Here is a 72089-nt window from a genome sequence, read left to right as displayed (position 1 = left end):
TCTTAAAACATACCTCTACAATTCTTTGTCCTGTTCTTAGAATAAGGGACAGTGCCTTGTATCCTCTAGAAAGGCTGCTGTATAGCTATTATTATCATCATTATTCAAAAAAATAATTTTCTGATGTGTATTTGCTGATGTGTAACCGAGCAAAAACTGATGAAATTTGTTCTTCTTGTAGATGAAGTATTGAGGGTGATTCAATATTTTTGTGTAGCTGGTTCCCATTCAATTCCTCTAATTTGTTCTCATTGTCTACTGTTCCCATTGCATTTTTTCATTTTAATGTAATATTATTATTATTATTATTATAAATTAGAGGTAAAGAAACACCCGCTATAAAGAAAGAAAAATTGTTTTCCAGTTAATTAATTGCTTCAAAATAGAGGAGGCATGTGTGAGCTTAATATCAGTTTTGAGATCTATCTCAATTAATTTGATAATTAAATTGAATTTCCATTTTTTGCCAATTTAGAGCAGCTTTCTTCAGTTTCTTGTATTGACTGTAGGAACACATTAAATCCAAGAGACCAAGCTCTAGATCTTGGGATCTCGTCTTAATTTCCCCCAAAATAAACTTGTCTTGAATGCCTGATTGAGCTGCAATTATAAACAAATCCCCGCTGGATTTCTTGTGTTACAATTAGTGGCCTTTCTTTTGTGTTGAATATGTGGAAAGAGATATTCCATGTAAATCGGAGGAGCTGTTCACGAAGAGAACTGCAAATTACAGGGAGATGAGCTAGAAGATGAGCCCTGGGCATAGGAAATGGCTGTCAGTTACGATAGCTTTGAGATTGGTTGCGATTTGTTGTCGTTGAAGACAAGATAGATGACGCAGAAGTATTGTAGAAGAATGCGAGAATACCTGGGGGCAGGATAATAAAGCTTGTATGATGATGGTTTTGACCGTATTAGAAAGAAGAATAGTACTAAAGCTATGAAGAACTACCATGTCGGAGCAAAAAGTACTCATGGGACAGTGCAATTAGATTTTTTTTTTAAAGAAGGAGAGGGAGAGTAGAATTTTATTTCTTTTTTCTTTACTATAAAGTACTACCATGTCATAGCAAAAAATTACTTGTGGGACATTGCAATTAGATGTATTAAAAAAAAGGAGAGAGAAGAATGCTATTTTTTTCATGACTGAAGAACTACCATTTTGTAGCAAAAAGTACTTTTGGGACTTTGCAATAAGATTTTTTTAAAGAAAAAGAAGGAGAAAGAAGAAAGACTCTGACAGATTTAAGAAAGATTTTGATGGATTTAATGATTAAATGGTCAGCATGAGTTGGACCTGAAATGATTTGATGTTGATGAAACAGAAGCAACATTTGATAATAACATGGTACACGTGAGACATTGCAGTTAGATGAGAATGATGAACATGATCGCAGCTACTTTTGAAAAATCGACCTAGGGCATTTCAAAAGACATGTGCATCACCTTTTAAAATGTGTGCACATGATAATAATGTGCTATGTATACTCTGAACATGATTTCTATGGGATATATAGTAGGGTAGTTAAATTTCCCTTAAGTTTTTTTTTATTTTTTAAAATGGTTGCTATTCTGATGATGCAATAAATAGAAAAAAAGGAGAAGGTGCAAAGTCAAACTTGTCAAATGAGAGAAAGAAACAAATGTCAAAAGAGAGAAAGAAAGAGAATACATAAAAATCATTATGGGGAATTAAAAGGAGAGGGATGAGTGAGAATCGGAGTGAGTGAGTGCAATGAGCGAGGAGAGAGAGGAGGAGGAGGAGGAGGGGGATGGGAGGAGAAGGAGAGAGAAAAGGGTGGGAGAAAGCAAGGATGGAGAAAGAGGATGGGAGAGAGGAATGATGGAGGGAACGTTTAGTGAAAAGACCCAAAGATTAAATCCAAAGAGTAGAAAAGGCAAATAAGAAATGTGAAAAGAGTAAATGGGTTTAAAATGTCAAATTTAACAATTGAACTTCCAATTTGAAAAAGGACATATTATCAGAGAGAAAAAACCTAGCAAATATAGTCTAAAACTAGTATTTCAAAAATAGTAAAAAAACGATGCAGATAATATGATTTTTAAAAACTATTTCCAACTTTAAACTTTTCATCAATGTTTTGTTTCAATTTTTTTGTTGTTGTTGTTGGGTTTTTTCCATAAGAAAATAGAGCAAAAATAGTCTATTTTTTAAGAAACACCATAAAATATAGTGAATAATAGCCCCCCCCCCCCATATATTTTTTGCATGCTAAAAACGACCAAGATAGATACAATCCTCATGATGCATGGAAGAGTAAAAAATCTCCTTGTGCCATAACATAATATTTATTTAAGATGTGGATTAAAACACAAAACTTCCCACAAGAAGAACCATCAGCTAACCAAGAGAAGTCCAGAAAAAAATACCATTTTGAACTTGTCTATGATGTTCAAGTCAGATAGGTCAATGGGCGAATCCTGACAAATTGCAACCTGGTCGATAACAATAACAGGTTCTAGATTGAAACGAAGAGCTCTGTCCCATGGGCAGTGCCAATCTATACCGTTTTATGTCATTGAATTACTCCCCACTATCAAATTTTCCTCATGAAAGTAGATAACCAAAGTGAAATGTTTAAAAGAAGAGAGAGAGAGAGAGTGAGGGACTGGGAAGGGGTGGGGGCTGCGACGAAAGAGAGAGAGAGAGAGAACAAAAATCTGTATTAAGATGGGACTCTCTAATGAAATAAGCTTATTGGATGAGCCGCGGACAATTTCATTATCATTGATAAAAAGAGCGGATGATCGGGGAGATGGTGAAAAGAGATCTAGGGGATGTGTATTGGTAAAAAGAGAGCATCGTTTTCTGCTTATTCCCGCCAGCAAGGGGGTTTGTGTTTTTATTTTCACTGCAGGGTAATTCAATATGGAACAAGACACGGGCTGGGAGGGGACGGAGCTGGCAAACCCAATCAAGCAAACAACCAGCTTGAAGCGTCATTTTCGCTGATTACTTGACAAACTAGAGCAGCGTTCACACGACCACAAACCCAACCCTGACAACGCTTGCGAAACCGTGTTGCCAGAAACATGTAAACATGCTATGATATTTTCTCCTTTTCTGACTACAGTGAAATATAAACATTAGCGATTTTTAATGTTATAAATTTGAAAATGTTTTGTGATAAAAACATTTCTTACTATTAAGAGGGATATGAAATCCAGTATTTTGTTTGAAAAAACATAAAATTAGGATCATAGACAGGGTCTTAAATGTGCATTTTGCTGTAAGATAACCATTGACGCCATTGGAAATTATATTCGGTTTATTATAGCACTTGTCCAAAAACCCTAGTAAAGCAAATGTGTAACACCTAGCAGATGGCAGGGCTCGACATTACCTGCAATTAGCGGTTGTTCTGGTTACCAAATTTAACTGATTTTGGTTTTTGGCAGTGCTCCACACTAAACTTTTTAAAAGTCTGTTTGCATGAGCCCTATGTAACACATTAATAATTTTTTTTTTTTTTTTTTTTTTTTTTTTTTTTTTGGGGGGGGGGGGGGGGGGTCGAGACCTAGATTTTGTGTGTCCATGTTTCCTGGGTGGCTATAAGCGTCGAGCCCTCTTTTGGGAAGGGTCATTTACGTGCTTGCTCGATGGCATATTGCGGCTGTTCGGGCAAGGGGATTTGTAGCCCCTATCACACGTTAGTCAAAACCAAGTGTGAACGAGGCGAAGGAAACTTGCCAATGAGCGCCCCCGTTAGCCACATTTAGATCCAGGAATCAGCGACATTATCTCGATGTTATTTGATCCCGTTTTACCTAATAAATCCTAGCGCCCGATACGACAGCAATTGATTATTAAATCAAGTTATAGCCCCAGCAATGTTTGCTAATTCACCAAGTGTAAACACCGGGGCAAAGAAGTTAACTTGTAAGCCCATGGTCTGAAAAAAATATGAAGTGGAGGGTGGAAAAAAAGAGAAGAAAGATTGTGAAGAGGTTCACAGAGGAGGGGAAATTCTTAAGAAAATATGGGAGAGATTCGTCAAAGGCCATGTTTGGGACTTGATTATATTTTTGTTGCACCACTGAAAATCAGGTAGTGGAAAACTAGCGCTATTTAGAATTGATTTTGTACAATGCGACTCTCTGTGTTGTCCTTTCGACATGATGTGTATTTGATTACGACAATATGACTCTTGCTTGTGCGTGTTTTGATTTATCTGGATGTAGAAAACCAGTTTGTTTAATGCAGCCTTGGATTTAGTTCTCTCTCGTTCGATGCGATCCTAATTCTTTTTAATGGAATAAGTGAATTTTAGTTTGATCTTAGAGGCGGTGTATTGGTGGATAGAGTGTTATGCAGAGAGTGAAATTTGAAAGTAATTTGTTGGCTTGGCACAACAGTTGATCAAGGATGCCAATTCTAGCAAGGATTGGTCCAAATTATGATGATGATTATCATTGTTTTTATTTTCTTGTTGTTGTCATTATCAATATCCGTGTAATGAAGTGAGCCATGGCACATGACAAAAACTGGCCAGTTTTTTTATTTAGCTTGAATGATATACATTTGACTTTAGTAAAAACCTAAATCAAATGTTTGTTTTTTCCCTAAAATAGAAAGGGAAATATTAAAGTGAAAGAGCAAACTACCCCAAAGGGCCTATGGAAGTGCTAGTCTACTTCACTGCTGTCTCAGACCCTTCATTTTGCATTATGGCTGAAAAGGGTCTGTAACTCTGTTCCTGCAGTTGCAAAGTAGTGGATATATTATCCCAAGTTTGTATGAAAGGAAATTGGGAGAGTAGTCAGGAGCCGTAGCGACGATATCACATTGTCATGCTGCTCTGCAGGCCAGGGGGTGCGTCATGTGCTCTGACGTGCTCCTGGTCGGTGCCAATAACCTTGAATGGAATACCATAATGGGCTCATCCTCTTACATCTGCTCACTATCTCTCATCTAGCAGTCCTCCCTCCCCTCTCTTTACCCCACTCCTCCCCCTCCCCCTCCCCACTTATTTCTCTGTCACCCACACCCCTGTCCCCCACTTTGCTTTGTACTCCTACCTCCTCACATTCTCTATTCTCCACCCTAATCCTCATCTACTTTATTCTGCCTTTTGAGAGGGACTCCCCAAAATTCACAACTTTTATCATGCAGAAAATGGCATACTTGGAGTTATAGCCCTCCAAAATAAAAAAAAAAATCTTGTGAAAGCTACGCCTACGGTTGAAGTAGTTGTGACACAATTTTGCAGAAAATAGATTTTCCCCGCAAACACGTGCCCTTGACCAGACTGTTTCACAGCTTCTTTGAATTTTGAAGCTTGAAGGTTACCTCGCAGTATCTGAGAAATCTTGACCACGTTTGACCTGCCTTAAAGTGAAAGTGCAAAATGTAGCTACTATTGGACGGCTCTTCCAACTTGAATATTAGATGGAGATGAGTCAAAGAATCAGGAAGAGGGGGGAGGGAGTTGTGACTCTTCTTTTCTTGGATGGGAAGGGGTAGAGAGAGAGAGTTAGAAAGAAGGAGACAGAGAGAAGAGAGAGAGAGAGAGAGAGAGAGAGAGAGAGAGAGAGAGAGAGAGAGAGAGAGAAAGGGATAGAGAGAAAAATAGGGGGATAGAGAGGAGGGAGAGAAGTAGAGAGAGAAAGAGAGCAAACTGGGAGTCAGAGAGAGGGGTGAATTGGAAGAGGAAGTTGTGAGAGATGGAAGAGGAGGGGTTGTGCTTCTTCTTTTCCTGAAGGCTTATGGGAGTTCAAAAGGGTCTAACAGTAGGAAATTAACATTAAAATCCACGAGAGAGAGGGTGAAGTGGGGGGGGGGGGGGATTGGTAGATTGATGAGTAAAGGAATTTAGCAGGAGAGGGGAAAGGAGGGAGGGGGTTGTAATAATTCTTTTCTTTCAGGCTTGTAAGAGTTCAAAAAGGTTAACAGTAGGAAATCAACATTAACATCTGAGAGAAAGAGAGAGAGAGAGAGGGAGAGGGTGAGATTGGTCCGTGCAGCATGCGCTACATGGAGGGAAGGAGGAGGGACTCGACTCTGGGCTAAATTCAGAGCACGCTGCGTTCATTCTATCTGCCGACCTCGTGTGACCCGAGTCGAACATGAAGCGCCGTGACAGTCCACCCTGCCCCGGTGCACCTTAGAGGAAGGGAATTCTAGCGGCAGAGGTTCCCGTGATGAGTATACAGGCACTCCATGGGCAACCAGCGGGCTGTCTTTATTCTCAAAAACATTTAGGGGCAATGAACGAAAGTCCTTGAAGCCACACATGCACCCATGTGCGCTGTCAGGTCGGGTACGAGTTTACGCATTAGGACAAGTTATTTTAGTCAATGTCAGCTACCCTATTCGGTTGTTTGTTGTTATTTATTCACATGATCCACCCGTACATATGGTACATTTGTATGGGATGTCATTTGGGTGTACACTGAAAGGGCGGGTTGTAGCAGGAACATGGCATAGTTACTGGTGACCCGGCATTCGATGTGGGAACATTTGGTCAGAGCATTATTTTGGCAAAGATACAGGGTTACGTTAAGGTTGCAATTGACCTTTTAACATTCATCTCTTGATTTCTTTATTCATTTGTTTATTTGTTTGTTTGTTTTTTGTTGAGTGATTGTTTATTGATTCATTCTTTCATTTTTACATTCATTCATCCATCCATTCATTCATTCATTCATTTATTTATTTATTTATTTATTTATTTATTTATTTATTTATTTATACATTCATTCAAACATATATTCATTTATTTATTTATTTAACCAATTAGTCATCATTAAGTCATTTATTTACTGAATTATTTTTCTCTTATAAACGTTCATTAACTTATTCATTCATTAATTTATTTGTTAAGATTCATTTATTTGGGCTTTTATCATACAGGTTGTTCCCTTCTGGACATAAACATAACCTTTACAGTTTACAAGAGAATGCTGGTAGTTTTAGGGTGAACGTTAGGGCTAGTTAAGGCTACTGTTTAGTCCAGGGTTCCTGTTAAGAATTTTATTATTGTAGGATATTGACCACAGAGCAACTCTCATGACAGCATTTGTTGTTGAACCAGCTTGCCTACATATCCTTTTATTATACCTTTTCCCCTCTCTTTTCTCTTTGCAGATCATTCTAAATTGAAACTGTGGCATCTTCCAGCTTCCATCTGTAAAGTGCTATCTTGGTGGAAATGCTATTCATCTTGGGTTGTAAGTATTGGACTCAAGGCCCTGTAAGCTGAAAGGGCAATCTGACCCCTATGTTAAGTTCATTTATATGAATGCAGAAAATATGAGAGACTGAACTGTGAAAGTATGAAATTAATCGGACCAATAATAAGAGAGTTATGACTGTTTGAAATATGAGATCACTATAGCTATGCGAATCTCTGATTGGCAATTTTTGTAATGGATTGTGACATAGTCACGGACAACTCTCAAGTTTTTCATGTGCAAAAATATCATTAATTTCTGTTTTTCTCCCAAGCGCCATCTCACTTGGGGCACTACTCAAAATATATTATGGGATAGTACATTTTTACAGGTCCCCTGAAATGAAAAGACCCTCCCGGGTCATACATTATAACAGGAAAAAAAAGGATACTTTACTCGTTTTGTTTGATGGAAACAAATGAGAGAGTTGTCCTGCACCATATGCAGAACAAATTTGTACAAATGTTATAATTTTCTTATTTCCTCTCCCATTTTCTTTGAACTGTCATCAGTCTACTTCACTGATTTCTTTGCTATTATGATGGATTCCCTTCATCACCGATAGAACTGATATCATGTTAACTTCAGATGTACGTTTTTGAAAAAAATGGGTGATGAAATCGTCCCCTAATACCTAGAAGGGTGTCAATCACTTGTGTCATTTTACATAGCATTAACTACCTTCTGGCAGTCAATAAGAGAATGATTTAAAATGTATCTTGGATGAGGAAATAAATTCCCATTGTTGAGAAAACATTCCTTTTTCATTGTCCTTAAATATTTTTGTTTTTGTTAACTTCCTAAATTAAGGCAGCTTGCAGAAAGAAAGCTTACAGAAAAATGTGGTTCTTTACTGATTTTGAAAAGTGAAAATTCCTTTCTCTGCGCTACATCTGCAGTGAATTTCTGGTAGTGTTTGTAAGATTTGTTTTAATTATGTTATTTGGAAATTGTTGAAGCTAACAGTATTGGCTATTTCTGTTTAAAAGTGTATCCTCTATTAAAGACAGACTAATTGTAAATTTCAAGAGACAAAATCTCTTTATCCAGGATTCAAAGCTTCATTAATCCTTCATTTTAACAACTGTAAGTTTAGTTTTGATTAAGAATAGATAATAGGCCATTGCGGGTAAGTATGTTGAATTGTTGTTGCTACGTGAAAAGCATTGAAACACATTGTCAATGCTTTGATAATCAATGGCAATGCCTAAACAAAAGTTTTCCTCCTGTTTGAGTGAGTTTGTATAATAGATGAGGACATCACTGAGTATTTTGTTATACCATATAAAAGGTATTTAATCATTTACTTAGTCATGCATTTTGATACAGGGTAAGCAGATTAAGTCATTGAACAAAGAGAATCCTAGTTCCTTTGTTAATGATCCATTGATACATTATGTGTTACAGAAAGGCACTTTTTAAAGTAATGGCTCTACTCGATTAAGCAGAGGAAAGTTGAAAGAGGAGACAAGATAAAACAAACAAACAAGGAAGACATTTCTAGAGAAAAGAAGATTAAGAGTTGTATGAAACTTATGAATGGTAGTGTAATTTTGGTGGTAAAAGAGAGGCACTTGTTAAAGAAAGGGCCATTCTAGATTTAGATAGCATCAGTTGATACTCAAGACAAAGAAGAGTTGAAAGGGGGATGAAGGGGGAAAGAGGCAAGGAAAAAGGAGAAAGGATGGGAATTGAAAAAGTGGAATGAAAATGATAGATGATACTGCAAGTTTGGTAGTCAAGAATTAGTAGAAAAGTAGATATTCTGTGAAACTAGATTGAAATAGCATAGTATTGATGCTCAAGACAGAGAAGAGTTGAAAGAGAATGAAGAGAGATAAAACATGCAAAGGAAGGAATTTTTTGAGAGAAGGGAATGGGCATCGAAGGGAGGATTGGAAATGTTAGGAGAAAGATATGGAGAGGAGGAGGAGGAGGAGAGAGAGAGAGAGAGAGAGAGAGAGAGAGAGAGAGGAGGGGGAGAGGGGAGATCAGAAAAAAGAGGGAGAAGCAAAGAGAGAGAGAGAAAGTGAGAAGAGAAGGAGGGAGAAAAAGATGCAGAAATATAAGGTAGAGAGAGAGATATATAGAGGAAAAGAGAAAGGAAATAGAGGAGAGGGGGAGATAAGAGATGAGAGAAGAATGAAAATAGAAAAAGAGTAGAGAAGTGGGATAGAGATAATGTAGAGGAAATTAGAAATAGAAGAGTAAAAAATGTTGAGAGAGAGAGAGATAGGGCAAGACAAGGCAAGACGAGAGCTAGAAACCTCCTTGAACATCCACAACACCAATGATGCAGTGAACTTCCTCTATGCTACAGCATGTGGAGGAATTCTCACATTGCTGCTTTTAGACATCCCTCCAACTTCCACCCAGTAGCCAAGTGATTTGAGTGTATATACCAGTGCTCATGGAATCCCTGGTAGGGTATTGACCCCTCAAACGGTGTTGCAGGCATTGACTGTAGTCCGACCAAGATCTCTTACGTTCAAAGTCACATGTAAAGAAAAATCTGTTCTGAAGCAGGGCTGGCTAAAGACATGTGTAAAAGTATATCTGGAATACAGGTATAGTTGATTTAGTATTTCACAAGAGAAATTAGACATCCATGATAATATTGTTACAGAGCAAATGAGAAATGCCCACTAGGTTTCCATAACCTAAACAACAAATAAATACCCTTAACATAGTTTTCAAAATTCAGCATTGGAGGTATGTTATGCGTATGTTAACTCTGGGACTTAACATAGAAGGGACTTAACATAGAAGTTAGCATAAAATTTAATGATTTCCAGAATACTGCCCCATATTTTCTACCTGATACACTTGAACACTATTACATATGCTACAAGCTTCACAGCATGGGAGAGACCCCCCCCCTGCAATTTAACAATGAACTAGAGAAATCACCATATAATTTGACTTTTGAGAGTTCACTAAAGAATGCCTGTTTGTACACTAAATGACCCAGTAGGAGTTTACAGCAAGAGTAATAATGATTTTCAGTCACACCAAGCTAGTACCCCTTTAGCAGATGTTCCGTTCTAAAGAGAGCTGTTGTTCAAGACCTCGTTGTCTCGCATTGACTCTCGAGTTGCCAATTGAGGAAACAATCTCTTTAGGGTAAGGAGCAATCAGACAGTTTAAAGGTAAAGTTCAGTTCCGGGCCCCATTTCACAAAACTTGTCATCGGTGACAAATGAAAGTTTTTGTTAAGCTACTGAAATCCTTGCTTCTGATTGGTTATCAGCAGATTTGTCACTGATTTTTGTCATTGGTCATTGAAAAAAGGCTTTGTGAAATTAATGCCAGCAGGTCAAACTATTATATTGTGTAAGAAACTTTCTGGAAGCAATTGCCAATTATAAAGGGGTTGATTATGTAGACAAAAGGATTAGTTGTATAGTGTTGGGTTTTGGAATGATCAAAATGAAGAAAAAAAACTTATATTGCTGAAAATCATATGTACTGCAAACAGAAATGTTTCTGTTGGACTACATACACACAGGTGGTATCAGGGAAAGTCTGGTCCAAACTCTATGAGCTTGGACTTAACAGCAAACCTTTTCAAAGGAAATCTGTCCTATGATATTCTTCAAAACTGACAAAACAAGAATGGAGAAGCTCAGAAATTACTTTTCATTTCTTCTTTACTAGAACTCAACCTCTTTAAAAGGGGAATGCTAGACAGCTTGTGGCAACCATGCTGGGAGCTAAAATGTGGGTCAGTTCATATGGAAATGGATTGTGGGAAGGCAAGCGTCCGACAGGTTGGTTTAATGAATTGAGTTCATCAGTGGTTGCCATAGTAAATTAAAAGATCTGCCTGATGGGATTCTAACAGTTGCAAATAATTTTTGTAACGCCACACTGCTCAAATGTGTTGCTGTACAGTGTACACTCTCTAGAAGGTGTAACATAAGACTAAATCCAGTATTTTTCAGAAAACTGGTAGGAGGAGGTGGAGAAGAGAGTGGGAGGAGGAGGAGGAGATATAGGAAGAGAAAGGGGAGGAGGGAGGGAGAGAGAGAGAGAGAGAGAGGAGAGAGAGAGAGAGAGAGAAAGAGCAAGAGGAGAGACAGATGAAGGGCTAGATGGATAAATAAAAAGAGAGAGATTCATCTTACTGGGAAATAATTGTGGTAAAGTGAGGGAGAGAGAGAGAGGGAGGAAACAGAAATAACTATATGCTTGGACTTAAAGTAAATGCAACCAAGTTGCTCTGAAGGAAAATCACAAAAATCAGAGAAGCAGATTAGTGTCAGTTTGAATGGAATAGACCATGTTTAAAAGAGTCATAAATGTTTGAAAGTAGTAGTCACTATAATTATATGGGAATTTCAACCTGCAAACAAAAATAATGTCACTTTGATGAAGGGTTGAACAACTCTCTCATTGGTATCAACACATAAAATGACTATACAATTTGTTTAAATGTATGATTACGTGTAGGTTGGACTGAATTATTATTTTAAAAGATCTTTGAGCAGCACACGATCCATGATATATATGTTAAGTATAACCTGAAGAAAAGGGTGCTGAGGGGGCATCACCGGAGATTAATGATAATTGAAGGCTCGTTCGGATATATGGCGCAGTAAACTCATGTTAATGAATGTCAGCTGCGCCCAACAAAGATCCTGCACTTATATACTGAGCTCTGTGATATGAGAGACAGAAGTGTGAAACGCCTTGCATTTGACGTCATCGTATCTTAACAAGGCTTTAATGTTAAATGTCTACAACTGTTAACAATTCATAAATTTGTCAATACTTTTCCAATTTCATTAATATGTTTCTCTTATCCTTCTTTATCAATCCAATTAAACTTGTTAATAAGGTAAGATTTCCCTTAAAAATAATTGGATTCTATAGTTATCAGGAAAATTGAGATCTATAGAATTAGATGTTTGCAAAGCCTTAGGGTTTATGAGATGAGCAAATACAATATTTTACAATATTTCTTCCAGGATTGCTTAGATTGGGCTTACTTAAGTGTTTTAGTGGATACATACCTCCATGTTCACAATAAGCTGGGTGCATTAAGTTGTCGGGATACTCCACATTTTGTGAAAACATGCCGCTTTATTCATGAAAGGTTTGGTGAACTGAATGCAAACAACCACAATTTTTCTGAAGATGGTGTTTGAGATGAGGCTAGTCTTTTTACATGTTCTTGTTTTTAAAACATGCCCATACAATCAGACAATGACAAACATTTGACCCAACCCTTCATGAATAAAGGGGTATGTTTACATGAGATTTTGTGCAACATCATGAAGAAGAAAAGACCCGGTGGAATCATGCCATTCTTTAAAATAACCCCCATTTCAGTCTCAACCCCATATCTAGTTAACAAAATAAGAAAACAAGAAAAATGGGCCCCCGAGATATCCTGGGATGCCATTCCTGCCATATAACCATCTCCATGGAAACCAGGTGTACTACTCATTCTCCAGCCTGTAAACAAGTCTATTCTTCTCTCTCTCTCTCTCTCTCTCTCTCTCTCCCCTCTTGTCCATTTTCACCAAACCTGTTTTTGTTCCGTGGTTTGTTTCCAGGGGTATTGTATACATAACATTAGCAAAGAAATATCTAAGAGCAACAGGACTTTCCCAAAATATTATATATATTTTTCCTCTTCTTCTTCTTTTTTTGTCTTTAGAGAAGGTTTGTTTCCCTATAGGCATTTTCTAGTCTAAATTGAACTAGAAATATCTAAAAGCCAAAGGCTTTTATCAAAATATGGTGTTTTTTGTCTTAAGAGAAGGCATTCTGGCCTACAGGCATTTTCTAGTTTAAATTGGACTCTTGCACTATAGGAAAGAAGCAACAGGTCTTTTGCAAGAATGGTGATTTTTTTTTTGTCTTAAGAGTAGGCTTGCTGGCCTATAGGCATTTTAATTTCTGGTCTAAATTAGACGCTTGTAAGTTCATGAACTTACGAGAAGCGGTCATTGTAATGCTTGACCTTTTGACTAAGACCAGTGATTATATTTCATTTTGGGATATTTTTCAAGTGAAATAACTATTAATGATGTTTCCTATTGGCTTTATGTAAATATTTCAAAGGAATGATTTCAAAGGATGAATGACTCTTTCTCTTTTGATTATTTGTTTACTTCAAATTTCAAAGAATATAAGGATATTGTTATATTGTGCTTTTGTTTGTGGGTATATTATATATTTGTTTGTGCCAAATATAGAAGTTTATTCATTTTAAGTGTTTATTTTAGTGTTGGATAATGATTTGTGGATATATTTCACTCTCTCCCTCATTTGTTGAAAAGTTTATCTTTCTTTGTGTAATCAGAATAGGCACCTGACGGGTAAACACTTAATTTGAACCTGTCACCAGAATTCCTAATCTGTAACATAACATGGGGGCAAATGTAACAAGATCATGAACACTTGTAGCTAAATGGTGAAATTCTACATGTTTTACCTCACATATTTTTTGTTTATGGAACAAAATACTAACTTTTCTCTCCCCCACCCCTCAGTCTCTGCTTCTTTATCTTTCTCTCTCTGTCTGTTTCTGTTCCCTCCTCCTTCCCCTCTCTTTCTCTCTCTCTCTCTCTCTCTCTCTCTCTCTAGTCTCTACATCCTACTCTCCTGCTCATCCCTTCTTCCCTGATTTAAAAAAAATCCTTTCTTTCTACATTTTTTTCACTTCTTTCTTACTAGATTCTTTTGGTCTTTTCAACTTTTTGTTCACTGCTATGGCTCTTTTTAACCAATTGTGTCACCCTGATTTCTATTCCCTCTTTTGATTTAATTTGTTTTCTGTATGAATGCTTATCAATTGGAACTAGCATTATAATGAGACTATATCTCTTTATATATGGCAACCAATATGATTTGTATTGAAATCTTTGAAGATACATTATTGTATTTAATTCGAGATATTTCTGTTAAATCGATAGGCCTATATAATATATTGGAAGATTGATAGAGATAACCCAGTTAACATGACATTCTCATTTAATACAAGTTTATATTTTCTAATTATTTAAAAAAAATTCAGACTGTTCAAATAACATTTCTTTCTATTCAGCCATTGTTGTCATACTCTTATCAATCTTGTACCCATTGTTTTCCATGTTAAACAGATCCCCTGTTCGCTATTGTGTTGATGCATGAATTATCTTTCAAGTGTTAGCTTAGAACAAAACATGGACTCGCCAAAGATAATGCTAATCATGTACCTTTATCTCCATTCCCATAAGGCACACTCCCACTACCTACATATTATACCGTCTCTTTGGGGCCAGAAGAACATTAACTTGTATACATTAACCCCGGAGTTAACCCCCTTCTGGCGCTAAACAGACGATATGTTATGAGTTGAATGTTCTAACTATAGTCTGTTCAAACTAGGGGAAACGTACCTGTATTCAAAACTTGTATCAAGAAATATGGTATCCATTTTTTGATGTATGATATTTCTGTGTACGTCATCTAGACTAGAAAGAATTTAGATACTTAGCGTAGCTATTCTGTTTTTGGTTCCTTGTTTTTAAAGTCTACTCCATGTTCCATGTTTTTAAAATCTACTGACAAAGTGGCACTACAACACGATAAAAAAACAAAGCCTGTCATCGGGTAATGCCTTTCCCCCCCCCCCATTTTGAATGGCAAGAAAATAAGAAACTGGAAGAAATGAATAGACTAAGGGAGAATTGAATTGATGGACAGAGAATGAAAGAAATGAAGTAGAAGGAGGGGGGGGGGGGGGGGGGGCGGGGGGTTCTACACCCTTACTCCACTCAAATGTCTCTTTTGTTGTTGTTGCATTTCAATAAATTAGGAAGACCCCCTCCTCCCCCCCCCCCCCCATGATACAAGTACCCCCTTACTGGTTGAACCCTACACTATGCCCCAGCCCGCTACTTTCAGTTTTGAGGTGAAGGGTTGCAATGTCTACCAGGTTAGCATTTTGTTTAAGTTGTCTCTCTCAACACAGGTCAACCTGTCACGATACATTGAAAAGTACTGTATGCTAGAGAGTTGCTAGAACTATAAAGCCAGGCTATAATATTGTCTGAAGCACTTTGAATGGGCAAAAAGACATTGTATCTTAATGTTTGATCTGCACTATACAAACAAAGAATATTAATCGCATTATTGTGCTACCGGTATTGAACTCGTAGAGGAGCCCTTACAATATCGCAGATTAGGGAAGTGATATGATCATATGAAACATGTATGCAAGGACCACTCAAGGGAGCCATGAAAAATAGTCTTTTTATAGGCCAGTGATCTATGAGTAAGGGTTCCGCTTTACATATTTCAATGGAAACACTGCTTTAGGGAAACAACAATAACATTTCTTTATAGACAGGTGGTCTTTCCAATTCAGTTGGTCACTGAAGCAGGTTTGACTGTTAATATGAAAAAACTAAAGGTAGGTTGACATGGAATATTATTGATAAGCAATAGAACTTGAGATATAATGTAAAAGCAGCTCTTGGACATCAAATCCCAACCCTTGTTTTTACAGACTTATCAATTACAATGAGATTTACAGTTATATAGTGAGATGTAAAGTTCCAAAGGGTTTGACAATGATCGATTAATACTTGATTGAGGGGTTGATTAAGTAGTTATGCAATAGCGAATCTCATCAAATAGGGGGGGGGGGTAGAGAATAAGAGAGACAGAAAAAGAAAAGGAGAGGTAGATGAGGCAACGTGAAGAGATCATTTCAACCTCTTCTAAGTACGGATCCAGTACAATTTTGTAGTAACTGTTAGAACTTGAGATAATGTACAACCAGTTCTTGGACTTCAAATCCCAACCCTTGTTTTTACAGACTTATCAATTACAATGAGATTTACAGTTATGTAATTGGATGTAAAGAGACAAAGGGTTTGACCCTGTAAGCTTGTGAGGAAGTATTTGACCAAGGGTTTAAGTAGTTATGCAACAAAAGATCAGATCCAACATTAAGTAGTTAGGCTCAAAACCCATTGAAGTTTTGTTTGTTGCTTTTGAAGATTTGTTGATAAAATAGTTTAAGATATTAGTGAAGTTTTGATAATCTAATTGTGCTTGACCTTTTAAATTATTTTGATTCCCCTTCTCTGTATCCCTATTTTTGTTAATTATCATCTCTCACTCTTTTCTTGCTTTCTCCTTTCGTCCTTCTTATACCGCTCCAGTTTAAAATGTATTTTTGCCCTTTGCTGCTTATAGCTTGTTATGCTTGACAAATGTTGGGTGTTATTTGTTTATCTATTGTCTCTAAAGGTTCCCAATTGTCCTACATTGTATTCAAGTGGGAAAATGGGTTAATTCGGGGATTCCACTTTTTGTGTTGTTTACCAGTTGCGATGTGCCTCAGACTATTTATTATTTTGAGAAATTTTCCATGCCCTCCGGTTGTACATTCTTTCAAACCCCAGGCAAACATCCAGTCACAGGCAATGGCGCACTTGCCCATAAAGAAGCAAAGAGAACCAAAGAGAACATGATAAAATTTACCCTAAATCATATTTGCTCGTCGAAATTGCGTGGTATGTCATATCCTTTATGTGGCAATGGCCAATAATGCTTGTTATGGGTTCCAAGTCCCAGCTATTTTATTTGTCTCCTTTCTTTTATAGTTCAGCAAAGCTCTCTTTTTTATCATCCAGCTTTCATTTTTACGAGTTCCCTTTGTCTCCTAATCAAAGGCTATGCTCACTCCTTTTGTGCGATTCTTCTATTCTCAAACAAAGGTGTATTTGTTGTAGGCCCCCGTCATAAAAGAATAGTAAACAATGAACTTATGGTCTTTTCTAATAAAAAAACCATGAAGTAGGACTTTTATTCTTGGTGTTTGTGCAGTGCCAACAAAACTTGAAAAGAGAATTAATAGAAACATTTTGCGGCTGTTTTTCTTCTTCCTGGTTTTATCTGGTTTAATGGAAAACAATTTACAACGGGATAACCAGATAGTCATGAACGTGACATTGAATTAATGTCCAATATTTGGGTTTATATCTACCGTAAGTTTTATTGAAAGGTATAAAAATGGTTCAGGGGAGAGACGGAGGAAGGTAAAGGAAAGGGGGAGGGAGAGAGAGAGAGAGAGAGGGGGGGGGGGATGGGGAGAAAAAGATAGAAAGAGGAGAGAAAAAAAAGAGAAGGGAGTGTTTTTGAGAGAGAGAGAGTCGGGAGGGGGAGGTGAGAGAAAAAATATAGACAGCAGGGGAAGGGGGGCTGGTAGCAAGAGAAAGAAAGAAAAACAAACAAACAAAACAAGTGTAAGGAGATGTATGCAAATCAAGACAATATGAAAGATATTACTTTTTTACACGACAATCACAAAATTAAGGCATTTAATTATATACAGGTGGAATATCGCCTCTTGTCTAGAATGACCTAGCCTTTCTTGCATTTTTGAACTCCCTGGTTGAGCAAACTGCTCAAATATGAAAATACCTTATTCAACGTTTTTCAAGGACCTTTTCCAAGTGTGCACTTCAACTCTGCAGAAAGTCATTAAAGTAATAGCAATTGTTGATTCGGTCTGTTCTCAAAAATCTATCCTCTATCAAAGATTATTTTGTTAATATTGGATCTAACATACGTATCGGCTTGCGATTATTGTCGACTTTCAAATGTCACCAACAAAACCCTGATTATCCATTGATTTGCATGATACCCCAATAACTATAATTGATATTTATGATAAGTTCTGCCTTCCAAGCCATTCATGGATTTTTTTCTGTTTCAACTTCCAGTGGATATAAAACATTATACTTGTTATTGTGTTTTTGTTTTTGTTATTATTATGATTATGATTATGATTTATGATTTTTTTTTTTTTTTTTTTTTTTTTTTTTTTTTGGGGGGGTGGTTGTGTCTTTTACTTTTATTTGGCTTACTTTTAATGATTGGTCTATCCATTCTATTGTATGTTAAAGTTGATTAGGGGTTTTGTCAATATTTACCAATAACACCTATTCCCAATAGAATATGGAGGTAAATATGCATTATTTTGAGGTTTCTATGAAATGACACACAATTTGAGTTATGTGGTTGGCATGTTGAAACTGATGAAGTTTAGAAAAGAACATTTACACCTATGGTCAATTATAAATAAGAAATTACAGCCCCTATCAAACTAATAATTGCACATTGTAAAGGTGGAGGATATTAAAGTTTCCTTGAGTGAGTTTGACTATACCCCTTTAGATATTCTTACAAGTTGGCAAGTCCTGTGTATATATTTGGCCATTTTGTCTCCATATGTTACCAAATATGAAGTAAGTAATATGATTAAATATAGAAATTACATTTTTCCTTCATGTTATGTCTGCTCCAGGCACTAGTCGCGCTTTCAGTTTTTGTAATCTTCAGGTAAACTAAAACATTAATGTCATTGATAAAATATGGAACAAATACCCTTTACTTTCCCAAATTGTTATTTTTTTTAATACAAATCAAGAGCATAATTATGTGAAATATTCATTTTTGTGATACTTATTCAGATCACAACATCCAGAGGTAGTACGTAGGTATAATATATTATTAATTCCACTTGGCAACAAAAGGCATTACGAAATGCGGGGGATACGGTAGGATCTGTTTTGATTTGGCTACTGATGTGAATACATGATATTCTCTTGGTTTGTCAAAACATTTCAAAAATAGAATGTAAAGTTGAGTGCTGTTGGTTTCTGAATTTGATGTTGATACACTTTGCTGTCCCTCAGATAGGACATTAAATGAAGGCCCTGTGTAGAGGAGAGTCACCTCCTTTGCACATTAAGAACCCACGGCACTATTCGTATAGTAGGGGGAAACCTTGGCATAGGGGTCCACCTGTACACCCCCAATCAGTTATACCGGGAGTAGAGACGCAAGGGTTACAGTGATTCAGTTCACTTATGCACCTCTCGGGCACAGGTGACGCCAATACTTAATACTGTCGCCATTTGTTTTAAAAAAAATCTTTTTCAAACTCCAAGAATGTTGTTTCAAGGACTGAAAGATTTCTTGAAACTACTCCAAGAAATTTGTTACAACATTCATTTTTATAGTGACTGAACTTCAGCGTAATAAAGAAGTGGTTATTCTTGTTTTATCAGGCAATATATATTTTTTATTTTTATAGACACGTATTACAATTGTTTATAGTTTGTACAAAGAGAAATAACATTGAGTCCAGATATATTGTTAAATCCAGTGTTCAAACAGTGATGCACAAATAAAATGTTTTGTAAGGAGTGAAGAAGATGCACACAATGTGTAGGCTAAAATGTATCAAGTGACAAACAAAATTGTATTACAAAAAGACCTTTTTTACAATTAACCTGTTATTTCAAGATAAGTTTTGGGGATATTAAACTTTTCTAATTAGGCCATAAATAAAAGACTTTATGAATGAGTTCTAGTTCAGTAGATATGATAATTGGATAAACTGGATTTCTTTATCAATCAATGAATAGTCACTTTTCAAGAATGCTAACAATTTGGAAATTAAGTTAGACTGCCAAGGACAAGCTATGTGCAACAACAAGAGGTTGGTGTGCTTTTGGTTTTGTTTGTTTTCAGAAGTTTCCTGTTCAGAGAAGAATAGCTGCATTTCTTTTGCGGCAAGGTATTTGATTAGTGAAGTAAACACCTGCTGAAAGGGAGTCTGAAAAAGATTAGGGGGGAAGAAAAATGAGGCTCCAAGTATCGGGGGCTTTGTGCCCCGCCTTTGAGTTCGGCCAACGGTCCGGAACCAACCATTAACTATGGATGAGATTCTTTTGAACAATGTAGCCGTCATTTCTTTGATATCACTTCTCACCATTGTGGAAGTCTTTCTTTTCAGTCTCATCCGCCATTCAGGCAGAAATGTGTAATTGTGCCAAGAGAAGAATCGCGTGGTAACCGCGCACAAAAGCTTCCAAACAGGACCTATTGTAATGCTTTGATAAGCCTCTTCAGAGGCCTGCTTTGGAGTGGGTTTCGCCTCATTGTGCTCCGTCGACTATTGCCCCGCGGACAAATATTTTGATGTGAAGATAATAACGATGACAGGCCGGGCTGAGTGCCTTTGCACTGTTGCCTCTCGGTTTCTACCAGCACAATCGAAGGGGAGACATAATCGGGGGAGGAAATATGATGAAAGAGTTATTTTCGTCTCTTAGTGAGATAGTTCCATAGTAGTGCTTCTCTTTAGCGCCGTTATTGTTCAGTCAAGGGCTCAATGGCATGTGTGATACTTCTGGAAGTTTTAGTTTCAAATGGCTATAAACATGAGACAATACAATTCCTCTTGGACAGTGGATATGTTTAGTTGTTAAAATCAATGATTTAACATTACTACAATGTTTCTCACAGACATTCATCAATCTATCTATTACCATTATAATCAGGTTCAATAAATATCTGTTGTTGTTAACTGTTATGGTTACTACACCACAAGTTGTGAAAGCTTAATTGGTTCAATAGCTTCTATTTTTATTTAAAATAATAAAGCTTTTTTAAATTGCCAATCAATGGAACATTTCAATAACCTTACAAATCATCTGTTGCAGACAGAAGTGCGTTAACTCTGTGTAAAGGTATACAAGTTAATGCCTTTCTGGCTCCAAAGAGAGAATACCATCTGTTTAGAGCCAAAAGGGTGTTAACTCTTATGATTTTACACAGAGTTTCAGTTGAAGGGTGTTAACTCTTATGACTTTACACAGAGTTTCAGTTAAAGGGTGTTAACTCTTATGATTTTACACAGAGTTTCAGTTAAAGGGTGTTAACTCTTATGACTTTACACAGAGTTTCAGTTAAAGGGTGTTAACTCTTATGATTTTACACAGAGTTTCAGTTAAAGGGTGTTAACTCTTATGATTTTACACAGAGTTTCAGTTAAAGGGTGTTAACTCTTATGATTTTACACAGAGGTTTAGTTAAAGGGTGTTAACTCTTATGATTTTACACAGAGTTTCAGTTAAAGGGTGTTAACTCTTATGACTTTACACAGAGTTTCAGTTAAAGGGTGTTAACTCTTATGATTTTACACAGAGTTTCAGTTAAAGGGTGTTAACTCTTATGATTTTACACAGAGTTTCAGTTAAAGGGTGTTAACTCTTATGACTTTACACAGAGTTTCAGTTAAGGGTGTTAACTCTTATGATTTTACACAGAGTTTCAGTTAAAGCCTTTTGGCTCCAAACAGGTTATTAATGAAGAATGGCCTGCTGAGAGCCAGAAGTGCATTAACTCTGTATAACATGAAAATAGTTGAAGCCCTTATGGCTTTCTTTAGATCAACAGATAATGATCTATGACACCAAACTGGAAATAAAAGGACTCCCAAACTGGTAAATATGAAAACAGTATTTAAATTGTTTACAGTAACCTCAGAGAATCAATAATTCAAGCATATTATCTTTTTCATGATCTCACTGCTATTATGCATTCTAATGACCTTTTGAATGTACTACGGTTTATCTATTTCAAAGGAATTTTACAGCACAAAGCAAACAATAGCATCGGTTCTTTTGATACAAAAACTTGAAATCTTTTTCTGTTTGTTTCTGATTTGTGTAGGTGGCGCTTCCACATTGACATTGTCACAGACGTTGCATAGTTACAAAAACAAGAGTTGAAGAGTTATACCACTAACCCATTGCCTGTTGAAACCAGGTGGTCCGTGTATTAAGCCTATGGAAATTAGTTAATTCAGTAGTCAAGGAATTAGGAGTTAGAGCTCAAAATGAACTTGATTGTGAGAGATTGTTAATGTAAGTGTGACGGACAACTCAATACTCATGTTTTAGCTTTGCAGGATAATTAAATAATTAACAGTAGAAATTCTAGAGGGGGCTTGGGGGCTCAACCAACCCCTTTTCCTATTTCTTCAATTTCTCTTGATTATAAATGAATTCAATGTGAGTGAGGCACATGTAGAAAATGAATTCAGGAAGCCCTCAAGCCCTCCTCCAATTGTTCTTCTAGAACTGATGCTGCTAATTAATGGTTAATTTTATTTGAATCTCTGCTAATGTATCATTTTGATGCAAAGAAAGAATATAAGAGGACCAAAAATTATAGCTTTCAATAGATATCCTATCCTAACCCAGCGATGCTTCTCCAAATGAACCCAATGACACTGATTACACCATATTGCCTCATCCAAAAATGTCCCAGGACTTATTCTTAGATTGAGGTGAAAAATTTAATAGTACTTAAGTTCGAAACAATTAATTACCAAGTGCACGTTCATTAGCACTAATGCTGCATCCGTAGAGCCATGTGTAATACACAGCTGCACGCAAGCAATTAAAGAACCACTGAATAGTAAATGATCTTGCAATTGGCAACACTTGTCTGATCATTTGAGTTCACCATGTATTGGTACTTTCTTTGATATTTGTTTGTTCCCGGATATTTATGTTAGCCCTTGTATTAAGAATATGAAGTTTGGTCCTGATAAAATGATTAAGGATAGATCTATTTCTAAAGGCTTGGTCTTGGACTTGAGGTTTGGAATGTTTAGCATGTTAAATTAGTGTTGGAAAGTTGAAGTCTTGGTCTTGAAGGTGTGGTCTGGATCCAAATGTAGCCCTACTCAAGTATTGACCCCAAAGGCTGTAGTCATCTTGGAAGTCTTGGTCCATCAACAAGTTCTACCGGTACTCATATCCTAGTCCATTTCAGCAGGACCGGTTTGTTTGAAATTTGAAAGAAATGGTGGATCTTTAAGTGAACTAGGTTACTGCTTTTGTACTAATTACCCAACCAACTCTTTGCTTAATCCGATAAGCAGTATCTTTCAACAGATTTTAACCGTACTCGCCCATTATCGTGGTGTTTGTAATCTATTTGTCTCATTCCTACTCAATAGCCCAACCTCTTTAGGGTGTCTTCTAATCAGCTTGATAAGATTATTACAAAAGCATTTTGTCTTTGTGCAACTACCAGCTTTGCAAAACTATGCTGGAGAAGGGATAACCCGCTCTTGAACAGTGCGATAGCTTTGAGCTATCAGTTCTCAAGGGCCCTTGTTGTTATCACCGAACATCATTAAGATATGATTTGTAACATCTTTATTTTGTAATTGAAGGCCGGGATATTACGAGCAAATGGATGTTCAAAGTCTTTAATAAAAGCTTGTTAGACTTTGTTTGTCTGTTGGAGAGTTGTAAATTATGTTGACATTGATATGACAGGCTGACAACCTCAGCACACAAATAAAACATTCAAAGGCAATGTCTCTTGTTTTGCTGTTGTCATTGAGATAATTGCAATGTGGATGTGTGGGTGGAATGAGGGCAGTATGCAATAAATGTTTTGTTTTGTTTTGTTTGTATCGTAGATTCTCTGGTGCAAGTAAGGTCTGGCAATCCCGGCAAGTATTGGTACCCGCTGATGACAAACTTATGCCACTTAAGCAAGCACAGTGTTGTGATTTCTTGCACCATGGGTTAAGGTAAAATCTACATTTAGGAATCAAAATAAAGATATGTCAAGAAATTGTGTGTTTGTGAATTTTCATAGCATACAATTCTTGAACCATGTTGCTCCAAGCTAACAATATACCTTAAAAATTCATTGAGACCGTTGATCTTTATTCTGGTCCATTTGTAATGGATTTCTGATGTCATTTGTACTGCATTGGCTCTGTTTGGAATGATACAAAACATGTTTGTTCATGTAGGTTAGGAACCAGTGGACCTGCTCCTGAAACATCCTATCCAGGGGACCAAATATTTTAGGATTTAATTCATTAGGGTTGATGGTTCGCTGAGTTGCTGTGAAACTTTAGATGTTCATGGTTCTATTAAAGGCAGGACTCCACACTAACTTTTTTGGAAGGGGTTCTGGATTTCAATTTCTGGAGTCTCTAGGCTTGAGCCCTATGTAACAATTTGTGAAATTGTAGGGGTCCGACTTAAATTGTTGGTGCCAATGTGGCCCAGGTGCCTGTTATTTTCAAGCCCTGTTCCAAGGTGACCCCTCTGACCAAATCTTTAGCTATCCTGCTTCCATGGGATAGAGCTTGGCTTGGTGTCATCAAAGGTTATGATGAATTTCTTGAAGATGCCTTGAAGACTACCATTTACCATCCGTTGATGAGAGGGATGCAGTTTGGCATGGCAGGGTTAAAAGTCTAGCTAAATGTATTCTGGTAACAGAAACATCATTGGAATGAAAATAGAGGGTTGAGTTCTTATATTACTCAATATTGATGAACAAAGTGATGTGACAAATAGATGTGTTGGGTTGAATCTTGTAATCATGGTATCATCTTTTTAGGAGTTTCTAACATAATTAACAAATAAAATATGATCTCTGTATCGGTTTCAAAGTATTCTCATTTAACAACTTGGTGTTTTCAAAGCTGTAAACAGAACATTTCCTTGAGACTGCATTCATAAATAAGTAAAAGGGCAAAGTGTCGTAAAATATCACAGATTTTTTCAAAGTTCACAAGTCGGTATCCAAAAAGAAAAATAGGAGAAGGGTTGCTGCACTTGTATGCGTTCAGCATTTGGCCTTGAATGGTGATGAATTGCTCTAAACGATAAAAAGAAGAGTAGAAAAATTGCCTCTTTATATGGATTTGTGGTTTAGAATAGGGTGAGGAAATTGACAAAATGGGGGGATAATGGTACATCGTTGTGTCCCTATCAAAAAGCGACTACAAAGACGGACAGTGGAGCCTTACAAAGTTGTTTTTGCCAAAAGAGAATAGATTCCAGTAATGGTGAACTTTGATAAAGCCCTTTAGTCCCACCTGTGCTGTTCTATTGTTGGTTAGTGACAAGGCAGATAAATAGGAATTTGCGAATCACATCAGTTTGGAGCACAAAAGAGACAAAAGAGGGCTGTTTTTTAATATCCATTGAATTCCTCTTTGGGCTCGGTGTGGGGTGAGGTAACAAAACAATTCCTCCTTTTGCGCTATTCACCAAAAAGTTGCAAACTGTCTACCCCCTCTGCCTTTCAGTGTTGTGAAGAACAGTGGGCGAATAAAAGGAGAATCAAGTCTGTTGATTGCCAAAATATTTTTAATTCTTTTCATCCTATTGTGGCAGCTCCTCACTCTCTGTGAGCTATTTCTCGGCTATTGAAAGGGGGCGGACAATGAGAGAAGTACAGTGGGGGCATCCATGCGGGGCCTTCCAATGGAGCTCTTTGAAGTGCCACATAATAGAATATAAAGGACTAGAGGACAGAGCTTCAAAGCAGGTGACACGCTAGTCTGGATGGAAACATAATGATCTCAAGATTCAAAGACTTCCTATTCATAGTGATCCCTTTTATCATAATAGTCAACCTTCCTCCCTTCTCTCTCCTGCCCATTCCTTTTCGATCCAGTCGATTGAATAGCCCAAATAAGTCACCGACCATTATTAGTCAATGACGTTTTCAATAGCTTGTTTGGTTGTGTTCTCTCGCCCAATTTTCTTTGGCCTTTTGTCCGTCTCACAGCACTGGCTGCCTGCACACACACAATTGAATGAATCGAGTGGGGGTTGAAAAGAAACGGGAAGAATGGATGAATAGAATAGAAAGAGAATGAGTGAGAGAGGGGAAAAAAGGTAGGGTATTGTACTCGGTGTTTGTGTGTGTTAACTACCTCCTAAAGAATACTCTTATCTTGTTTTGAGAACAATGGGGGCAAACACACAAAGCCGGCAGCTAGCTAGTTGTGGTTGCGGGGGCTTGGACCGATTGTCTAGGGGCGGTTGAACGGGGCTAGCCAGGAGGAGGCCGCGTGGCCTGAGTGGTTGCCAAGCAGAGGCTCGCTCACTTTGATTGTTACACCTGGTGTGTGCGTAGAGAATAGCCGTTGGTGTATGTTGGTTTTGCCTATTTGGCTATGACAGATATATAGCCTTAATGAGATTCATAACCATCTCCTTCGGGAGAATGACCCTTTCCTTTGCCAATACCTTGCCCCGTCCTGTAACCCAATAGTGCAAACTTAACCCATTCTTTGCATTTTGGTACTCTAATAAGGTTAGTTAAAAAGCTAAACTATTCTAAACTGCACGCAAAAAGTTTTGTATGTCCTGTGCTCTTGAATTGAAAGAGTATTAAACATTCATACTGTTAGTTAGGGGGAGCAAACAGAAATTTGTCAAAGATTTCGAAAGTATAATGAAAGGAAACATAAATTAGTGGAAAATGTAGGTATTTTCCACTTATTTATAGAAAACTCTGTCAAATAAGATGGATTTCGATGTAAATGAAACATTGGGGAGGGAAGCAAGGGCTTCCAGAGGATCTGTTTCACTTTAGACACGAACAATACCTGTACAGATCAATCAACCATTGGCATATATCAAAGATTACAATGTCAGATAAAAGCAGACCTACCGCGCAAACAAACTGATTTTAGCTGAATAGGTCTTAATAGGGATAGGTTTACAAAAAGGGCAAAAAGATATATGTTCTCAACAAGTTAATGACAAGGAAAACTATATATATATCTACAATTTTGTGTAATGTATCAGGCTCTTTTGTTAGTTTCTGCATTACTCTTTCCAGGACTGATTACAGAGATCATCATTGACCAAGAGATATATCTCAGCCTCATTATCCAGTGTGTGATCTCTTGAGAGCAAGAAAGACATTAGGTCATCCATTTTTTGGATGAACTTAACACCCTTCTGGTGGTAGGCCTACAGCCAACCCTATCATTCTTGTTTAGTTCATCTTTTTATGCAAGGTGAAATAAGGTGACACAAACTGTTCTTGTTGTTTGTTCATCATTATCAAAACATCTCTGCATCATTTATTGATTCTGTTACTGTAGAGAGAGAAGCAGTAGTATCATTGTTTTCAAATAACCATTCAATTGTGTTTACAACTTGATTTGATATATTGTAATGGATGAGAACCTATCCTATTATTAAATTAATCCCCTTCTTAAGAAGATAACCCTTTAATACTCTTAAGTATGTCACTAATCTCAATCTTAATCCCTTGGAAATACTCCCTCAAATGAAGATAGGGCCATTGATTGTAAATGTAAGCTATTATGCATGTTGGCAGTTTTGTTATGCTCCTGCCCCAACTTTCTCAGTGAAGTGAATATAGATGTATATGGTTGTATGGTGATGATGATGATGGTGGTGATAGTAGTGATGATGATTATGCTATTCCAGTTTTAAGTACCCCTATGTATTGAAAATATTAACTTGAATTTAACTCTTGCAGCCCTCATGTGCACAAATTGCTTTAAGCAAGGAGAATGAAATTGAAAAAGGTTTTGAATTTCAACATAAATATATAGGTAATTTTGTTAAATTAATTGAAAAGATGGACAGAGCCGATTCCCTTGAAAATATATTCAAATAAAAGAAAATGAACAATGCCCTTTAAATGTAATCAGTGTACATTGTGCCCTTGTTTCTAGATTGCAAAGAAGTTTAGCAAACTGTTTTAATCAACATTGGACATTGTTGCTGTAATCGGGTTGCCATTGACTTGCAATCTTTATCTAGAGTAAAGAATGGGGTGGTGGAGGAGGAGGAGGGGGGGGGGCAGCGGAGGAAAAGGGGGTAGAGGATAAGGAGGGAGGGGATGTCCAGGAGGAGAAATAGGGACAGAGGAGGAGGAGAAGGGGCAGAGGAGGAAAAGGAAAGGGGAGGAGGAGGAGAGGAGGGGGTCAGGGGAGGGAGGGAAGAGGAGCATGAACAGGAAGAGAAGGAGCAGGGTGGGTAAGGAGATGAAAGTGGAAGGTTAAGAAGAGGATGTAGATGATGGAATGAGAAGAGAGAAGGGGAAGAAGGGAGCAGAGAAGAAGGAAGGGGAGTAGGTTGTGTATGAGGAGGAGGATAGAGATAGGGATGAAGAGGAGGACGGAAGGAAATTTAGAGAGGAGTAGGGAGATGAGAAGGGTAAGGGAAGGAGGGGGAGTTAAATGAAAATCAGAAGGAGCTAAGTGGAGTAGAGGAGGGGAGAGGGAGTGGATTGGAAAGAGGGGGAAGGAAGAGAAGGAGGAAGAGGATTGGAGAATATGGAGGGGAATAAGAAGGGGTTGAGGAGGAGGAGGAGGAGGAGGAGAAAGAGGAGGAGGAGGAGGAGGAGGAAGAGGAGGAGGAGGAGGAGGAGGAGGAGGAGAAGAAGAAGAAGAAGAAGAAGAAGAAGAAGAAGAAGAAGAAGAAGAAGAAGAAGAAGAAGAAGAAGAAGAAGAAGAAGAAGAAGAAGAGAAGAAGAAGAAGAAGAAGAAGAAGAAGAAGAAGAAGAAGAGAAGAAGAAAAGAAGAAGAAGAAGAGAAGAAGAAGAAGAAGAAGAAGAAGAAGAAGAAGAAGAAGAAGAAGAAGAAAGAAGAAGAAGAAGAAGAAGAAGAAGAAGAAAAAGAGAGAGAGAGAGAGAGAGAGAGAGAGAGAGAGAGAGAGGGGGGGGGGGTGAAAGGAGGACTAGATGGAAGGGAGGGGGACACGAGGAATATATATCTCCAGCAAACGGCCGTGAAGCATTCTTGTTGTACCTACATGTATCCTGCCCCCAAACATCCATATACTAGTACATCCTACTTATTTGACCCATTTACTTTGTGTATTTTTCTCTTTTTGTTTTTACCCTTGTTATCATTTTTTATCAGGATTGTATTATGTCAGAAAAAACAATAGTTTTTCTAATCCTTATTAAATCAAAGTCACAACAAACAAAAACAGGCAGATGCACAGGGTAGAGTGAATGAATGTCATTGAGAAATTAGGTTTATAGAAAAACAAATAAAACATTAAAGGTACAATACACTTTTTTGGGCGAAAAAATCTTCCCATGGCTGTTTTGTGTAACTTTGACGTGTTGGAAAATGAGACTTATTGAAAATATTGAAAAGTTTGAAGTAAAAGTATTATTGCCCTTTTTGTGTTAAAAAATGGCATAGATTTTTAATGTTGTGGATTATTGGGCATTCTTTCAAGATGTACACTATCATTTTTGGAAATACTTTTGATAGATTAGTTAACTGATAACCCAAAAGCTTGCCCAAGGTTCATTTAAAGCTTTTCTGATATAGCAGCAAGTATTGGATGTGGGGTGGATTTATCCAGGGAGATTCTGTAAACAAAGATAGAAGCTTGGCACAGGGATAAAGGGGGTAATAGCATTCTATCTTTTAAACTGTTAAAGATTTAGTACGCACATTCATCTGGTTTCATCTATAGATCTTTTTGGCTCAATATTTAGCACAATATTGTCTGTTTAGAGCCAAAAGGTTTCAATTCTATGTCAAGGTGTTTGAATTAAAGCTTTTTTGCATCTCAAACTCTCAACAGACATTTATTTTGAGAAGCCCACCTAGATTCATGCAAATACTTTTAGGATTCCCATTTAATTTGACTCTACCTTTGAACAATTATGTTTTAATTTCTGTGACCAATGCTAAGACAAAGAAGCCATTGTTTGAGTTATAACATGTCTCCGATATCAACATGACACACTTATGTCTGAGGGGTAAACAAGCGGAGTGAGAAGTTGAATGGTCTTGTTATGAGGTAGAAAAATGAAAAGCAATGAAAAAAACAACCGAGTAAACCCTGAGAGTTTTGCTATTTGATCTTTTTGTTTTGTCAATTATGTGGTTGCCCATTATGTGAACTTATGTGAAAAGGTTTTTGACCTTTCAGAGGACCAATTTAGTTTGACCCCTGATTATAATGATCAAATTTGCTATTTTTTATCAATATCTTTTAATAAAATATCATGTTAATGCCCTTTATTTCTAACCCATATGATTAATGAATGCAATAACTTTCTGATGTACCGGTATTGGTTAAAATATAAGTTATTTTTGTACACACTGTTAAAGGTATTTTTTCCACATTTGTTTGACTTTGTAAATTTCATAGGTTATTGAAGTGTTCTGTTGCTTGCTCTATTGATCATGAGCCTGGAAAATAGTGTCAGAAAAAGAGGAAGGGTTTGCAATGTTGAAATGAAAAATAGAATAAGACATTTATATGAACTTGAATCATAGAAGGTGTTTTGATAAAAAGAAAACAGAGAGAAGTCAAAATGGAAGCTTCAAACTTTGAAGGCAGGGGAAGGTCGCAGCTTCATCGTCAGCAGACCGAAAAAGAAGCGATGTTTTCGTCGACAATGAAATGTGACACACGCAGACCTCTCTGCTGATCGCCGCTGGAGGTTTGATGCAACGAAGATGTACGTGAGACGACAAACATGGTCACGCATGTTTTCCACCGTGAAAGGGAAGACTTGACGGAGAACCATGCGAACGAAAAGTGTGCGTGATCCTAAAAGTCATACGCGATGCAATCTACGTCCGTTTGAGCCATAGCCCCGAGACCTATACCATGTTGAATTACTAAGCTGTGTGCAGAAAGGCATAATTCATTCTCTTTAAAGACCCGGTTTTCTTTGAAAAGGAAAATGCCCCCATCTTAATAGAATCATCGTTTACCGTAACCCTGTAGTTAGCAAGGTTTGTTATCGTTTGCCTGTCGGGAAGGGAAAGGAACTCCTTTCACTAAATCACGCTCGCCATTCAAATTACAGTTGAATGTCCTAAGTGCTCGTATTAAGGAATCATCTTTTAAAGAGCCCATAACTTGTTGATTAAGTATTAACACGTCATGTCAAAAAATGCCTGTTCAACCATTTTAAGAAGGATTTGATGCACGTGACATCAAGGCATGGATCATATTGTCTCTTTGGAGCCAGAAGGACGTTTAGTAATATACTTTGACACAATTAATGCCCTTCTGGCTCTCAACAGGTGACTTCTTCAATGTTGAATCGGTATCAGGATCAAGCTCTTGCTCTAAAACTGTGACTATTTATTCATGTTATGAGGTAAAGTGTCCCTTAACATTGTGCAGACTATCAAGAACATTATGTTTTCTTCTTTTTCTTTATGTCTTTCCCCTTTTCCCCTCTGGAGCTAATGTAAGAATGTTTCACCTCTTGACTTCTTGGTGAAGAGAAAGTTCACAGAAGAATAATTTTCTCACGAGACTTGCATCAGCTGCCGCAGGGGGCTACATGTATATTGTGAGTCGATCGAAAGATGCCGTTTCACTCGTAACGCCCGTGTACATGGCTGTCGCGTTAGCTCTGCCCGCAAGCAAAGCCCATATACGTTATTCTTCACCGAGCCGCGGGACGCCCCATCGTTCATGTTCCTGGCCGCGGCTTTGACATTTTGGTTTCAGGCTGTAAGTGCAAACCACAGCCAGCCGAGAGCTAGAGGGCAAGGCGGATTTCGCCGCCATTGGGAAGACGGCCAATTCAAATTCGTGCTAGAATTGTACTGTTGTATTGCGTGTGCAATAACGCTCAATCAGTATGTAGTATTTAGTGATTAAAAGTTAATAAACCGTATCTTGTTTTTCCTCTAATAAAGCGTAAGACAAGGTTTTATTTCAATATCTTAAAAAATTTATTACAATTTCATAGTTGGCCATTTTATAAATCTCTGTTTTTTACTGTCTGTCTATCTGTCTTTCTCTCCCTCTGTCTCTGTCTCTGTCTCTTTCTCTCTCTCTCTCTCTCTCTCTCTCTCTCTCTTTATGTCCTGCTAAAGATGAGATTAATGTAATTTGTCTGTTTTGAGCCAAAAGACGTCAATTGTGTGTAAAACGATAAGAGTTAATGCCCTTTTAGCTCCAACAGATAATATGATAAAAGCTAAAATACATACCAATTTAGTAAAGGCCATTTGGTATCTTAGTAAGTGTACCTTCCAAGCTGTGAGTTGAAACATGAATGGAGGACAACGAAAAGAGGGAGAGAAAGATAGAGATGATGATACAGAAAGGTGTATGATATTTAGACAGAAAGGTAAAATGTCACTCATTCAACCAGAAGCTCATACAATAAGTCTTCTATTCCAATTATTTCAAGTAAAGATTCCTTCAAATGTTTATTCCTTCTGAAGATACTTATAGCATAGAACCACCCTCCATCTAGACTTACCCTCCATCTAGACTTAATATTAAAAATCCAGACGCATTTAAGGCTCAAGTGCAACAGCATTTTCAAAAGTATTATTTTATGATTTCATGCGCACACCCAGTACAGCCATATTTACCCCACAAAGATCTCAAGTTGAACTTAACTCTAAGTTGGACTTAAAAATTATGGAGAGCCATTTGTAGCCTTAAAATAAAATATATTCAAAAGCAAAAATTCAAGTATTTTAGACTTTTCATAAATTCCACATCAAGAACATGAAATTTCCTTGATAAATAGAAAATATGAATGATTTGAATCAACATTTTATACCTTTTAAAATAACTTTTACAAAATAGTTTCATTGATGCTAATGGCTTTCTATAATTGTTAAGTCCAACTTAGAGATAAGTTCAACTTAAGATCTTTGTGAAACACCCCCAAGGAATGCAAGCCCTATGTCTACAGATTCAGATTCAGCATGCCCAGGATGTAATTTGGAGTAGAAAGATGTTATAAAAGCAAATTAAAGGGATTGTTGAGTTCTGTTGCAGAGGGCGACACACAAAATAATTTTTTTGTGAGATAATGAAAAACTGAGTGCCAAATTTGAAAGAACATACAATTTAAATGACAGAATCATCTTTGTTTGATCAAAATTGGTTCAGAGACAGCTGACATATCCATAAATATAACAATTTCTATTACTTGTGTACCACCGCAAATATTAGATAATTTGAAAAAACGAAATAGCGCCTTTTACGTCGTATTTCAGCCAATGCCGATGTTAGCTTTTTTGTTGGCATTTTCGTGTTGGTTATATTATGCACAACCAGCCGGCCCATATGTATTGTTATTTTTAGTTAAGTAATTAATGAACGGCCACCATATTTTGTTGAAAGTGGAGCTGAATTGGTATGATCTTATTGGCTAAGTTTCACACATTTTGGGGTCTTAAATTACCTTCATAGCAATTTTAGGTTCTAAAAAGGCACTAGAAATGTCATAGATAAGAATAAGAGCAATAACCATACACTTTGAAGGCACTTGCGGGCTGAAAATAGAACTCAACTATCCCTTTAAGTAATAAGAAACCTAACATGAAGAAGAGGAAGAGATGAGATATGATTATAATAAAAGTAATATAAGAACAACAAAATATAATATTGGAAAGAGTGTTCAAATTTGAGAGATAAGAGAAAGAGAGAAAGAGATAGAGGGGTGGGGAAGAAAAATACAGAGAAGCCATTCAATCTATATTTAATTGCACAATACCATAGACATTAATCAAGGAAGATGAAAAAATATGATTTGATATTGGATACAGCGTGAATTTGAAGTAGAAATAAATAGAAATCCCATTTAAATTGTTTTGACATAAACACCTATATTTAGCATTATCTTAAGATCCATATACTTTTATATCCTGTACCATTTCATTAAGTTCTTTTGAGCCGTATAATATAATTTTAAAATAGAATGGATACGATTATTTTAGGCAATGGAGGGAGGACAAAGAATCATCAATGACATTGATGGGAGTGAAAATAAAGAGGTCAATAGAATCAGTGTGTGACTAGTAAGTGGGCGAGAAAGAGAGAGAGAGAGAGAGAAAAGGAGACGAGACGAGAGAAAGAGAGAGAAGACGAGAGAAAGAGAAGACGAGAGAAAGAGAGAGAAGACGAAAGAAAGAGAGAGAAGACGAGAGAAAGAGAGAGAAGACGAGAGAAAGAGAGAGAAAGAGAGAGAAGACGAGAGAAGACGAGAGAAAGAGAGAGAAGACGAGAGAAAGAGAGAGAGAGAGAGAGAAAAGGAGACAAGATGAGAGAAAGAGAGAGAAGACGAGAGAAAGAGAGAGAAGACGAGAGAAAGAGAGAGAGAGAGAGAGAAAAGGAGACGAGACGAGAGAAAGAGAGAGAAGACGAGAGAAAGAGAGAAGACGAGAGAAAGAGAGAAGACGAGAGCAAGAGAGAGAAAGAGAGAGAAAGAGAGAGAAGACGAGAGAAAGAGAGAGAAAGAGAGAGAAGACGAGAGAAGACGAGAGAAAGAGAAGAGAAGACGAGAGAGAAAGAGAGAGAAGACGAGAAAAGAGAGAGAGAGAGAGAAAAGGAGACAAGACGAGAGAAAGAGAGAGAACGAGAGAAAGAGAGAGAAGACGAGAAGAAAGAGAGAGAGAGAGAGAGAGAGAAAAGGAGACAAAGACGAGAAAAAGAGAGAAGACGAGAGAAAGAGAGAGAAGATGAGAGAAAGAGAGAGAAGACGAGAGAAAGAGAGAGAGAGAGAGAGAAAAGGAGAGAAGACGAGAGAAAGAGAGAAGACGAGAGAAAGAGAGAGAGGGGTGGAATATGGAGAAGAGGAGAGAAAGAGAGGGGAGTGGGAGAAGAATAGGGACAGGGAAAGAAAAAGATCTCTAAAATTATTCCTTGCATAAAATAGACAAAAATAATCCAGTGTCGATCAACAAATTAAAAAGAATCGGTAATAAGTTAATTCTTTTCACTAATACATAAAAAGAGGGGGAAAGATATGTAGTGCTTTGAATGCTTTTTAGTAAGAATTGTTAACTCTGAAAGATGTAAGTTGTGTTTCTTATTCGGCAACATTAAATAACCTAAACTTTTTTCAGTGTTAAAAAGGAAGATAAATTATCCAGCAATTACATGTTTGGGGCACATAGATGTGTCTAAATTAGCAGCATAGCATCCATTCTAAATCGATCATACAATGCTGGAAATACTGTATGTACTGGGTATTGTAAACTTGATCTGCAAAGTATGTGAAAAGCTGCGTAATAATAATATTTCTAAGCATGGACTCATTGTGGTAGGGTTCATGTTCAGAGTGAAATGCAAACTTCTTGAGAGAGAGAGAGAGGGATTTCTATTTTAAGCAAAGTCATGGTCAGCATATCACCCCTTGTTATCTTCTACTTAGGTAGCCTCAAAAAGAGATGGAGAGGGAGAGACATGGAGAAAAATAGAGGAAAATAATATTTCTATTTTGTCTACCTTTTATTTTGATGGTTCTTTTATGATAATAAACACAACAGTAGAGTTTTCTCATATATTACATATTTTTACACTGTGTGACCAAAACAAATTTTCATGTATTCTGTGAATTTGGATGAATAAAAAGAATTTAATTGATTGAATTGAAAGAGGGGAGAGAGATAGAGAGGGATTACAAGGAGACAACAGGGAAAGTGAGTGAGAGCCAGAGAGAGAGAAAGCGAGAGAGAGAAAGCGAGAGAGAGAGAGAGAGAGAGAGAGAGAGAGAGAGAAAGAAAGGGGAAAGGTGCTTTCACTTTAGCAATGATCTTCCCATGTTCCTATTGAGATCCAGGAGATATCGCCTAGCTGAAATCAAATGCCCAAATTGGCCACACGTAGATCACCAAGATTTTCTACCTCTTTCAAAATATTTGGATAAATGTCTTCTGACAGTTTTTCCTCCTCTCCTTGCACTTCCAGAGCTGGTCTCCCACTGGCTCATTGGGCTGCATGCCAAGGAGTAGTAAATGCATATTCATGAGATGCAAATGATGCTGTGTGCTGATGGTTATTCATGAGTAAGCTGCTTGATTGGCAGATGAGCTGTAAGCTCAGTGTGGGAAGATTGCTAGTCTTGGTTTCCAGGCCTTCAAATGGTGTTTGGCAATCGTGATGTTAGAAATGGCGTATAAATCTCCCTTTAAACCACAAAAACAGCAATTTGTACCGTTTGCATGAGTAATTACGACGGATGTGCTTACCCTTAAACTCTCTGGAATATAGATTTTAAAAGAGAACTGTGGAAGTCCGAACAGGGACTTGTAACGAGTCTGGACAAGGAATCTAATTGTTCAAAGAAGTTTTGCAGTACGAGGACACGTAGCTGAATGACTCTGCCATATGTCTCAATACAATGGGTACAATTGATACCAATAGACCCTTTTAGGACACCAAATTGAGTTGCTACTTTTCCAATCAAAAGGGGATTGAGTCTGTTCTCATTTTGAACTAAGTTTATTCACCTATTTACCCTTCCACCACCACCCCCCCCCCCCCCCATTCGCTCTATTTTGCACTGCTGGTCACTATTTTATTGATATATTGGTAGAATTTTGTATGGTTGTAGGGAAAAGGTGAGAGTGTAAATTAGTCTTTCAGAGTTATTTTTTTAATTTCACTGGTTTTATTCTATCCATTGAAAAAAATCAATCATGGCAAGTTATCTATCCAAGTTGCAGGATTTTTCTTTTCTTACAGTAGAATATAAAGCAAAGAAAGCTCTACAAAAGAGTCGGACAGAGAAACTATGAAAAGACAAATTCACCTTGAAAGTAAATAAGTTGTATGTCACATACAGATAGGTACCTCTTCTGAAAAATAACAATCATGTTCAAATATAAGAAGCTTTTAAATATTACTTTTGATATTAGAATAATTGACACAAAATGACAGGTTAATTTTATTAAGATAAGGTAGGTGATTTTAATCTTTTATTTCGTGCACAGCTATTTTTGAATCTTGTATTTGATGAACTTGCAAATGATTCTTTTTCTTTTTCTTTTTGTATAGTTATATTGAACTGAGTAGTAGCCATATAACAAGCAACACCCCCACATTTTAAATCTCTTATTGGTAAAAGATTTTGAAATGCTTACAAAATGTGAAGGATATCTAAAAGTGATATGTCTGGGAATAACCCTAAAGAATTGGTAAAAGTTTATAGAGGTTCTCTAAAAGTGATATGTTTGACTTGTTTCTTAATTATTAATCACAATAAATAATAATGTCTATGAATTAAATAGTATCTACATATAGTTCATTTAAGAACTTGTTGGAAAGAGGCTAATTACAAACTTTCATGGCTTATCATGTCAAACTCTTTCATTTCACTGGTATATATTTATCACATTTTACATTTATGATGGATGAAATGCAATAGAATAATAATGATATATATTACATCTTCAATCATTCATTTATTTATTAGTTTCCTCAGTAATTATTTGTGAATTAATTAATATATTTATTCATCTTTATTTTCATTTATTGATTCATTCAACAGGCATGACATGACTAATTTATGCAGATTTAAATGAGGCATGACAGAATCATAGAACATTATAAAAAAAAATGAGAAAATACACAGCAGCCAAATGCCTTGGAATAACCTTAAAAGAAGTGGTCAATTCTTTCTAGAGGTTCTCCAAATAGGCTGGTGCATAGATAAAAAGATATATATTTGAATGATTATATGATTTGGTAACTTAAAATCAAAAGCAACAATATGAATTTGAGAGAGAGAGAGAGGAGAGGAGAGGAGAGGAGAGGAGAGGAGAGGAGAGGAGAGGAGAGGAGAGGAGAGGAGAGGAGAGGAGAGGAGAGAAGAGGAGAGGAGAGGAGAGAGAGAGAGAGAGAGAGAGGGGGGAGAGAGAGAGAGAGAGAGAGAAGGAGGGGGAGAGAGAGAGAGAGAGAGAGAGAGGGGGAGAGAGAGAGAGAGAGAGAGAGAGAGAGGGGGGGGGGGGGGGGAGAGAGAGAGACATAGAGGCACATAGAGAGAGAGAGTTAGAAGTGGGGGGGGGGGGTGGGAGAAGAGAAGGATCAGGGAAAGACAAGATCTCTATAATTATTAATTTCATATTCATTTGGGAAATGCTCAATATTGAAGTGGATGATTGTTGAATAAGGGGATCCTCTGTTGTCCATTTTGAGGGTCCAAGTTCAGGGTAGGGGGCAGGATTAGGCTCCAGCTGGGTCATTAGGTCATCTATTGGGCCACACAGTAGCTATAGGATTCATATGGACAGAGAGCATTCTAGGAGGATAAATTCAATTTGATATTTTACATTTATCATGGGGTTTAGAACTTTAAATATAACTTCCAAAGTTCCATCATTTTTTGTTTTTTGGAAACACTTATTTCAAAAACCTATTTTTGTCACACCAAATTTGGTGCTTGTCTGCTTGGTAGGTTATTGCTTATTTTTTCTACAATATTTGTGATTTATTTTCACCATACCTCTTCATCAGTATAGTTCACCTAATATTTTTTTTAAACTTCCTCCTCTGTTTCATGTTCTCTCTCTCTCTCTCTCTCTCTCTCTCTCTCTCTCTCTCTCTCTCTCTCCCTCTCTCTCTCTCTCTCCCTCTCTCTCTCTCTCTCATTTTCAAATTCACTTTCTTTTTATGTTTTTTTCTGTATATTCAAAACTATTGTCACTCTATGCAACTGTTTTACATGCCTTTCATTTCTGTATAGACGCTCATGTAAGCTCATTATATACCTATTCACATCAGTTGAAGCCTCCACCCTGTTTTTACCAACACTTACCGATTTTGATTACCCCTGTTTTTTTTTCATTCACGTTCTCTTGACTGCAGGCCCAAACTCATGTCTGTCAACTGGTCTAATTACCTATCTTGATTCTTCACCACTGATGGCATCATCAAGACTGTTGCATGCTGGGAGTGACCCGATCCGCAGGTCAACCAAAGTACAGAGGGAAAGTTCAGGTGCTGCTGCCGGGATGTCAAGAGTTTTTTGTCCTGAAACAACCCTCCCCGAGATTGCTGAAATTGTGATGAGAGAAGCAGGGATTCTGGAGGAGGGTTTTTAAACCGGAGGAAAAAAGAAGTAAGTAGAGGTAAGAAGAAGGCATAAAGAGGCATCAAGACGATGTGATGTGAGTAACAGACACTGTTATGCTTGTCAATTGAGGGAACTGTTTTGTGGGGGTTATTTATGACAAAAGCGCAATTCTTGTTTTGCGGTCAATTCCAGCCCTGTTCGCACGAACGACATGCACCCCCGCATGCTGTCCTATCATCAAAAATGGCCGGTGGATAAAAGCGAGGTGGGGATGAGAGTTTTTGTAGAGGTGAAAGTTCTCCTCAGACTTCAAAATGGAGACCCAACATGTGGCAATGCCATTAGAAGAATCGACTTGAATAACTCCATTTTTCACAGGTCAAACTGCCTTTGAACGGGTAACAAGGATCTATTGTGTAATTGAGGCCTACTTTTTGATCGTTGATAGAGAGGAGATTCTCCGGTCTTTATCACTCCGAAAGAATTTCAAACCGCGGCCGCCTGACGCTGCCATCAAGGGGGGGTCACGGACGCATCAGAATGTGTTTGCCGATGACTTTGTCTCGCGATGCTTAAAGTGCGCTTGACTTGTAGCCAGATTGGTAACAATGATGTATTGACTTATAATTACATGCCATGCTGAAATGTCACTGACTTATTATTTTGGAGGGGGGCTCCATCGGGGAGCGAAATGCCGCACGGCACTTTCATTGGCAAGGTTTCCTCGGCGCGAGAGATGACTCTATACAGCTTGTCATCCCACGTGTTAATTTAGAGACAGCCTAATGAGGATGAGAAGAAAAAGAGATTGATGCTAGCGTAGCGGATTGTCGTGAATATGTGTTAATAGATCTTGCAGCTGCCAGTGGGCCGTTCTCCATTTTCCAGCGCATCGCCGAAGGTTTTTTTTATTAAATGCGTGGTGGAATGTAGTAAACAAGGGTCAGGAAAATTGAGTGGAAAGAAGATTACTTTATTATTAGCATGCTGTTGTAATTATTTTTAATAACTTCCGCCGCTTTTTGTATTTTTTTCTCTCCCTCCTCCTCTTCCCCTGTCCCCATGCAAGCTCTTCTTTAGAGATGAGGGGCGTAGGTGTCTAGAGGGAGCTTTGTTGACAGAGTTTGGGGACATTGACTGAGGCAAATAACTCCAAGCACCTATTCCCAAGAGCCCGGCTTGCCCTCTTTTTCTTCAATGATGAATTTCAGAAGCAGCATGAGGTGGGTTTTTATAGATTTTTCTGCCCAAATATCCGATAGGACAGAGCATGTTGAAATACTTACCCAAAGAAATCAGTTAACGCAGTTTTGATTAAAAGACGCTTTTGATGAGCCCTAAATACGGGTTAGACCGATTGCTTTGCGCCACACAATAAGAAAATCTTCCGTCATCTGGGACAAGAATGCCGAACCGGTCGTCATCGATCCCCAGTGAAATGACATCCTTTGTGTCTTTTGATGTCGGGATGACTGTTTTCCCTTTCGATGTGGCCCCCGCGCAATGGGGTTCCTGGCCCCTATGATGAGTTTAGCAGAGCGGTAGGACTTTGAAGAAGTTTCGCAGCCGCATGAGGTCAGAGAAGGTGAAGCCCAACCCTTGGTAATGAAAGATACTCAAGGGCGATCAAATAAGATGGCAAATGGGAAGAAAGAGAGACCATGATAATCTGTCATCTCCCTCTCTCAGAGAAAGATTTCGCGACTCGCGCTGGGAGGGTTAGCCGGCCAAAGGTTGCCGTTCTGACGATCTTAAATGGCTCCGGTTTCTTTAACAACCGTCTCCAACTGGATTTAGGGTATTATTCGGCACCTTAGACAACACGATGTTGTCATCAGGGTATATTGAAAGAGACAGCATTTCGCAAAATGCATTAAGACCACTTTCGGTTGCGCATCGCCGGAGGATTTTCAAGAATGCAAGATGGAGGGAAAATGGGTTCAATGTGTGTGTATTTGGGCGAGCCGAGAATGGACGAGTTGGCCTAGTGACCCAAGTTTCAATTGCAAATGTCATTCCGTTGAACCTTCTTTGTAAGCGGAGCCCGAATGGAGCGCTCCGGGGTTTGTTTTGGCGACAGTAGACTTCATCCTTCTAAGCCGCATTCTTTTCGTTTTGTTAACATCGTCTGCGATTGGACGGGTAGATTTGTTCGTAATCACGGCATCAAAATAATTCTTTCAAAAAGTTGAAAAGGATAAATGAGGATGACAATAAAAGGGCACGGGCAAGCCCAAAGAATTCCAATCTTTTTTTCAAGCAAACAATAAAAGATCATCATGAGCTCTCCCGCTGTCGCAGACATACTTTTGTCGTAAACTGTAATTATTATGTCGCGACAGTCACGAAAACAGTCCTGGGAGAAGGATTCATAATGTCAGGATCGTCTTGCCTTACAAAAATGATAACCGGCTCAATCGTATTTGTTAACTTGCGCTTGCCGTCAAGTCTTGTTTTTCTTTCACATTCGAGATAAATCCCCAAAGAAAACAGGTTCACAAATTGGGAGGATAGTTATTATATTAGAAACATCTGGGTAATGCATGTCTGCAAATTGAGGCATTCAAAAACACGTATTTTTCAATCTACTGCAGGTCGAACTTCAGCAAATTGGGTTGAATTAGTCCAATGATTTATCAAGCGCCAATTAATGTCAATCTCTTTATTCCATAACAGTTACCAAATTCCTGCTACCAAGTTATCAAACAATAATCATGTCATCATGAAATCAATTTTCAATTCATTACATTGTTCTATTTGGTCACAGAACAACCATATACTTTGTACAGTAATAAGGCATTGACACTTGGCACTCCATAAGTTTTTTGGCTAAGACGAGTCAGTTTTTACTTATTCTGCTTGTACTACTATGAGCTGTTAAGAACAATGTCTAAGTTTCACAGTAACAACAACACCCATAACAAATGATGCTCCTACATCTGCACCGCAATAGTTGCTTTAAAATTTATTTCATCAAAGATAATGTGTATAGGGTTAGGTTTAGGTTTGCAATTGGGTTTAGTTCATGTATAGGGTTGGGTTTAGGTTTGCAATTGAGTTTAGTTCATGTATAGGGTTGGGTTTAGGTTTGCAATTGAGTTTAGTTCATGTATAGGGTTAGGTTTAGGTTTGCAATTGAGTTTAGTTCATGTATAGGGTTGGGTTTAGGTTTGCAATTCAGTTTAGTTCATGTATAGGGTTAGGTTTAGGTTTGCAATTGAGTTTAGTTCATGTATAGGGTTGGGTTTAGGTTTGCAATTCAGTTTAGTTCATGTATAGGGTTAGGTTTAGGTTTGCAATTGAGTTTAGTTCATGTATAGGGTTGGGTTTAGGTTTGCAATTAGGTTTAGTTCATGTATAGGGTTAGGGTTAGGTTTGCAATTGAGTTTAGTTTATGTATAGAGTTAGGTTTAGGTTTGCAATTGGGTTTAGTTCATGTATAGGGTTAGGGTTAGGTTTGCAATTGGATTTAGTTCATGTATAGGGTTAGGTTTAGAGTTAGGATTATGTATAGGGTAAGGTTAGGTTTGCAATTGGGTTTAGTTCATGTATAGGGTAAGATTTAGAGTTAGGATTATGTATAGGGTTAAGGTTAGGTTTGCAATTGGGTTTAGTTCGTGTATAGGGTTGGTTTAGGTTTGCAATTAGGTTTAGTTCATGTATAGGGTTAGGGTTAGGTTTGCAATTGAGTTTAGTTCATGTATAGGGTTAGGTTTAGGTTTGCAATTGGGTTTAGTTCATGTATAGGGTTAGGGTTAGGTTTGCAATTGGGTTTAGTTCATGTATAGGGTTAGGTTTAGGTTTGCAATTGGTTTTAGTTCATGTATAGGGTTGGGTTTAGGTTTGCAATTAGGTTTAGTTCATGTATAAGGTTAGGGTTAGGTTTGCAATTGGGTTTAGTTCATGTATAGGGTAAGATTTAGAGTTAGGATTAGGTATAGTGTTTGGTCAAGGGTTAAAGTCATGAATTTAATAATAATAATAATTAATAATAATAACGATAATAAAATATGGTGCTTATAAAGCGCTTGCCACCAGAGTCTCTAAGCGCTATTTGGTATGTATCGTATGTTGACCACAGAGCAGTTATTGCCGCAGCATGGGTCGTACAACCTATAGAAGAAAAAGGGGGAAGGGAGACATGTAAGAAGAAGAAGGTGGAGAAAGAAGATCAATTAAAGAAAAAGAAGATACAAGTAAAAAGAAAAAAAGTGAAGGGTTCTAAAACACATGCTTGGCGACAATTGCTCGCTTGCCATTTCCCTACTTGAACCATATTCTAAACCCCAACCCTGGACCAAACGCTTTACCTAACCCTAAATAAAATCCAGTTGCCACCATAACCCTAACCCTATATCTTTAATGAAATACAGACTTGATTACATGTCAGGTCAAGAATAGAACTCAAGAAGTAGGAGAGGAAGAAAGAGGAGGAAAAAGAGAAGAAATATAAAAGATTATATAGAAAAGGAGAAGAATGAACAAGAAGAAGAAACATAAAACAGAAAGAATTAGAAGAAAAAAGAGGCAGAGAAGATGAAGATGAAATTGGAGGAAGAGGACACGAGGAGGAGGAAGGATAAGAAGAATGTAAGAAGAACAAGAAGAAGGGGGAAAAGGAAAAGAAGAAGGAGAAGGAAAGGAAAGGAGGAGAAGAACAAGAAGAACAAGAAAAACAAGAAAAACAAGAAAAACAAGAAAAACAAGAAGAAGAAGGAAAGGAGGAGGAGAAGAATAAAAAGAAGTAGAGGCAAGAAGAAAGAATAAACTCCGAAGTAGAGTACAAGGATATTATAAAAGTGCAATAGGGTGTTGCTCTTCAGACACAGAATGACCTAACCAGTTTTAATATGAATGAAAAGCTTCACAAATAAAACTTGATGTACACATCTGGCAAACCATGGCTGCAATCAAAAACCTTTTATTCAAATAGCAATATTTGATTTCATAAGCAGGGCACAAAAATTCTTTCCGCTGGTTTAAATAACACCCCGACACCAGCTGCGGAAGCCATCACCGGGTGAACAAGTTTTGGGGAAAGGCATCATCAGCATTCTATATGAAATTATGGTTAAGACTATTGAGATGTTTGTCAAAGGTTCATACAATCCATACATTGACATTAGGTTTTGAATTTTAAAGAAACAATCGTCCCACGTTTTGCTTATTCTGTAAAAATCTATTTGTTGTTGTTTTAAGATCGCATTTGTAGAGAATCTGCATAAAACCTAATCTACAAAATTGGTTATGTAAAAAGTGAAATCCTTGATATTATGGGACTGTTTAACTGGTAGTGATAATACAAATTTTAAAATCTTGCTGAAATTCCCCTTAGTCTACACTTAGAACCACAAACTCAAATATACATGTATGGGACTAGGTGTTATAAAAAAAGGCTCATAAGTTTAGGCAATAATGTATGCAAGTTAAGTAACCATTTCTAGATTAACCTTCATTATAATAGGCTGCAGTGAAACACCATAGATCTTTGGCCTTTCCATTAAAAACCTTCTAAAGCCTATTTCTTTAGTCTTATACCTGTAGTCTACAGTGTAGACTCTCTGCTAAGAATTATTGTTTATAAAAACTAGACTGTGGAGGGCAGCGTGGGTAGTTTAGGCTTCTTAATATAGTTGCAATTCCTGTATAGCTAGACATTTTCCTCATGCAAGAAATTTTCACAAATTTGCAAGGGTAAACAAATATTGAGAGGGGGTACAAATTTCCAGAAATGTCATGCTGTAAAAGGATTAATTAAAACATAAAATTTTTCATATTTCCCTAAAATCTCTGTAGGGTATATGCCAGAAGACAACTTAGTGCTTCTTGCGACTCTCATCTTTTGTAAGGTCCATAATATTCATGGGCAGGGGTGTTGTTGTTTTTTTGTAAACTGGCGAACTAAATGCACATCTGATATCATTGTCATTGGATAAAAGAAAAGAAATAATCTTTGTATTGGCATGAGGGATTTTTTTCCTCAGTATCATACAATGTTGCTTCAAGATGTAGATTAATTTTAATGTAGGATGTGCCTCATGCAACTCTGGTTAAATCATGTCAGTTAAAGATAAAGACCAGTTATGGTCATGCAATTGCATTGTGAAAGAAACATTGTGGAATCGATCAGAAAAGGTTGATCATCTAGCATATAAGTATTGGTGTGTACTGCAAGGTTCTGGAATCATCAAAATGATAAGAAATTTGGCCAAGTCTTTGTAAAGTTACAAGTACTGTACACAGAAATTTTATATATTTTTGCTGTATGTTTGCTCTGTCTGCTAAGTCTACTAAGTTTGCTTATGTATTATGTGATTCATAATATTCATGATGGAAAGCAAAGAAAAAAAAATATAAAAAATTTTGGGGGCCCTTTTTCAAGTTTGCTTGCATTTAAATAACACTCTTTAACTGTTTTGCATTGAACTCAATGCATATTGTAGGGGGCTCTTTTATGGATTTTGGGGGCTCTTTTGGGCATTTCGGGGCTAATTTGGCCCGTGTATTTTTTCCCCTGATGGAAAGGTAATGCATGAATTTCATTACAGGGTAACACTGAGATGCTATGGGTTTAGGGCAGCCGGGAGTTTTGTGTTTTGTGAAACGACAAACCGAGAAGCGCATCTGGTTTTACTGTCATGAGCTGAAAGAAGGAAATGTTCTTCATATTAGCAATACAGATATAGTTCAAAATATTATATAAACCTGCTTGAAAGTGTAGCTCAAGACTCATGTAGGATGTGCTTCATGCGACTCTCCGATAGTGGTATGGTCCACAGGGTTAAGGGCCGGGTTTTCGTGTTTGGAGAACCGACATAAAGAGGGCGCATCTGGTTTTGCTGTCTTTGGATGATTGTGACATCAAATCACTGAGAAATTGATTGGTTTGTGATGGATTCAATGATTGTTGAATGAGTTTGCATTTACATCTCTGATCCTCTCTCCATCACTCTCTCTCTCTCTCCCTCTCTCTCTCTCTCTCTCCCTCTCTCTCCTCTCTTTCTACCTCCCTCTTTCTATTCCTCACTCCTCATCCCCCTCTCTCTCTCTCTCTCTTTCTATCGTCCTCCCTCTCTGCCTTTCTCATGTTTTCTCACTAAATTCTGCTTCCTTTCTCCCCCTTCTCTCCTCTCCTCTTTATCCCCTTCCCCCTTCTCTCTCTCTCTCTCTCTCTCTCTCTCCTTCACCGTTATATTTATGTACATCTTTCTTCATGTTTTTGTTGATCTGTTCTTGCTGTTTGTTTGTTTGTTTGTATTTGTTTTTTGTTTATGTAAGTATGCACTTTTGCCTTCTGCCTTTCCAGTACTCAGGCCTTCTTCCATGGCTCTTCTTCCTTCTTTATTTAAAACCAAATGTAAAGATGAAAATATAACAGCCCACATTTGACTATTGAAAGAGGATTCATGATAAATCTTTATAAACCTGGGGGCACAAAAGGGGTTAATGTACCCTCAACACCTTCATGACTTTGTCAACTTTTAAGCATTAACTTCACTTTCCCCGAATCCTTGTACCTGACCTCCTTGACCCCACATGACCTCACATGACCATATAATGAACTGCTCGTTGTCCAAAAATAAGCATCAAATAAGTTCAACTACATTGATTACTTCCAAAGACATGTGATTTTTTTCCTCTCTCTTTCGAGATGATTTTGATTGGCACAGCATTTGGCAGAGCCCATTTGCCTGCACCTATTATACCGTGCAATCCCAGTTAAGTCATCAGTCACTGGATCGACCGAAGCAGGAATGCAATGGATATTGCAGCAGTCTTTCTCCCTGTTTCTTCTCCTTATTCCCCCCCTCTCTTATTCACACTCTCCTATTCACACTCTCCCTCCCCTCCCCCTTCTTTGCACTTCTCTTTGCCCCTGTAATTCCCTCATTTCCTGCACTCCTTAATTTCTGTCAATATTCCCCCATTTCTTTCTCTCTATCACTCACTCACTCTCTCTCTCTCTCTCTCTCTCTCTCTCTCTTTCTCTCTCTCTCTCTCTCTTTAACTCTCTCTCTCTCTCTCTCTTTCTCTCTCCCTCTCTTTTCCCTCTCTATCTCTCTCCCCTCCCCTTTTCTCTTGAATTCCCTCTCAACTTTTGTCACTTTTTGTTGTTGTATCTCTCCATTTAATCAATATCTCCCTCTCTCTCTCTCTCGGTTTCTTTCTCTCCCTCAGTTTATTTCTATTCCTCCCTCTCTCCCACTCTCGCTCTATCTCCCCTCTTAATATCTCTTTTTCGTTATGTCTCTCCTCTCATTCCCTCTCTCCTTTTATCTCCCTCCATCCTTTTTTTAAAACTCCCCTGCCTCTGCCTTCTCTTTCAATTTTTTTCTCTTTGCCCTTCTGTCTTCTCTCTCTATCCGCTCCTCCTATCTCATACCTTCACCACCCCTGTGTCTCTTCTTCTCTCTCACCCTACTCACAATGCCCCCTCTCCCTTGCGTGGAGGCGGAATTGTAGCGTGTAGGCTGGGCTAAATTGTTCTTCAAGCATTAAGTCTGATTTGAGAAATATATTCCAAACTGCATAAGGATTCACAAAGGGTTTGGGAATGAAAGTCAGGATTGAATATGACATTGTAATGTAGGGTGGATATTTAGTTGTGTTTATAAATAAGTCATACTTTTTCCACTCTTATGATAACATCATCAGAAACTACCCTACCCAAATCAAATCCTGTCATAATGTTGAATTAATCAAATTGTTATGTATAACTGTCAAGAAGATCATTTTATCTGGAGGATATCTTTAAAGAGAAGGTTTAATTCTGGGAAGAGGTGAAAAATTATTTGTGAGCGTTATCATTGTATTATGCAAGTTTGAAAGAACATGAGATAAAAATGTTCCCTGAAAGGCATGGCTCTTCAAATGCCTTAATATTCTAAATATGGCATGTAACATCATAAAAAATCGGGACAAATTTTATGCCACATGTTTGTGTAGTCCCATATACATCTTTCTGTGGGAGTGTCGTGGTCGAGTGGTTTAAGGCGCTTGACTGGAGATGCGAAGGTCGAGGGTTTGAATCCCGACACGGCACTAATATCCTTTGGCAAGATATTTACCTGCACTTGCTACTCTCCACCCAGGTGTTAAATGGGTACCCGGTAGGATGCGTAAGTTCATATGGTTGGACGAGCAAGTGTGTGCTTGTAAAATGGTGACTGGCTGGAATGCTCCCCCAGGGAGTGAAAAATATGCATACATTGTGTGTAGGTAAGCCTGAATCCGATGACCGAGGTAATAATATATCTGTAAAGCGCTTAGGCACATCGTTGGATTGATGTATTGAGCGCTATATAAACACAGAATATTATTATTATTATTATTACAGTGCTTGTAACTTTACCAAGACTGGGCCAAATTTCTTATCATTCTGATGATTCCATAACCTTACAGTACACACCAATACTTATATGCTAGATGATCAACCTTTTCTGATTGATTCCACAACATTTCTTTCACAATGCAATCGCATGACCAGAACTCAACTTTATCTTTAAACTTCCTGCAGTTTTATTGGAATTGCTCACGGAGGGGAGCTCACCCATAAAGTGTTTATAGTACAAAATACTTTTTCACACCTGAGCTGAGGGGAACGAAAGTAGCTTTCACTTTTAAATTTTATATTAGTGATTTTAACTTGATATTTTTGATGATATTATTCACCGTTGCATTTCAATTCAGCTGTGTTATTAGTCAATATTAATTGACATGATCAGTACAAGAGAAGAAAAATAATTATTCATATATAAAACCTGTTGAATTTCTGAAGACTTGGATATTGCCGGGTCTATTAATGATTGTACTTATAGCATTCATCATCAAATTTTAGAGTTTGATAAAACATTAAGTGCTTATTCCCCTTAGTATGCCAGTTTATATGTAACAGTGGAAAGGACACATAGGCAATTGAGTAATCACTCAAACTCCAAGCTTTGAAATTCAAATAAAATGGAGATTTTCTCCAAGATGTCTTGATGAGGAAAATGTCAATACTGCAAATTGTATGTGCTTGGGAGTGGAGAAGGAGTTGCCCCCTATATGAATGGCAAAAGGAAAAGAGAGAGAGAAGGAGGGAGGGAGAGAGAAGAGAGAGAGAGAAGGAGGGAGGGAGAGAGAAGAGAGAGAGAAGGAGGGAGGGAGAGAGAAGAGAGAGAGAAGGAGGGAGGGAGAGAGAAGAGAGAGAGAAGGAGGGGAGAGGGAGAGAGAAGAGAGAGAGAGAGGGGGAAGGAGGGAGGGAGAGAGAAGAGAGAAGGAGGGAGGGAGAGAGAAGAGAGAGAGAAGGGGGAGGGAGAGAGAAGGAGAGAGAGAGAAGAGAGGGAGGAGGGAGGAGAGAGAAGAGAGAAGGAGGGAGGGAGAGAGAAGAGAGAGAGAGAGGGGGGAGGGAGAGAGAAGAGAGAAGGAGGGAGGGAGAGAGAAGAGAGAGAGAAGGGGGGAGGGAGAGAGAAGAGAGAGAGAAGGAGGGAGGGAGAGAGAAGAGAGAGAGGAGGAGGGAGGGAGAGAGAAGGAGGGAGGGAGAGAGAAGAGAGAGAGAGAAGGAGGGAGGAGAGAGAAGAGAGAAGGAGGGAGAGAAGAGAGAGAGAGAGAGAAGGAGGGAGAGAAGAGAGAGAGAGAGAGAGAGAGAGAGAGAGAGAGAGAGAGGGTAAGAGAGGGGAGGGGCAATGTAAAAGAAGACAACAGAATCCCCCTCAACACTCTACTATTGTCTGTTAGCCTAGTTTTCTTTCTTTTCATCCATCTACTATGAGGAGTAAACAAGAGGGATAGAGAGAAAAAAAAAGAAGGGAGAGGGGAGGGCAATGTGAGAAGAAGATAAGAGACCCCCTTTCTCCCTTTAGCATCCTACCCCTCACATAATAGCCTCATTTTCTTGCTTTTCAGCCACATACAGTATTACTTGAAATAAAGTAGACACATTTCCACCAAGTTACACCAAGGTCTATGGGATAATGCATGTAGCCACGTGTGACACAGTGTGAGACTGTCAACTTTATTCCAAGCAATACTGTATGTGTCTAGAGACCTGTGCCCTTCCCCCCCCCCACCCCCACTCCACCCACCCCCCCCCCCCCTCCAATCCAACACCAGGGCCCCCTTCAAAGGCTGGATCCACACTACACCACTATCATTGTGGTATGTATTCTGGCAGCATTCAACAAAACCCATCTAATCAATTTCCCCCATTTTATGATGATGGCATCTCATGAACGTTCTAAAGGCTCGATTGTCAACAAAACGAACATTGGGAGTGAAAGAACATTCATGAATAGACGTCGTGATGGGCTAAATTGATTGAAAAGAAATCATCATTGTTGCTTTTCCGTAATTGAGTTACCTTTCATTCCAATTATAGGGGGAATTAAATTAGGAGCATGAGACATTTATTTCCGTGCAAAGTGCTGAATTTATGCACATCAGTCATTGACGTAGAACCACGATCGGCCTTTTAGTCCATGGAAAAGAAAAAAATAATGACAAATTAATCTGTTTGGGATTTTAGAAGACAGGAAAGAAACATCATTTATTTAAGTGCTCTTTTTTTATTCTTTGCAAAAATTATTCTGGGGCCTTAATGGTGTTTTTCAGCGCATTGCGATTTATCGTGGGCAGTCGCCCTTTTTTAATTCAGGTTAGTAGAGTGGGCGTGCCATTGGAGGAGGGTTTTCTACATTCACAGAAATTCTTTGCAACAGTAAATAGATATTTCATGATGTGCCTAGCAAAAGGAATTTAATTGGAAAACTCCTAAATTCAGGAGTTTCTCTGCTGAAAGTTTTTTCTTTACACACACACTAGCAAATACACACATCACATGTTCCCAAACTCCTTTCTAAACCTCCCTACGACTCCAATCTCAAACCTACTTTAACTTTCCTTAAATCCCCTCTAAAGTGTTGGGCGCCCCAAATTTGCCAAAAATCTGATGGCAAAATTTCACTAGAATTTGTGCAAATATTCCATTCAAATGTACAGATTGGTTTTGTTTTGTTTCTTTTATTTTAATTTTAGCAGGATTGCATACTTCAGCCATACAGCTGTTCTTCAGCATGGCCGTGAACGTATAAAAGCAATCACAATTTTACAAAGAAACATACATTATAGAATAAATGGCTTACATACAAAGTTAAATAAAACGTACACATACATAATTATGTACATACAGATTAGAAAGCGAGAAATCCAAATGTATCTGCTGATAAATGAATCCAAACGTAGCAAAACTGAACGCTGGTGTTACATTAAAACTTGAAAAATCTGAAATATCCCAAATCAACACATGGATCACTGGCCTTTTGACATGTGCTCTCACAATTCGATCATACTCTCTGAAGCAATAATTTATTTTATACTTTGCTGTTAATTAAAAAAAATTACAAAGTGCAAATGACGTATAAAACCCAAATCATAGTGATTGTATTAATTCTATTTGTTTGATTGTTTTACCTGACTGCTAAATAAGCATGTGTATGATTGTAAGTAATCAAATAAGGGACCGACAGCCTTAAGTCCTATCCGAAAGTACTTGTTAATGAGGATGAATGCCTTACCAAAGGGCACGAGGGTATTGACTTGGTTTCAAACCCAGAACCTCCCATGTACGAGACCCCTGCTCTACCACTTAGCCACCACCCCCTTTCCCCTTAATTAGGTATAGAGATAAATTAACATTTATGAACCTGCCCCCCCCCCCCCCCCCCCCCCCCCCCCCCCCCCCCGTTTCTCCCGCCTATGCTTTCATTCCACCCACATCAGAGCCTGGAGAAGCATTATTCTTGCTGATAATCAATGATAACGATATTTCATGTTGGCTCTAACGTTTTGCCATCACCCCTATCCGTGAAGAGGACAAATTACTGTAAATACACTACTACTTGTACCAAAGACCTACACAGCAGTTTCTTGGAATATGACTTCGGTAGTGATAAATGACTCTGACACTAGGTTATCGTCATCCGCCAAACCAAATGAACATACAGTATTTGATAACTTCTCACTTTCAAGCTCAATTTCGATGCTGTCATCATAGTCCATTTCGGGGTTTGGAATACCGCAATCAAAGTCGTCTTCACTCGAGTAAGAAGATACAGCTAGTTCCTTCATTAGCATACCAGGATCAGTAGTTCTAGTTGCAAACTCATCCTGGTTTATATGATATATAATTACACCAGATGTGTCGTCATAATCGTCGTCACCGCTTTCATGGCTTTCACGATCTCTCTCAAAGTCGTCACCCCGCAATGAAGTGCTGTTCGACGTTCCACAGGTGCTCCCATTTGAATCGAGGAAATACTGTCGTCTCATTAGGGCGCCCTCTTGATCAGCACCACCATCAGTGGTCTCAGTTAGGTTTGAGTTTGATGCCTTTGTTTCTCTCGTGACGCATATGAAATCAGAGGCTTCCTCGCGAATCAATGCCTTCGTGACTGCAGAATGAAATTCATTTCTTGGGACTTTTGTTTTAAGTGGACAACCCGGAGCCGTTGCGACATGGTCCCGAAAATGCATGTGACGCGGGACTCGTGGTTTGGCCAAAACCTCACTACAGTTGTTCCCATCTCCAAGATCTTGTGTCAAAGCTGTCAATGAACCATCCCTGTGCTGGACACTTCCAAGGCCGTTGCAAAAATAGGAGTGCTTTACAACGCGTTTGCTATGAAGCACAGGATTGTTCCTCAGTCGTTGTTCAGTATGGTCCTCTAGAGGGGATGTTTGAGTGATTGCTTGCCCCAAATCTTCACGTCTCCGGGGTGGCGGTGGGGGAGGGGCAGGTTTAAAGTCCTGCGATGCTAAACGTATGCGATGTCCGGACAGAGGATGGTTCCTATTGGTTTGTACATGATTGGTGTCAAAGTCTACAGAAGGGGATCTTGTGGGAGAAGGTCTCATAACCAGACCGCTGTTGATATCCTGGTAAATGACTGGTCTCGCACGAATAAATTTGTTCCTGCAATGCTGTCCACACTGTTGCTTTCCTGCTAAAAAGACAACTACGGCCAACAACAGCCAAACAGTGATATAGACAGTGTTGGTAGAAGAGAAGAATTGGGAAGTTCCTTTGTCTTGCATGGCATTGTTTTGACCGCACGCTGATGACACTCCTGTTTCCCTGTTTACATCACCTAACGTTGACATAGTCGGTGCATTTGTAGACATATTACCCTTGGTCAAGATTTTGGGCGATGTCGTCTTTGGGATCTCATTTGCAGGAGGCGTGGTCGTGTCACCTAACGTTGACATAGTCGGTGCATTTGTAAACATATTACCATTGGTCAAGATTTTGGGCGATGTCGTCTTTGGGATCTCATTTGCAGGAGGCGTGGTCGTGTCACCTAACGTTGACATAGTCGGTGCATTTGTAGACATAATACCCTTGGTCAAAATTTTGGGCGATGTCGTCTTTGGGATCTCATTTGCAGGAGGCGTGGTCGTGTCAAGGTTCAACGATGGATCACAAGGGATGTCGCTTAGCGGAATGGAACTCAGTCGACTACCGTTTATGTTTGCGCATCTTACTCCTATGATGTCAACAAACGACATTGGAACACTTTGAATGCGTTCTTCTGTAATGAGCTTATGTAACCATGTTATCCTGCAGTCACATAGCAAAGGATTTTGGGTAAGACGCAGTTTGAATTCACTGAATCGTTTTGGCAGCACATCACGAGAAAGTGTTTGCAGAGCATTTTCGCCAAGATCAACGAAGGATAAGTCTTTGCCGCCAAATGTATATGGGCCCACAGACTCCATTGCGTTGAATTTTGCATCAATTGCTACCACCGAAGGAATGGAACTAAAGGCATCAGAATCTAGACGAACAATGTTGTTGTGGGAGATATTGAGGTGCTTTAGGGATAGGAGGTCTGTAAAATATGACCCTTCAATATATTTAAGATTGCAATATGCAAGTATCAGGTAGCGTAACTCTACCAAACCTTGAAAAATGCCTCGATGTAATAGAGTTCCTACCGGGTTCCTGGACATATCCAAGAACTTCAGTGAAGGGACAGCCTTTAGATGCAATGCATCCATTGATGATTCATTTCCACATGTCAGCGGAATATCAAGATCTGTAGGCCCACCCCAATAGCTGTAGTTGGACTGTCTTTTCTCTATGTTGGAGATATTGTTCCAACTCATGTCAATGAAGCGGACATTATTGAGATCGGCATTCCAGTATTCCGACAGAGAGACAATTTCATTATTTTGCAGATCGAGGTGCGTCAGCATGCGAAGACCGGCGAAGGTGAACCTGAACAGATGCAAAATTCTGTTGTTGTTAAGGTAGAGTTCAACCAAGGATACCATTCCACAAAAAGATCTAGGCTCTATGTGAGAGATCTTATTGGACTGAAGTGTGAGTCTTACCACTGACCTCAGATTGGAGAAAACCCCTTTGCGGATTGTTGTCATAGAATTATATTGTAATGTTATTTCTGCAAGACCTTCTAAAAACTGGAATGAACCTTGATGAATTCTCCTAATATTCGCTGCTTGTATATCAATCCGGGTCAGGCGGACCATGCCGGAGAACAACCTTGGCTGCAGTTTCTTGAGTTTATTTTGGGAAAGCTGAAGTGTCGTCAGCTTACCAAGATCCCGTCCCCAACCAACCTCAACCTTCCTGATAGAATTGTTTCCGAGTTGCAAGTCTAAGAGGGCTGTTAGGAAACTGAAAGAGCCTTTCTTTAAAGTTTTCAGATTGTTATTTTGCAGGTCAAGATACTGGAGGTGAACCATACCCTCTGTCCAGTTGCTCTGTAAGCGATTGATTTTGTTATTTGACAGGTTTAAGGATTCCAAGCGTGTAAATAAGCACCAATTGGTTCGACCGATGGAAGAGATTTTGTTATCGGATAAGTCCACCAGAGAGACATTGTCAGCACCGTCACACCATCCTGGTAACAGGATTGTGATTTCGTTGTGACTCAGAAGGATACTTTTTAAGTTACCGAGTCCTACAAACGTTGTGTTATGCATGGCTGTAAAAAGACTGTGATTCATTGACAATCTATGAAGGTTGATGAGGTCCTTCCCCAGGATGGCCTGGAGATTCGGGATCAAGTTGTTATCGAGGGACAGAATCGTCAAAGAAGTGGCCCCTTCATCAATACGATCGTTTTCCAAGTTCACGGTTGTCACCGACGATGGGATTGTGGGTATGCGATCAAGATTCCTTTGATAACAGTCCAGGATCGTGGCACCATCCCAAAGGCAACTGTCGGGTATGGCCGTGGCATCTTTTATGATATGCAGTGTAACCACTGTCATTAAAGCAATGTGTAGATAATACATGTAACTCTCCATCATGGCCCGTCGTTGGGGTTAATTTAGAAGATGAGCTCACTAAGTTCCCTCAAGTCAGCGGCAAAATCTGTAGATTGATGGTACAATTGATCACAAAAAATTACTTCAGTTTCGGCTAATTTTTCATTTCCAACTTATGACTGATTTCTTTTACTAATAAGCAACAACCGCTGGATCCTTCCATGCATTTCTGTTTTCTTTTTCTTGATAATGTTTTATCAGTCATAATTATGTCTGAAATATGCGGGTATATTTTTTCTTTCAAGGGGGGGGGGGGATATGTTTACTTTATATGGACAAATACACATAATTTAGAAACTGAAAAATTGCCAATTGTATTCGCGACAACATACCCCCTCCCCCTTCCTCCCTGACATATTGCCTGTACGCCTTTGCTTGCATAATTACTGGTATTAAAATACTGAATATACACGTAGTAACTATTTTGAAAATGCATTAGTTGTGTAATCGTGGTAGGCTTACAAGACGTGTTATGTCAAAATATATGTAACTATATGCTTCAAATATCATAGCATTTTAATTACAAGACAACATAATAAAATACTAAGTTTTGATGACTAAGCTGAGATTGTCCTCATACAAGAAACGCATTGGTCTAAAGACATAGAGCACATAATACGAAATGAATGGAAAGGTACAGCCATCTTCAATCATGGCACAAACAACGCACGAGGTGTAGCAATTTTAATAAAAAGACAAAGTGAAATTAAATACTTTTCTGAATATAACGACCAAAACGGGAGATTCCTCATCTTAGAATGTCTAATACATTCAATTAAACAAATAATTGTTAATATATATGCTCCTAATGTCCATAAGAAAAGAGAGATTTTCTTTAAAAGTGTTTATAATAAATTGAATAAAAAGTTCGATTTACAAGACCTACAAACACATTTGATTATAGGCGGAGATTTCAACTGTGTGCTGAATCCAAAAATAGATACCTTTAACGTAAAAAGCAAATACAAAACTCCAAGTTTTTATGCCTCCGCCACCGAAGGTGGTGCCGGAGGCATCATGTTTTCGGGTTGTCCGTCCGTACGTCCGTCCCGTTTGACCGTTATCACAATATCTCAAGAACCATTTAAGATTTAAACTTAAGACTCGGGAATAATATTTATCACCATAGGAAGACGATCTGATTAGATTTTGGAGTACGTAGGTCAAAGGTCACAGGTCACAGAGGTCAACTTATGAAATTCCTTGTATTGAGTTTGTTAGCGCGATATCTCAAGAACCATTTGAGATTTAAACTTCAAACTTAAGGATAGTATGTATCACCATAGGAAGACGATCTGATTAGATTTTGGAGCACGTATGTCAAAGGTCAAGGGTCACAAAGGTCAACTTATGAAATTCCATACATTGAGATTGTTATCATGATATCTCAAGAACCACTGGAGATTTAAACTTCAAACTTAGTGATAGTGTGTATCACTATAGGAAAACAATCTGATTACATTTTGGAGCACGTAGGTCAAAGGTCAAGGGTCATAGAGGTCAACTTATGAAATTCCATACATTGAGATTGTTATCATGATATCTCAAGAACCACTGGAGATGTAAAACCTTCAAACTTAAGGATAGTATGTATCACCATAGGAAGACGATCTGATTAGATTTTGGAGCACGTAGGTCAAAGGTCAAGGCCAAGGGTCACAGAGGTCAACTTATGAAATTCCATACATTGAGATTGTTATCAAAATATCTCAAGAACCACTGGAGATTTAAACTTCAAACTTAATGATAGTGTGTATCACCATAGGAAGACAATCTGATTAGATTTTGGAGCACGTAGGTCAAAGGTCAAGGGTCACAGAGGTCAACTTATGAAATTCCATACATTGAGATCGTTATCGCAATATTTCAAGAACCACTGGAGAATTTTCACTTCAAACTTAATGATAGTATGTATCACCATATCATAATATCTCAAGAACCACTGGAGATTTAAACTTCAAACTTAATGATAGTGTGTATCACCATAGGAAGACAATCTGATTAGATTTTGGAGCACGTAGGTCAAAGGTCAAGGGTCACAGAGGTCAACTTATGAAATTCCATACATTGAGATTGTTATCATGATATCTCAAGAACCACTGGAGATTTAAACTCCAAACTTGTTTAAATTGCTCTATGGCGGAGGCATCATTTTCGACTGCGCGCAGTCAAAATTCCATCTAGTTTAAAACTAATATTAAAGAGGTTTTTGTTAATAGATATCTGGAGAAAAGTGCATTCTGATAAAAAACAATATACATGGCACAACAAAGGTCTACAGGTTGCTTCAAGAATTGATTTTGTTTTGATTAGTAAACCTTTGAAAAATTATATAATCAAAACTGATATTAGGCCAGTTGTTAATGGTGATCATAATGCAGTTACCATAACAATCAGATTTAACGACACCAAACATGGACCCGGTTTTTGGAAATTTAATACTAGTTTGTTAACAAAAAGTGATTATTGTGAAGAAGTTAGAACAATTATAGAGGAGGCAGTACAAGAAAAGAATAACTCTTGCGTGTCTTGGCAGTACGCATGGGAACTATGTAAAATTAGAGTCAGAGAATACTCTATCAAATATACCAAAAGTAAGAAAACAAAAGAAAGTGATTCCACGTTTTTAGAAGAGAAATTACAAAAGATCAATGAAAAAATGTGGACACTTAACGGTGAGAAAATGCAGGAAGAACAAACTAGAACAAATATACAAACGGAAATGTAAAGGCTCAATAATCAGGTCGAGAGTCAAATGGTTTGAAGAAGGAGAGAAAAACTCTAAATATTTTATGTCATTGGAAAAAAGAAATTTTGATAAAAGTACAATTTTGCAACTACGCAACGACAAAGGCAAAATTTTTAGTGAGCAACAAAATATAAGAAAATGTGTTCATCAATTTTATTCAAACTTATATCGTCAAAAAGAAAGACAACATGATTTAGAAGGATATTTATTTGATTTACACAATCCTGAATTGACCGATGAATTGGCAGAATTATGCGAAGGCCAATTAACAGAAAAAGAATGCCAGCAAGTTATTTCTGAGTTTGCCAAAAACAAAGCGCCTGGAAGTGATGGCCTGAATATTGAGTTTTTATCATTTTTTTTGGACAGAAGTTAAATGTTTGCTTGTAAACTCACTAAACGAAGGATTTGAAAATAATGAACTTTCTAACACGCAAAGACAAGCCATAATTAAGCTATTACACAAAAAAGGTGATCAAACTAATTTAGAAAATTTTAGACCAATCTCACTTCTTAATTATGATTACAAGATTGCGGCATCAGTCCTAACTATAAGACTCCAGAAGGTAATTCCCACATTAATTTCCAATGATCAAGTAGGGTACATCAAGGGTAGAAGTTTAGCTGGAAATATCAGACTAATCGACGATATATTTTATTATGTCCACTCAGACAAAGGACTTGCATTTTTAACAGATTTTAGAAAAGCATTTGATTGTCTTAGTTGGGATTTTCTCTTTGAATGTTTACGGAAATTTGGGTTTAAAAATGAATTTTGCAGATGGGTCAATACTCTGCAGGCGCGGATCCAGGGGGGGGGGACCGAGCGTGCCTTGGCCCCCCCCCCCCCCCCCCCGCAAAAAAAAAAAAAAAAAAAGGAGAGAGAGAAGGAAAAGAAGGGAAAGAGGAGAGAAAGGGAAAAAAAGAAGAGGAAGAAGAAAAGAAAAGAGGGAAGAAGGAGATCGGGGGGGGGGGGGGAAGGACTTGCCTCCCCCTCCCCCCCCCCCTAATAAAAAAATAAAAGAGAAGGAAGGAAAGGGAAAGAAAAAGATAAAGAGGAGATAAAGGAAAGGACAAAATAGGAAGAAGAAAAGAAAAGAAGGGGGATATCAGTTGCAATTTTCCCGCCAACAAGGTGTAGATCGGGGGGGGGGGGCACTGGAATACTGATAGGGGAGGGGGGGGGGGTTGGATAAATAGAATTCAAACGTGGTTTATTTATAATTCCATAACGGTGGTTAACAAATAATGCTGAAATGAGATAATTTTCCTCACTTCATACGTTTGTTGGAAAATGACAAATTCCTAAATTTACAGCCAGGCGAGAAAATGCTTCTTGAGATGCCTACAGATCAGGGCCGGCGGAACGGCGGGGATCGGGATCCTCGAGCCCCTCCCCCACACTTTCTTTGAAAAAGTATATTAAACAGAAATAGAAAGAAAGAGAGCGAGAAAGAAAAAATAGTTAACTGCCAGTGTCACATTATAATGGGGTATCAAAATATGCTCATCTGACCATGATTAAAATTAATGCCTAAAATCCTAAGAGCTCTGCCCCCTGGATTCCACCTAGGGCCCTAAGGCGGGCCCTTAGATGCTCATATGACGGTCATTTAATGCCTAAAACCCCTGATTTCTGGGGGCTCTGCCCCCTGGACCCCACGCCAAATAGTGTCCTGCTAGTGTCACAAATAATAAGGTATCAAAAATGCTCATCTGACCGTAATTAAACGCCTAAAACCCCTGAGCTTCTGGGGGATCTGCCCCCTGGACCCAACCAAGAGCCCTTAGGCAGGCCCCTCGATACTCATCTGACCGTAATTGAGTGCCTAAAACCCTTGAGATTCCGGGGCTCCGCCTCCTGAACCCCAAGCCAATTAGTGACCTGCCATTGTAACAATTAGGTATCAAAATAATGCTCATCTGACCGTAATTAAATGCCTAAACTCCTGAACTTCCGGGGCTCTGCCCCCTAGACCCAGTCTAGGGCGCTAAGGCGGACCCCTGAATGCTAATCTGACCGTAAATTAAAACCTTAAACCCCTGAGCTTCCGGGGCGGACAAGGTATCAACATATGTTCATCTGACAGCAGGCGCGTAGCCAGGGGGGTGGTGGGGTGGTCCCCCAATAAACGCCGGCCAAAAAAGAGAGGAGTGTAAAGGAATAGGACGTAGGAAGAAAAGGGAATAGACAAAGAACATATTTGAAATTCAGACAAGGATTAAGAGTCGAGAACGGTACAACGAATCGTCTTCTTTCTCTAATGAATTAATGAAACGTCAAAGCTTTCGCGCTACGCGCGGGGGAGGGCAGGGGGAACTTAATTCAGACGAGGATAATTTTCGGTAACGGTACAACGAATCGTCTTCTTTCTATAATAATTTAATGAAACGTCGAAGCTTTAATGAAAAGTAAAAGTTTCCGCGCTTTGCGCGGGTGGGGGAAACTAAATTATTTTCGAGAGCGGAACAACGAATCGTCTTCATTCTCTAAAAAATTAATGAAACGTCGAAGCGGGGGGAAAACTGAATTTAGACAAGGATTAAGAGTCGAGAACGGTACAACGAATCGTCTTCTTTCTTTAATGATTTAATGAAACGTAAAAGCTTCCGCGCTTCGCGTGGGAGGGGGGAAACTGAATTTAGACAAGGATTAAAAGTCATAACGGTACAACGAATAGTCTTATTTCGCTAATGATTTAAAGAAATTTAAAAGCTGTATTTAGACGAGGATTATTTTCGAGAACGGTACAACGAATCGTCTTCTAATGATTAAATGAAACGTACAAGCTTCCGCGCTTTGCGCGGGAGGGAGGAGGGGAAAACTGAATTCAGATGAGGATTAAGAGTCGAGAACGGTACAACGAATCGTCTTCTTTTTCTAATGATTTAATGAAACGTAAAAGCTTCCGCGCTACGCGCGGGGGAGGGCAGGGGGAACTTAATTCAGACGAGGATAATTTTCGGTAACGGTACAACGAATCGTCTTCTTTCTATAATAATTTAATGAAACGTCGAAGCTTTAATGAAAAGTAAAAGTTTCCGCGCTTCGCGCGGGTGGGGGAAACTAAATTATTTTCGAGAGCGGAACAACGAATCGTCTTCATTCTCTAAAAAATTAATGAAACGTCGAAGCGGGGGAAAACTGAATTTAGACAAGGATTAAGAGTCGAGAACGGTACAACGAATCGTCTTCTTTCTTTAATGATTTAATGAAACGTAAAAGCTTCCGCGCTTCGCGTGGGAGGGGGGAAACTGAATTTAGACAAGGATTAAAAGTCATAACGGTACAACGAATAGTCTTATTTCGCTAATGATTTAAAGAAATTTAAAAGCTGTATTTAGACGAGGATTATTTTCGAGAACGGTACAACGAATCGTCTTCTAATGATTAAATGAAACGTACAAGCTTCCGCGCTTCGCGCGGGAGGGAGGAGGGGAAAACTGAATTCAGATGAGGATTAAGAGTCGAGAACGGTACAACGAATCGTCTTCTTTTTCTAATGATTTAATGAAACGTAAAAGCTTCCGAGCTTTGCGCGGGAGAGGGGGATGAATTAAGACGAGGATTAAGAGTAAAAAACTGTACAACGAATCGTCTTCTTTTTCTAATGATTTAATGAAACGTAAAAGCTTCCGCGCTTCGCGCGGGAGGGGAAAAACTATTTTCAGACGAGTAGGCACGTACGGAAGGGGGTTTTTTATGTGTGTATTTTGGAGCAATCCCCCCCCCCCCTTTTCTGTGATTTATTTTTTTTTAATTAAAAAAAAAATTTAAAAAAAATATGCCAATGGCTGACCTAAAAAAGGTGACCTGACCCTCCCCCAACGGAACAAACAAATTTTCAAATTTCGAGACCCCCCCCTCCCCCCAAAAAAGTGTCCTCTCTCCCCCCCCCCCCCCCGCTTTATTTAGCGGCTGGCTGAGTCGTTACGATTTTTTTTTCGGACCAAAAAAAAAAAAATGGGCCCCCCCCCCTAAGAAATCCTGGATCCGCGCCTGATACTCTGTACACAAATGTTAAAAGCAGTGTCAATGTAAACGGTTGGTTAACAGAACAAATTACATAACAAGAGGCGTACGCCAAGGGTCCCCTCTCTCGGCCCTGCTTTTCATACTCGCTGTCGAGGTACTAGCTATTAAAATAAGAAACGATCTAGACATCACAGGAATTACCCTTTTTGATTCAGTCGAAATAAAGATACTGCAATTTGCAGACGACGCAACAATTTTTGTTAAAGACACAAAATCTTTAAAGAAAGCTATAAAGCAGATAGAACATTTCGGTTTATTTTCAGGTTTAGAGCTGAATAAATCAAAGAGTTCCATAGTTAACATTAATGGAGACACCATTGGTGAAAACATTTATGGCATTCCATGGACCTATTCTGATGTTAAAATATTAGGGGTTCATTTTGGGAAAAATGAACAAAACCTAATAAATCTTAATTGGACACCCAAAATATCAAAGATTGAAAATATAGTACGTCTATGGAAAGCGAGGCGCTTAACTTTTTCTGGTAAAATAACTATAATCAAATCATTTCTTGTTTCTCAAATTATATACAATGCTCAAATGATTTCCATGCCGGAAAATGTAATGAAACTCATTGACTCTTTACTGTATACTTTTTTGTGGAATGGAAAAAAACACAAAATAAAAAGAAAAGTGGTTTGTATGAGTTACGAGTATAGAGGATTAAAAATGGTTGATTTGAATGCTCTGTTACAAAGTTTTATATTAAAGTGGATATTGCACTACTTCTCCCACGAAAACTCAAAGTGGAAAAAGATAACTGATGGTTTCTTTAAAAAAGTGGGCAATTTAAAATATGTGTTAAATAGTAAATGTACAAAAGATGATATGAAGTTTTGTTTAAAGAATATAAAAATGCCTCAATATTACAAGAATATGGTATATACTTGGTTTGACTTTAAAGAGATAGTAGAATGTAAGACGCCAATTGATTTACAATGTACTAATGTTAGAAGTGAAAACATATGGTTTAACTCAAATATAAGAGATCATAACAAAAATGTATTATTTATTAAAAAATGGTTTGATGTAGGCCTTTTGAAAATTAATGATGTCGTAAAAAACTCTAGATTTATGTCTTTGAGAGAAATTGAAGAAAGATTTGAGAAAAAACATGCTTCTTTGTTTCAAGAATATTATATCATAGTAAATGCAATTCCCAAAGTTTGGAAACAGAAATTGTTAAGACAGGTACATGTATATGATGCGACACGAGAAGAAAATGAAGGTGTCATGAAAAATGTTTTAATGAATGTTAACACTAAACGAAAGACAAAGTTTTTTTACTCTACGTTGTCTATTCATTCAATTGTTAGACCTCCAATAGAAGAGAAATGGGAAGAAATGTTAATAAGTACAGAACAAATCGACTGGAAAGTCATATGGTCATTTAATTTACAAGCTATGAAAGAAAACAAAATATCAGAATTCAATTTTAAGTTACTACACAACTTATTACCAAATAGGTGTAATTTATTTAAATGGAAATTGTGTAACAATCCCTTATGTTTATATGATAATCAGTTACATAATAATCAGTTATCTCCATTTATTTGTAAAGTGCAAGCACACAAGATTGTTTTGGTTAAAATTTGGAGACATAATTCAAAAACTTTACAATGTTAATTTTTCTTTTGACAAGTTCGTTTTAATTGAAGGTTATAAATTGAAAAACAAAATATTTAAAAGTTTAAATTTTCTTATCATATATGCAAAATACGCAGTTTATTTAACATTTATGCAAGCAGAAAATCGCAAACTCATGTTTCATGAAGTCTCTATTCTTTGTATTTTCAAAAGACTAATCCACAATCGATTAAAGATCGAAAGGAACTGTAAAACAAAAAAGATATGCATTTTTGAAAACACTGTTATTCAAGAAAACGAAACATGTTTTATTTGAACTATGCTAAGATGCTACGATGTTATTTTAATTGATTGTGTATGATTGTTTGATTTGTTCAAATGCATATATTTATCAATAAATTCATTTTACAAAAAAAAAAAGTTTTGATGACAATATAATGAACTTACAAGTTGGTCTATCTTCCGAGTTATTGTTTTCTCACGGCACTTCAAAAATAATGTTTGTGTCCTGCTGATATATACGTCAACTCCTTCTCAATACAAAGCCCCGAATGATATACATGATCAGAGTATTGAAAAAATTATTACCGGTATATATTTAGATATAGTTCTTGATATCGATATGCTTGTTTATGTAAGATTGATCGAAAGAGAAGAAAGAGAGATATGAAGTATAATAGGATTATTAGGATGTTGTTTGCCATGTTCCTGGTTGCGTTTCCTTTTAAAAACTTGCATTTCATTGAGAAGAGGGGGTTTCCTTTTCAAAACTGTGGCTGTTGATGTATATATTAGCCAGTACGTGAACAAAATTTGGTTTGACGTCATCCCACTACCCATGCTCCTGTCACACTTGGGATCTCTTTCAGCGAACAAGAATGATTTACTAGCTTGTCGTACACCTCCTTATCTCAGCTATTAGAAGTCAAAACAGAAATCCTGCAATCTTTCATTAATTTGTTTTGCTTCCTGTATTGTAAAGAAGGCGAGATAGTTGTGTCCTGGTTCAATTCATATACCATGAGGAGAGAAGGATATAGGACCAGATAATTGATGTAACCTTTGAAACAATACCAGTGTGACTAAGGCTTAATTCGTGACAACTACACTTTCATAATTGAGTAGACGGTGATAGATATGGTTGCGTGTCCTTGTAAAAACATGCATTTCCTTTTAAAAACTGAGGCTTCAAGGTGGGGTTTACTTTCGAGTGTACTTTTATTAACCTCCATCGCAGAAAATATGGTGGAAAGGAACCACATCCCCCTTTTCAATTAGCTTTAACCAAGACAAATTTCCCAAAACGTTGATGTATATAAATAATATTTAATAATATATAAATAGTATATTTTGTAAAGCGCTTATAGACATTTGTATTAAACGCTATATAAAAACTAAATATTATTATTATTATTATTATATTAGCCAATATGTGAGAAAAAAAATAGGTTTGACGCCATACCAATACTAATGGTATATCGGAAATTCCCTCCTGTTTCCCCTAATCCCTATCTAAATAGATGAATTCAAGAATTATAAATATATTATACACGTTTAACAGTGTGGGACACCTTATCTAACTCAAAAAATGATTACCCTTTTATAAATTCATTTAGTTAAAATCCTACAAAATGTCTTTAAATATCTGTTCCCAAATACATCTACAGTAATAGGCTAGTATTCTATGGTCAAATTTTTTATGATTTTACAAGATGTGGCAAAAATAAAGCAAAGAATATTCGCATAGCAAGAAAGATAGATAGATAGATAGATAGATAGATCAATAGATTTGTAGAAGTTTTGGATGTTTTAATGTTTTTGTGTCATACATGCAGATATGGTGTCAAGGAACCATAAATCATACACTTTTGGAAACATTGTCATTTTTCCTCTCACCAAAGCAATCATTTTGTGGACGGGGCATTATTTGGGAGCAATAATGGATTGGGGCAAAGAGAGAAGCCTTCTATTCACACGTCCAGACTCCCTGCATTGGTTATGAAAATTGCACTTAATATTCTTCAAAAGCTTCCATCACTGAAGACACACCATGATTTCATAGAGTTAAATTTAGCGTAGGATCTACAGCGAGTTACAATAGCCTGCCACTGCTCATTGCCCGTAAAGACTACCTCCATCGCGATTGACTTTTCCTCTAATTTTGTGGCAGAAAAAATGGCAAGAAAGCAACGACAAGTGGAGAAGAAAAGAAAGAATTGAGTGATTTTTCTCTCTTTTTCTTTTCTGATGCAGTGTTTGCAAACGGAAATGAAATTTCTACCCGGCTCAGGTAAAAATTGTCAGCCGTTTTTCCTCCCTCATCCACAATTACCGCTAAACATGCTTGGAGAATGAGATGAAGGAACGGGGGCTGAATGCGTTAAATATGCGTGAATGTGTAAAAGGAGCTCAATTATTCGACGCTCAGCAGCGGTTAGAATCGGGCTGTCTTTCTCACACTAAAGTGCAGGCCGAGAAGAAAAGACGATAGAGGATGTAAAAGAGATATTATTTTCTTGTTTTGCAGAGAACTGACTCTTTTCTAGGCCCTGAAAAGCCACATATAGTTGTCAATGATTTGCCAAGAATAGCAAGTCTTTTTTCCCTTTTATCGCTTCTCCTTTTCATGAGGGAATTTCAAAAGCCGAAGTTGAACTGAGACATTTTTATATTTCATGGCGTTCATTTTTCTCTTTCTATGCTCTCTGTGTTGAGGGCACTTTCTTGAATAATTTCAAAGGTGCATTGATACAAGGATAGAGTTAGAAAGAAAAAAATGTATCTTTAAATTAGGGGAGAGAAGGAAAAGCAAATACTCAGCAACATGCACAACATGGTTGAAATATATGATGACGAAAATAAAACAGATAATTTAGAAATGATCAATAATGATGCCCTTGGCTGAAAATTGCTTGCCTTATGTCTTGTGTAAATGTTTGATACCATTTGTGTTTTGATGAATCAATGATCACCATTTCCATGAGAATTTCATATAAAATGGGTACTTGGCATTTGAAGTTATTCTCTATTGTAGTTTCATCATTATTCCCACAGACTTGAAAATGGGGTATCTAAAGTGAACTTTTAATGACTTTCTTGATGAGTCCTACTTCTATTTTGACAGTCATTTTGACTCAGACTTGTGCTTCTATGATCATTAATATTACTGCTGCTACTATTTGTATATGTACTACCCCTACTTCTATTACTACTAATACTGCTACTACTTCTCCTGCTGCTACTACTACTGCTACTTTTTCTACTACTTCTTCTACTACTACTACTACTACTACCAGTACTACTACTACTACTACTACTACTACTACTACTACTACTACTACTACTACTACTACTACTACTTCTACTTCTACTGCTGCTACTACTACTACTACTGCTACTACTACTACTACTACTACTTTTACTACTACCACATCTTCTACTGCTAATAATTCTTCCTCTTCCACTACTACTCCTACTACTACTACTACTACTATAACAAACACTTCTGCTACTGCTACTACTACTGCTACTACTACTACTTCTACTACTATACTACTTCTAATACTGCTGCTACTATGACTACTACTGTTACTACTACTACTATTATTACTACTTCTTCTTCTACTACTTCTACTACTACACTACTACTACTACTACTACTACTACTACTACTACTACTGCTGCTGCTCCTGCTACTCCTTCTAATTTTACTTTGAAGCACAAATTCTCGAAATGCTAATATCCCTATTTTTAACCTCTACTAATCCTCCTTTTTCTTTTACTATTTCTGCCTCTTATTGAAAAGCTGCTTCTGAATGGGAATGAAAAAGGAGAAAGGAAGTGAATATGCCTTGTGAAAAGTATAAATTTCTGTGGCAATATTGTAAACCAATATCGCAGTCATTGAATCCCCGTAAGTCAAAGGAAAATTAATACCACGCACACGAAAAAGATTGACGCCTATTGTGAGAGAGAAAAGAATTCTCCTAGAAGGTGCGCTCTAGCATGGTAATGAAAAAAATTAGACCAGATTGAACAAAAAAAAGGGCTTGAAAAGCAATGGATTTGGACAATACAAGCCAATAAAGCATATTTCTCTTTATTGTATATCACTCTTTCAGTCTTCCCCGTCGTAAGCCCTTTCATTGATACCAGCTATTGTCAACACATTTTTCTCGGCTTGAATCGCTTTTCAGTAAATATGATCTCAAAGGTTTTTCTATCTTGTTCCTTTATCCCCCTCTCATTTTCTGTATTTGCCTGTTTTTGTCTCATTATGGCTATTTTTCTCCATTTTTTCTTCAACACAGAGACAGAACAAATAAGCTCCCACTCCTAAGAAGCAGTTCTTTTCTCTTGTGATTCCTTTGGTTTTATCTGTATGGCTTGCCAAAAGAACCAGTAGCAGAGGTTTTGAATTTCAACCATAATTCTGTACCTGTATGGGCAGTGAGAGAAAGAAATGGAAAGAGGGAGCGAGATGAAGAAGGGCGAATAGGCGTCGCATAGAATCAATGAATGAAGAAGGAAGCGGGATGAGAAAGAAAGAATAAGACGAGGTAAGGGCGCATTGATGCAGTCACAAACGCAACACACAGATGATTCATATGGAGTTCTTGTATAGAAAGGCATATAATTATATATCTGTTAGGAAGAGAAAAATATATAGAAAAGGGAGAAGAAAAATTTATAGCTACGCAGAACAAAACTGGACTACGAGGAGCATAAATGGATATATATAAGATGCATTATTGATTTAAAGCATCTAACACGGTTGAAGGTACTTGATAGCAATGAAAGAAAATTTACTGAAGTTTGCAGGATATTATAGGTTATGCTTTAACAGGAGATATTGATTTTCAGTATTAGGTATTCATGAGGAAGCTGAAAATATAACCTTTTAAGAGAATACTAGTATCTGAAATTTAAACATATTTTTTTTTTTTTTTTGGGGGGGGGGGGTTATTGAAATCTATTTATGCATCAAACCTTCATCATCCCTAAAGAGAGATATCAGGAAAAGGAATGTGATATTTAATGCATTGATTAATGAAGTGTAATGAACATGATATGAGAATAAAATGTCACTATTTAATAAGGAAAAAATAGAGTTCACTTTGAATACACTGTAAAAATATAAAAGTAATGAAATAACAAAAGTAATAGTAGAGTTATTGTTAAGAAGTGTTGATTAGTAAAACTAATATTACTACTAAAAGCTAAAAGTTGTATGAGTAGCACCAGTAGTAGTGAGTGGTAGTAGTAGAAGTAGTAGTAGTAGTAGTAGAAGTAGTAGTAGTAGTGGTAGTAATAGTAGTAGTAGTAGTAGTAGTAGTAGTAGTAGTAGTAGTAGTAGTAGTAGTAGTAGTAGTGGAAGTAATAGTAGTGGTAGTAACAGTGGTATTAGTAGTAGAAGTAGTAGTAGTAGTAGAAATAGTAGTAGTAGTAAAAGTAGTAGTTATAGTACTACTACTAGTAGTAGTTGTAGAATCACTTTAATTATGACTTTGTATTATATTACGTAAGGAAGGTACCAATTCATGAAATCTTTTCAGGTTTAGACTTGTAGAAAAAGTGCCAATAACAATTGTAGTATTATCAGAAGTAAAGTTGTCTTCAATCATAAATTTATGCCTTGTCACTTCCCCAAGCTATCCGTTTGTACAATCTTTCCAGCCAGGCACCTCCCAGCTTTGTATTTTTTTGATTCAAATTGTCTTATCACCTTGTTTATCTCTCTACGGAAGATGAGCTTGAATGGCCGCCATTTCATCGCCTGGGTTCCTCCACACCCCCAACTTTGGAGCAAAATCAGCATTTTCAACTTGTTTACAAATTCTTCAAAACTTTCCCAGACATTGCGGAATTTCGCTGGCCTTTTGTGTCTATTGTCTCCGTACAAAAGGACCGACTCATCTTTGTACCTCGCATAATCATCAAAACCCTTTTTTTCCCATATCAAAATCGTCTATTTGGTTTCTTTTTCAAGTTCCTTTGTATCCTCTTTCTGTTTTTCTGCCGCTATTCTTTAGATCAGCGTTATTTTTGTCACGGTGACTGTTTTTCTTTAGATGACAAGGGTATGAGGCGGCTTAGAGCACAATGTGAGGTATTCAGCTTTTGTGTAGCTTACACAGGTTCACGGAAGAAAAGCGCAATTTATTACTTTGGCATTATATCCAAATTATTACCCTAGAAATGGGTTTTCAGGACAAGAGACCTATTTGAATGAGTGTTTGTTCCTCTGTTGCCAGGCTAACAAAGAGACAAATGGATTTTAGGATTCTTATTGTTGTATGAATTTATTTTAAAAGTGTGGGAAAGGTGCTCTTCAACAATAATGTGTTTACCAGCTCCATTAGGTCAAAGACTCTATTTTTGCTATTGAATTTTTGTTTTAATGAGAAGCATGCTTTATCTATATCTTGTGGAGATTTATGTCCTAACAATACATATTTTTGAATATGTTAGAATGAGGTATATACTTGTTTCTTGGCCACACACACTGTGTGCAACGTCCCTGTCCACTCAGAGGGATATCATGCTTGTGCATTTTCGAAATATTTTATAGGAGTGATGACCAACTTGAAAATCTTTTTTACAATTACATATATGTTTGATATGTGGGACACAATGCATAAATGACCATAACTTGTATGTGCTCTGTCTTTCTAAGACACTGTTCCTACATTACTGCCAATTTGAAAAACCATAGTGATTTTAACAATTTTTAAAAATAATTGTGACATTATCATTTTTCAAACTTTCACCAGTCTGCTTCTCTAATTTTTCTCCTGTTTTCTTAATTAGTTGCTTTAAAGGGGTGGAATTTCCTTCAAGAGAAGAATTTTGGTAAGTATTGAGCCTAGATTGATATTATAATTATCATTATTTTATTAATTTTTATTATCAGCATCTTATCAATTCCAATTTTCATTATTACCATTTAACAGTGCTCTTAATTAATAGTCATTACTTATATCTCCATATGTATTGGTATGATAACATTCCTAATCATCATACAACTGGCACTATTATGATCATCATATTCATCTTCACTTTCATCAGTTTGGCCCATCATTTATCATCACATCCATCTTCATTAACATCATCGTCATCATAATCATCTTCATCATTTTCATCAATGCCATCATCACCAGCACACATACCATCATTATCACAACCATCATCACCATTGCCACCGCCACTACCATCGTCAACACCTTCACCATTATATTTGCCATCTTCAGTTTCATCATCACTACCATCATCAACACTTTATTTAACCCATCATTTTTAATTGTATCTACCATCATCACAATTACCACCCCCACCACCATTATCATCATCATCATCATCATCATCATCATCATCATCATAGATCATCATCATCATCATCATCATCATCATCATCATCATCATCATCATCATCATCATCATCATCATCATCATCATCATCATCATCATCATCATCATCATCATCATCATCATCATCATCAACAACATCATCATCATTGTTTATAATCTTAAACACCAGCATCAGCATCTTCATGATACACATCATTTATAATCATCTTATCCATCAATATAATTATTACAAACATCAGAACCATCATTCATATAGTCCTGTTGTCAATGATATCCTTATCATCTTCACCACCCATCAGCATCCTGATAAATGTAATGAATTCAGCATGTCAATGCATAATGTCAAATGCTCACGTTAACAATTACATCCTTTTACAGCAAGGAAGCAAGAGATACAAGCTTTGCATATTTGCAGATGAGAGGAAGCGATCTGCCCTGCGGTAAATCTTCCTTCATGCTTTCTTAATGGTAGCTTCATAGCCGGCCTTCCCATTCTCCTCCCTCTCTCTATCTCTCTTCCCCCACCGCAGTGGGGCAAACAGTCGCTCAACTCCGACAGGCAAGACTGACCGATCGAGCCTCCTTTCTTTTTCCCTCCCCGCCAGCAATCGTGGCTGTTTAGCGCCAAGCCGCGTATTCTAACACTATTGCAACATTTAAGGTGCGAAAGCTCGGCCGTGAATGCTCTTGCCAAAACTTCCAAGCCAGGTGGTTTGTTCGACAAAGTACCCGTGAACTTGGTTTTATTTTCCTCTTTCCTGTTTCATTCAATCGACGACAATCAGGTTCTTTCAGACGGACACAAAGATTCAACTATGGGGCTTAACAAACAGAATTCAGCTCAGCACCCATGTTTTTTCTTCAAATTGTTCACCTTTTCATTGAGGCCGAGGCTGAAAACTGTTTGCCTAGCGTGCGCTCTACCTAGCAGGGTCCAAACAGACCCCTTTGTCGTCTCCCTTCTCAAAGGTCCGGGTATCAATAAGAAGGAATTTTCCTTTTATTATTAAGGTTGGGCAAGTTCAAACATTAATATGTGATTTGTTTATTTGTTCAATCCTATTTGCTACGCAGCTACCCATCCATCAAGAGTATTAGACCCTCACCTAAAAAATAAAAAAATTGCAACTGCGCTCGAAGAATCTGCTCTCCAAAAAGCAGAAATAATGACGCGATGTTGGAGATAAAAGCATTATTTTCTCAAGATGTGGTAATTTATACAGCTGTGCTCAAAGGCATGACTAGTCTGAAAGCAAGTTGATAGTGAAAACGATTAACAGATATACAGCTCAAGTTCTGTAGGATCAACGCCTGCCAAGAGTGAATCGGATGAAGGTAGAGCATATAAAGACACTGTTGTACTCTATCGTTATCGTTACGATTTT

The 72089-nt window shown here is 37.7% G+C and overlaps 2 protein-coding genes and 1 long non-coding RNA gene across 3 annotated transcripts; 1 reads left to right on the top strand and 2 right to left on the bottom strand.

Moving 5' to 3' along the window:
- Nucleotides 1-23413: 23413 nt before the first annotated feature.
- Nucleotides 23414-41798, top strand: LOC115922709. Its single transcript, XR_004063569.1, has 3 exons — nucleotides 23414-23608; nucleotides 38424-38676; nucleotides 39701-41798. It is a non-coding gene; the product is annotated as an uncharacterized LOC115922709 (long non-coding RNA).
- Nucleotides 41799-51363: 9565 nt separating this feature from the next.
- On the bottom strand, nucleotides 51364-53839 carry LOC105438041. Its single transcript, XM_030982121.1, has one exon. It carries the CDS (start codon nucleotides 53773-53775, stop codon nucleotides 51523-51525), a length of 2253 nt encoding a protein of 750 aa, XP_030837981.1. The 5' UTR covers nucleotides 53776-53839; the 3' UTR covers nucleotides 51364-51522.
- On the bottom strand, nucleotides 53837-54906 carry LOC115922496 (insulin-like growth factor-binding protein complex acid labile subunit). The gene is made up of 2 exons (XM_030981428.1): nucleotides 53941-54906; nucleotides 53837-53887 (listed from the first exon to the last, which is right to left on the bottom strand). Exons 1-2 carry the CDS (start codon nucleotides 54904-54906, stop codon nucleotides 53837-53839), a joined length of 1017 nt encoding a protein of 338 aa, XP_030837288.1.
- Between the last annotated feature and the right edge of the window lie 17183 nt (nucleotides 54907-72089).

Source organism: Strongylocentrotus purpuratus, unplaced genomic scaffold (genome assembly GCF_000002235.5).
Source record: "Strongylocentrotus purpuratus isolate Spur 01 unplaced genomic scaffold, Spur_5.0 spur5_scaffold_12, whole genome shotgun sequence".
Lineage (NCBI taxonomy): Eukaryota > Metazoa > Echinodermata > Echinoidea > Camarodonta > Strongylocentrotidae > Strongylocentrotus > Strongylocentrotus purpuratus.
This window is presented reverse-complemented; position numbering and strand designations above follow the sequence as displayed.

Bases quoted from the DNA above. Each gene is read 5' to 3' on its own strand.
- LOC115922496 (XM_030981428.1), bottom strand. From the start codon at position 54,906: ATGACAGTGGTTACACTGCATATCATAAAAGATGCCACGGCCATACCC. The intron at 53,888-53,940 runs GTATCCTTGGTT...GCATCTGTTCAG, and splicing joins CTAGATCTTTTTGTGGAATG to GTTCACCTTCGCCGGTCTTC.
- LOC105438041 (XM_030982121.1), bottom strand. From the start codon at position 53,775: ATGAGTTGGAACAATATCTCCAACATAGAGAAAAGACAGTCCAACTAC.